This window comes from Hemitrygon akajei, chromosome 30 (genome assembly GCF_048418815.1).
Source record: "Hemitrygon akajei chromosome 30, sHemAka1.3, whole genome shotgun sequence".
Lineage (NCBI taxonomy): Eukaryota > Metazoa > Chordata > Chondrichthyes > Myliobatiformes > Dasyatidae > Hemitrygon > Hemitrygon akajei.
The window spans coordinates 24,537,485-24,609,573 of NC_133153.1; the positions used below are offsets into that span (position 1 = coordinate 24,537,485).

At 44.0% G+C, this 72,089-nt stretch overlaps 1 long non-coding RNA gene across 1 annotated transcript; it reads left to right on the plus strand.

Annotated features, from left to right (window-relative positions):
- Positions 1-8,470: 8,470 nt before the first annotated feature.
- On the plus strand, positions 8,471-18,697 carry LOC140718731 (uncharacterized). Its single transcript, XR_012096768.1, has 3 exons — positions 8,471-8,544; positions 18,015-18,113; positions 18,566-18,697. It is a non-coding gene; the product is annotated as an uncharacterized lncRNA (long non-coding RNA).
- The last annotated feature ends 53,392 nt before the right edge of the window (positions 18,698-72,089 follow it).

The window sequence follows — 72,089 nt, forward strand, 5'->3', positions numbered from 1 at the left end:
ATTTATTTCTGTTATGTCTAGAGTACTGTGTGGAAATCCCCGCTGAATACCCTGCTCCTAACAGCTCTATCAGACGGACCCCTTTTCCTTCTCCACCTCTCTGTCCTAACCCCACTATCAGTAACTTGATAACAGAGCAAATGTTGGGACAGGAGATTTCGTACAGACCCACAAAAACCAGGAAGTCGTAAAGCAAGCAGGTGTCTGCAGCCCGGCACTGGAGTCATCCTTATCTTCCAATACTAACCCATTGTGCCCAGCGGCCCCTGGAGTCACCCTTATCTTCCAATACTAACCCACTGTGCCCAGCGGCCCTCGCTGCACTGGGGTGGTAACACGAGGAATCCCCAGGCATCGATTCCCGAACGGAGCGGTCTTGTGTTACCGTACAAGTGTTATTTCCCCACGGTTCATTAGTGCGGTGTCTCGGCACATGACAAATATATACACGGGATTCCCCCACTCGCGCACGCCCACTCCCCACCAGATGTCCCCCGAGTGGGGGGCGGTCTTTAAATGTCAATTTCGTCGCCCCGCAATGCCATCACGTCCCCCAGGTCGAATCGCACTGGTATGCCTCACAGCTGGCCGATCTTCGTTATTTCCCCTGGTCTGCAGCCTGAATCTCACTTGCTCCCGAGAGAGAGCGCGCAGAAGAGTGATAGATAGATAGATAGATAGATAGATAGATAGATAGATACTTTATTCATCCCCATGGGGAAATTCAACATTTTTTTCCAATGTCCCATACACTTGTTGTAGCAAAAACTCATTACATACAATACAATACTTAACTCAGTAATAATATGATATGCATCTAAATCACTAGCTCAAAAAGCATTAATAATAGCTTTAAAAAGTTCTTAAGTCCTGGCAGTTGAATTGTAAAGCCTAATGGCATTGGGGAGTATTGACCTCTTCATCCTGTCTGAGGAGCATTGCATCGACAGTAACCTGTCGCTGAAACTGCTTCTCTGTCTCTGGATGGTGCTATGTAGAGGATGTTCAGGGTTTTCCATAATTGACCGTAGCCTACTCAGCGCCCTTCGCTCAGCTACCGATGTTAAACTCTCCAGTACTTTGCCCACGACAGAGCCCGCCTTCCTTATCAGCTTATTAAGACGTGAGGCGTCCTTCTTCTTAATGCTTCCTCCCCAACACGCCACCACAAAGAAGAGGGCGCTCTCAACAACTGACCTATAGAACATCTTCAGCATCTCACTGCAGACATTGAATGACGCCAACCTTCTAAGGAAGTACAGTCGACTCTGTATTCACTTATCCAAATTCTTCCGAGCGTAGTCTGTCGGGTTCCGTGTTTATTGTTCCTGTGAAAGCAGGGTTAAATCGCTCCTGCCCAAGGTATCTTTTCAGGTGGGACCACTTTGGCCTTCCTTAGTTTCCACTAGGGAACATGTTTCTCTAGTCAAAATTGCTGTAGTCCCTTCCCCCTGGGTTGTAGTGCCGGTTTTGCTGGTACAACATTCACCTCCTGCTTCTGGAAGGTTCCCCTTCACTTGGGCCGTTCATGTGCTCCCAGTCTCGCACTCTCTGTCCACCAGTGACTTCCCGAGGAATTAAAACGATTCCTGACTAAATGACCGGCGGTCCAAAATGTTTGTCAATGCGCCATTAGGGGGTCGGCAGTGCCCTGTGTTGGAATGTCGATAACGAATCTCGACCTGCCCGTTGCAAGTAAAACTAAAAGGCGGTGAAGGCGGGAGGGGAATCCATGTTTGCTCAATTAATTGCACCCATCCCAATACAGATCGGAGGACGCGACTACTATTAGACCATAAGACATAGGAGCAGAATTAGGCCATTTGGCCCATTGAGTCTGCTCCGCCATTCAATCATCGCTGATCCTTTTCCCCACTTCTCAACCCCATTCCACTGCCTTCTCCCCATAACCTTTGATGCCTGTCCAATCAAGAAACTATCAAGATCTGCCTTAAATACACTCAACAACCTGCTTTCCACAGCTGCCTGCGGTAACAAATTCCACAAATTCACCACCCTCTGGCTAAAGAAATTCCTCTGCATCTGGGGAAATATCCTTTCTATATCTACTCTGTAGGCCTTGCAATATTTGAAACATTTCAGTGAGATTCCCCACTCATCCTTCTAAACTTCAGCGAGTACAGACACAGAGTCATCAAATAGATAGATAGATAGATAGATAGATAGATACTTTATTCATCCCCATGGGGAAATTCAACATTTTTTCCAATGTCCCATACACTTGTTGTAGCAAAAACTCATTACATACAATACTTAACTCAATAATAATATGATATGCATCTAAATCACTAATTCAAAAAGCATTAATAATAGCTTTAAAAAAAAGTTCTTAAGTCCTGGCAGTTGAATTGTAAAGCCTAATGGCATTGGGGAGTATTGACCTCTTCATCCTGTCTGAGGAGCATTGCATCGACAGTAACCTGTCGCTGAAACTGCTTCTCTGTCTCTGGATGGTGCTATGTAGAGGATGTTCAGGGTTTTCCATAATTGACCGTAGCCTACTCAGCGCCCTTCGCTCAGCTACCGATGTTAAACTCTCCAGTACTTTGCCCACGACAGAGCCCGCCTTCCTTATCAGCTTATTAAGACGTGAGGCGTCCTTCTTCTTAATGCTTCCTCCCCAACACGCCACCACAAAGAAGAGGGCGCTCTCAACAACTGACCTATAGAACATCATCAGCATCTCACTGCAGACATTGAATGACGCCAACCTTCTAAGGAAGTACAGTCGACTCTGTGCCTTCCTGCACAAGGCATCTGTGTTGGCAGTCCAGTCTAGCTTCTCGTCCAACTGTACTCCCAGATACTTGTAGGTCTTAACCTGCTCCACACATTCTCCATTAATGATCACTGGCTCCATATGAGGCCTAGATCTCCTAAAGTCCACCACCATCTCCTTGGTCTTGGTGACATTGAGACGCAGGTAGTTTGAGTTGCACCATATCACAAAGTCCTGTATCAGTTTCCTATACTCCTCCTCCTGTCCATTCCTGACACACCCCACTATGGCCGTGTCATCAGCGAACTTCTGCACATGGCAGGACTCCGAGTTATATTGGAAGTCAGATGTGTACAGGGTGAACAGGACCGGAGAGAGTACGGTTCCCTGTGGCGCTCCTGTGCTGCTGACCACTGTGTCAGACCTACAGTCTCCCAACCGCACATACTGAGGTCTATCTGTCAAGTAGTCCACTATCCAATCCACCATGTGAGAGTCTACTCCCATCTCCGTTAGTTTGTGCTTTAAGATCTTGGGCTGGATGGTGTTAAAGGCACTAGAGAAGTCAAGGAATGTAATCCTCACAGCACAACTGACCCCATCTAGGTGAGAGAGTGATTTGTGCAGCAAATACGTGATAGCATCCTCCACTCCCACCTTCTCCTTATACGCAAACTGAAGCGGATCCCGGGCGTGCCTGGTTTGTGGCCTCAGATTCTGTATTATCAGCCGCTCCATGGTCTTCATCACGTGCGACGTCAAGGCAACAGGTCTGAAGTCATTCAACTCCTTTGGTTGTGGTTTCTTCGGTACCGGGACAATACAAGATGTTTTCCACTGTCTGGGTACTCTTCTCTGATCTAGACTCATGTTGAAGATGCGCTGTAGTGGTTCTCCCAGTTCAGTTGCACAGGCCCTCAGTAATCGTGGGGAAACTCCATCCGGTCCAGCCGCCTTGCTGGTACAGATCTTCCTCAGTTGACCTTCCACCTGTGCAGCCGTAAACCTGGGCGTGGGCCAGGTCTCCTGTGAGTGGATATTTTCCTGTGAGGGAAGTAAGCCTGGTGTGGAGTTCTGCAGTGAGGGTGAGATTGTGCTGTCGAACCTATTGAAGAAGTTGTTCAGCTGGTTCGCTTTCTCCACATCTCCACTTATGTTTGCCCCCCGCTTTGCACCACATCCGGTGATGATCTTCATCCCATCCCACACCTCCTTCATGCTTTTTTCCTGCAGCTTTTGTTCTAACTTCCTCCTATACTGCTCCTTTGCCCCCCTTATCTGTACTCTGAGTTCCTTCTGAACTCTTTTAAGCTCCAACCGATCACCATCTTTAAAGGCCCTCTTCTTCTGGTTTAGGAGATGTTCCTCGTATGATAACCCTTTCATTCCCAGAATCATTCTTGTGAACCGCCTCTGGACCCTCTCCAACGCCGGCACATCTTTTCTTAGACGAGGGGCCCAAAACTGTTGACAGCCCTCAAGGTGAGGCCTCACCGGTACCTTATAAAGCCTCAGCATCACACCCCTGCTCTTGTATTCAAGACCTCTTGAAATGAATGCTAACATTGCATTTGCCTTCCTCACCACTGACTCAACCTGCAAGTAAAATCACTTCTTATTGTCATTTCGACCATAACTGCTGGCACAGTACACAGTGAAAACGAGACGTTTTTCAGGACCATGATGCTACATGAAACAGTACAAAAACTACACTGAACTACGTGAAAACAACACAGAAAAAAAGCTACACTAGACTACAGACCTACCCAGGACTGCATAAAGTGCACAAAATAGTGCAGGCATTACAATAAATAATAAACAAGACAATAGGGCTTTAAGGTGTCAGTCCAGGCTCTGGGTATTGAGGAGTCTGATAGCTTGGGGGGAAGAAACTGTTACATAGTCTGGTTGTGAGAGCCCAAATGCTTCGGTGCCTTTTCCCAGATGGCAGGAGGGAGAAGAGTTTGTGTGAGGGCTGTGTGGGGTCCTTCATAATGCTGTTTGTTTTGCGGGTGCAGCGTGTAGTGTAAATGTCCGTAATGGTGGGAAGAGAGACCCCAATGATCTTCTCAGCTGACCTCACTATCCGCTGCAGGGTCTTGCAATCCAAGATGGTGCAATTTCCAAACCAGGCAGTGATGCAGCTGCTCAGGATGCTCTCAGTACAACCCCTGTAGAATGTGATGAGGATGGGGGGGTGGGAGATGGACTTGCCTCAGCCTTCGTAGAAAGTGTAGATGCTGCTGGGCTTTCTTTGCTATGGAGCTGGTGTTGAGGGACCAGGTGAGATCCTCCACCAGGTGAACACCAAGAAATTTGGTGCTCTTAACGATCTCTACTGAGGAGCCATCGATGTTCAGCAGGGAGTGGTTGCTCCGTGCCCTCCTGAAGTCAACAACCATCTCTTTTGTTTTATTCACATTTAGAGACAGGTTGTTGGCTCTGCACCAGTCCGTTAGCCGCTGCACTTCCTCTCTGTAAGCTGACTCGTCGTTCTTGCTGATGAGACCCACCACGGTCGTGTCACTGGTGAACTTGATGATGTGGTTCGAGCTGTGTGTTGCAGCACAGTCGTGGGTCAGCAGAGTGAACAGCAGTGGACTGAGCACACAGCCCTGGGGGGGCCCCGTGCTCAGTATGATGGTGTTAGAGATGCTGCCCCCGATCTGGACTGACTGAGGTCTCCCAGTCAGGAAGTCTAGTATCTAGTTGCAGAGGGAGGTGTTCATGCCCAGTAGGCTCAGCTTTCCAATCCGTTTCTGCGGGATGATTGTGTTGAATGCTGAACTGTAGTCTATGAACAGCATTTGAACTGCAAGTTAACCTTTAGGACGTTCTGCACAAGGACTCCCAAGTCCTAAGTCCCTTTGCATCTCAGACTTTTAGATTTTCTCCCTATTTAGAAAATAGTCTGCACATTTATTTCTACTACCAAAGTCCATGTATTTTCCAACATTGTATTTCATTGCCACTTTCTCGTCCATTCTCCTAATCTGTCTAAGTCTCTCTGCAGCCTGCCTGTTTCCTCAGCCCCTCCACCAATCTTCATGTCATCTGCAAACTTGCCAAAAAGCCATCTTTTCCATCACCTAAATCATTGATATACAGCAGAAAAAGAAGCAATCCCAATACTGACCCCTGCGGAACACCACTAGTCACTGGCAGCCAACTAGACAAGGATCCTTTTATTCTCACTTGCTACTTTCTACCAAACAACCAATGCCTTAACCATGTTAGTAATACCATGGGCTCTTAACTTGGTAAGCAGCCTCATGTGTGGAGCCTAGTCAAAGACCTTCTAAAAGTCCAAATATACAACATCCACTGCATCTTCTTTATCTAACCTACTTGTAATTTCCTCAAAGAATTTCAATAGGTTCATCAGTGGAGATTTTTCCTTAAGGAGACCATGCTGACTTTGTCCTGTCTTGCCCTGTGTCACCAAGAACTCTATAACCTCATTCTTAACAATTATCTCCAACATCTTCTCAACCACTGGAGTCAGGCTAACTGATCTATCATTTCCTTTCTGCTGCCTTCCTCCTTTCTTAAAGAGTGGAGTGACATTTGCAATTTTCCCATCCTCTGGCACTATGCCAGAGTCCAGTGATTTTTAAAAGATCATCGCTAATGCCTCCACAATTTCTACCACTACCTCTTTCAGATCCCTTGGATGCAGTTCATCAGGTCTGCATGACTTAGGTCATTCATATTTTTGAGCAGCTTCTCCCTTGTAATCGTAACCGCACTAACTTTACTTCCGTCACACCCTTCAACATCTGGCACACTGCACGTGTCTTCCACGGTGAAGACTAATGCAAAATACTCATTTAGTTCACCCTCCATCACCTTGTCCCTCATTATTATTTCTTTGGCCTCATTTTCCAGCGGTCCTATATCCACTCTCATCTCGCTTTTATTTTTTACATACTTAAAAATGCTTTTACTGTCCACTTTGATGTTGTTTGCTAGCTTGCTTTCATATTTCATCTTTGCCCTTCGTATAGTTGCTCACTGTAGGTTTTTTAAAATCATCCTAATCCTCTATCTTCCCACTAACTTTTGCTTTGTTGAATGCCCTCTCGTTTGCTTTTTCATTAGCTTTGAATTCCCTTGTCAGCCACAGTTGTACTATATGCATGTATCTGGGTTTGCGACAATCATGAAGGCATCATCTTGCAAATCCGTTGCAATTCCTGTAGCAGCATTCTGTAATGCTTGGATGATATTCTAACTGCATCGCTGGGAGGAAGAGAGCACACCCGGCTGGTTTCAATGACTTTGTAGGTTATTGAAAATGCAGGATTGAAGGTAAACGCCTCCACGGTACAGCTTGGACAGCCTGGTGTAGTGTATATGGGACACAAGATTAGACGGGGGAGAAAGCAATAATCAAGGAATATAAAGAGGCAAGGCTTAAATCCTCCACCCTTACACAGTGAAGGGAATCCATTAGGCTTTGGAGCTCCTAAATTACTAATGCAGTTTTGTGGAAAACCACACGGAGCTCAAGGAACCTCAGCCAGCTCTCCAGTGAGGAGGGAAACAGGGAAAAGAACATGATGCCAGAGTTAAATAAGGCTTTTTTGAGTTAGGTAAGGCCTAAAGCAAACCCTACCTGCAGTGCTTGCCGGACATGAACAGACCGTTCCATCTACTTTTTTGTGACAACCAGGGGGAGTTTTATACAACTGTTGTATGTCAAGAACATGGTGACAAGTTGTGGCCTGCAGCATATTATTCTGTAAAACGGGACCCTGTAGTGACGGGACTGCATCGGTGTATGCGATCAGTAGGCTGTGTGACTTAGGCTGTTGGAGTGTTGGAATCTATTACTCTGAGGGGTCAGATAGTCTTGCACACACCTCACGGCATAGTCACTCTCCTCGAGGCAGGGAAACTACGGGCAGCGTCCGAAAGCAGGCGAGTGAAATGGCAGGGCAGTATTGCTACCTCATGGTAAACACCTACAGATAATATAGTGATTCCATCTGGATAACCTCCAACCTGATGGCATAAACATCGATTTCTCGAACTTCTGGTAATGCCCTCCCCTCTCCTTCACCACTCCCCATTCCAATATCCCTCTCTCAACTTATCTCCTTGTGGTGAACTACATATACCTGTCTGGACACGCCCCCCCCCCCGCTGACTGCTCCTGTGGCTCCTCCCACAGACCCCGGTTTAAAGGCGATTGGGGCCTGAGCCCTGCCCTCAGTCTCCAGGATGTAGCATGATGGTCAATTGCTGCTTGTTCTTTCTTCCAGTCAGTAAAAGCTTATATCTCGCCTCACGTCTCAGAGAGTTATTGATGGCGCATCACTCCTTACCTGCCCATCACCTCCCTCTCATGCTCTTTCCCCCTTTTCTTCCTTCCATGGCCTTCTGACCTCTCCTATCAGATACCCCTTCTCCAACCCTGTATCTCTTTCTTTACTTCACCCCTTCCCCCCCCCCCACTTTCAGCTATCACTTTGTGTTTCTACCCCACCCCTTCCCCTCCCTTCTAACTCTGACTCCTCATCTTTTTTCACCAGTCCTGCTGAAGGGTCCCGCCCAAAATTCGGACCGTTTACTCTTTCCCACAGATGCTGCCTGGCCTGCTGAGTTCCTCCAGCATTTTGTGTGGGCTGCCCGGATTTCCAAGCATCTGCAGATTTTCTCTTCTTAGTGATTGGACAGATAATAAGGGGTAGTCTGGGTAACTCAGCCAGTTTGACAGGACGAGATGGATGCCCACATGAATGCATGGAGCTAATGCAGGAGTCTGAGGAGTCGGTCATAGGAGTAACACCCTTAGTGTTGTGAGTGTTGACTTTTTTGTAGCTAGGAATTATTCCACGAACAGAGTGGGCTTTTGTGGATAAACAAGAGAGGAAAACTCCCAGGCCACAGGTCAGCACAAATGGAGGGGCCGCCCCCAGAAGACCATGAAGATACACCCAGTGGTCACTTAATTAGGTACAGGAGGTACCTCATAAAGAGGCCACTGACCGTGAGTCTATAGTTCCCTCTCTCCAGATCTGCCGCCTGACCGGCCGAATGTTTACAGTTCCTTTTTATTTTTAAAGTCCCCACTTTCACGGTCATCTTTGTTTTCTTTCCTGCAAAGGAATTTCATCTTAAAATTCATGCAGTGCATCTGTAGGGTAAAAAAAAGGGGCCAGGAATCCAGTCAGTCAGCATGCCTGTTATGTGAAATTCATTATCTGAAATGACATCATGTCTGAGGCCAGCTGAGTTTAAGCAAAAATGTGAATTTGTCTGCAGAGACTTGTAGGAGGAAGAGATCACTCTGTGACCGCAATTACATAGTTTCACACAGTGAAAACATTTGTAAGAATATTAAGGATAAGAGAACATTCCTACAGCAGCCCAACATGTAATTGAGTGGATAAAAAAAATCTGCTAGCTGCTTGCTATTTTACTTGTTTTCTTCATTTTACTGCTGTTTTCTGAGCACCCTTTAAGCATTAAAGATGAGATTCACCATCCAGCGCCAGCATGACCCAGGGGCCCACTAATAATCAGTTATGTTAATTGTTTGCATGGGCTTGCATTCCCTTCCACAGAAGAGATTAAGAGATGAGTTAATTGATGTGTTTATGAGTGATGCAGAGGTTCAGCAGTAGTACAACAGCCTCACGGCTCCTGGTGTGACCCTGACCTTGGATCTTGTCTGTATGAGGCTGCTCCAGTTTCCTTTCACATTCCATGTGGATAGCTTACCCATATTTGGTAAATCAATGCGCTTTGTAAATTAACTAGTGCAAATGGCTAGTGGAACGTGATGGGCACACGAGGGAACGGGTTCAGAGGAGCGTCACGAAAACTATCCCGGGAAAGAAAGGGTTAATGTATGAGGAGCACTTGATAGCTCTGGGCCTGCACTCTGGAGCTGAGAAGAATAAGGGGAGATGTGGTTGAAAGCTACTAAACATTGAAAGGCCTCGATAGAGCAGACGTGCAGTGTATGTTTCCAACAGTGGGAGAGTCCAGGAACAGAGAGCACAGCCTCAGAATAGAACAGAAATGAGGAGGAATTTCTTTAGGCAGAGGATGGTGAGCCTGTGAAACTCATTGCCCTGGGCAGGGGAGAGGTTCCAGAGGAGGTTAGTGAGAATGATCCTGGAAATGAAAGGGTTAATGTAAAAGGCATGTTTGATGGCTCTGGGCCTGTACTCACAGGTTTGGAAGAATGAAAGTGGATCTCCTTCAAATCTATCCGATACAAAAGGCCTACATAAAGTGGATGGGGAGTGGATATTTCTTATAGTGGGGGAGTCTCGAGCCAGAGGACACAGTCTCTGAATAGAAGGACGTCCCTTTAGAACAGACATAAAGAGGAATTTATTTATCCAGTGGAGGGGGGGGGGTGATTCTGGAAATTCATTACCTCAGATGGCTGTGGAGGCCAAGTCATTGGGTATATTTGCAGCAGAGGTTGATAGGTTCCTGATTAGTAAGGACATCGGAGGTTACTGGGAGAAGGCAGTAGAATGGAATAAATCAGCCATAAACAAATAGCATGATGCATTAAACTCTGTTCCTATGTGTTTGCTGCATTTTATGTGACTGTGGGTGCAGGCTTAGACTTGGAAACATCAGAATCACGGGCTGTGCCGTGGAGTCTGGGTGCCCTCGCAGGCGGGCAGCCGACAGGGATCTGCAATCATGCTTGAGACTCTGTACGTTCCAGTCAATCAGGATTTCTTTCTAGTTGTATTTAACTCCCTTCCTCTCATTTTAGACCGAATCATAACATTAGCAAAGCTCCCTGCCTGCCTTAGTCAACGTTCCGGGAAAGAAGATTCAAATTCTGATTGACACCGCAAAGGAGTGATGCTAGTTTAGTATCACGTTAACGGCTTCCAAGCCGCAGTGATGGTGTTAGATTTTAGTTTGAGTTTTAGTTAGTGGCCCTGTTAGCCTAGTGTTTTATTATATTTTCTCATTTAATTAATTTATTTATTATCTTTATTGAGGTACAGCACAGAATAGGATCTTCTGGCCCTTTGAGCCATGTCACCCAGCAATCCCACAATTTAATACTTGCCTCGTCATGGAGCAATTTACAATGACCAATTAACTGATCAACTGATACATCTTTGGACTGTGGGAGGAGACCCATGTAGTCACGGGGAGAACATACAAGCTCCTTACAGGCAGCGGTGGGAATTGAACCCAGGTCAGTGGCACTATAAAGCGTTGTGCTAACCGCTACGCGACCATACCATCCTTTCATTCTGTACAGTTCTTATTAAAACTCAGTGACCTGTTCAATCTGCCACTGTATCTCTCCCTCTGCAGCTGGGCCATCCCCGAACACCATATCAGGTAGGCTGAACGAGAAAGTCAATGACGTGAGGATAGATGGACAGGAATCATATTCTATGGTGGGGAAGTCTAGAACAAAGAGTTGTGTCCTTAAAATTGAAGATAGCTGTGAAGTGATGCCAGGCAACATCTTCAAAAAAGTATTAGTAAATATCATGAATCCTCAATCAAAAAAATTCAATGTTTATATTTTTGTTAAGCACAGAAACAATGCAGGCAGGTGGGAATTACTCCAAATGATCCAATTGAATTGCTCAAGGGATTAATGGTCCAGTCTCGAACCTATTTCCTTCTCTTGGCCGTGCCAGAGGAGCATCACTGTACAAAAGAAGTTAAGGTTTTAAAGAAGGCCATAAGACCATAAGACATACTGCAGGAGCTGGATTAGGCCATTTGGCCCATCGATTCTGCTCTGCCATTTCATCAAGGTTGATCCAATTTTCCCTCTCAGCTCCAATCTCCTGCCTTCTCTCCCTATCCCTTCATGCCCTGACCAATCAAGAATCTATCTGCCCCTGCCTTAAATGAACATAAAGACCTGACCCCCACAGCTGCCTGTGGAAACAGATTTCACAGCTTCTCTGCTCTCTGGCTAAAGAGATACCTCCTCATCTCCATTCTCAAAGGACACCCCAATATTCTGAGGCTGTGTCCTCTGGTGTTAGACTTGTAACTGTTCTACAAGTTCATCCACCTTATTCTATATACTGCACATATTCAAATATAACACCTTCAGTCCTGTATTCACGCTTTTCGATTTTGTCCACCTTTTACTTTGCAACTCATCCAGTTGTCTGTAATATTGCCCTATCATCAGTCTGTCCTTACTAGGAGACTTACTACAGATTAGCTCTATTTGTAAACCAACTACCTCATCTTCAGCACTATTACTCCAGTTCCCTTCGCCCTGCCAAATAAGTTTAAACCCACCAAAACAACTCCAGCCAACCTGCCAGCAAGGATATTGGACCCCTCTGATTAAGGTGTAACCCATCCCTTTTGTAAAGGTAATACATTTCCAGAGGAGTTCTCAATGATCCATAATTCTGAATGCCTGCCCTCTGCACCAGTTCCTCAACCATGCATTCTCCTGCCAAATCATTCTATTCTTACCCTCACTGTATGTGGCACCACCACCCACTCGAAAGGCACTCAGGTAAAAGGCAAGCTGATGCCCAACGTCTTTGCAGGAGCAGGCATGGTAGTCAGAATTGGAGTTTGAACAGGTGGATGATAGCATAGAAGATGATGTTTCCATTTAACAAAATCCTGACGAAGGGTCTTGGCCTGAAACGTTGACTGCTCGTTTCCACGGATGCTGCCCAACCTGCTGAGTTCCTCCAGCGTGTTGTACATGTTGCTTTGACCACAGCATCTGCAGTGCACTTTGTGTTGACAAAATCCAGGATCTGAGGACACTGCCTCAGAATGAAAGGACATCCCTTTAGAACTGAGATGATGAGGATTTACTTTCAGCCAGAGAGCAGTGAATCTATGGGGGAATTCATTGCCACAGAGATCTAGGGAGGCCAAGTCATTAACTGTACTGTAAACAGAAACTTAGGCCTTTGATTGGTAAGGAGCTAAGGGTTATGGGGAGAATGGGGTTAGGAAAACAATCAGCCACTTTGAATGGTGGTACAGACTCACTGGCTCAAATTATTTAATTCTCCTCCTATATCAAATGGTCTTTTGGGTTTGAAGCGTGTTACAAGAGCTGGTTGTGAACCTGTCCCATTTCCTGAGGGATGTTCCTCAGCTGGCATTTCCCTTCCTGTAGGAGTCAGGCTAACTACAGTTCTTGATTTCTAACTACTTGGCAGCCCAACATAATCACTGTCCAGTCCATGGAGCCACTATGTAGATGAATGACGTGCTTCTGGCCACGACAGTACTCTGGAGTGGCAGGCACACTCCAAAAAGCCAATCCTATTCCGCGTCTTCTCACTTACAGCAGCGGTGTCAAAGCCTGCGTTGTCAGCAATCTTCCACCAGACATGTCGACACCAGTGGCATCAATGCCAGCTAAGCAAGATGCCACCTACAAGTGAGGACAAGCTCCTTTTCATCAGCCAGCGTTATGCTGAGCCACACATAAGTCAATGTTAAAATGATCCTGAAGTTGGAAGCCAAAATTATTAAAGACGCCAGGATTAGACACTTTCTAAGTATTAGTATTAATGTCAAAGTGGTGAAAGATTGGCTCCATTTGAACAAAGGGGAATTAAAATAGAAGAATATTAGCATTAACAAACTGGAACAGCAAAAATAATACTGGTCTATGAATCAGCTTTGGAAACCGCAGCTTTGACTGGAGAACTTAGAAGATAAACCCCTGTATCTGGGATGCCATCAGTGTAATAAATGCTCTTGTGTATAAAGAGCAGAGTTGCTTATAGTTGTTGCTTATATGTATATTGAGGTGAGGACATTTATAAAAGGAATCCAGGTATAGGGTTTATAAATTAGTGTCAAAAACAGAACCCTGGAAGAAACGAGCTAGACACATGAATATGCGGAGAATAGAGGAGTATAGATCATCTGCGTTCAAAATGCAATATGCAGGTAGATTGGGAAAATCAGGTCGGTGCTGGATACCAAGAGGGGAAATTTCGAGAATGCCTATGAGATGGCTTTTTAGAGCAGCTCATGGTTGAGCCCACTAGGCGATCAGCTATTCCGGATTGGATGTGGTGCAATGAACCAGAATTGATTAGAGAGCTTAAGGTAAAAGAACCCTTAGGGGGAAATGATCCTAATATGATCAAATTCACCCTAAAATTTGAGAAGAAGAAGCTAAAGTCAGTTGTATCAGTATTACAGTGGAGTAAAGGGAATTACAGAGGCATGAGAGAGGAGTCAGCCAGAACTGTTTGCAAAAGAACACTGGCAGGGATGATGGCAGAGCAGCAATGCTGGAATTTCTGGAAGCAATTTGGATGGCACCGGATGTATATATCCCAAAGAGGAAGAAGTATTCTAAAGGCATGATGAAGTCAAAGCCAACATAAAAGCCAAAGAGAGGGCATATAATAGAGCAAAAATTAGTGGGAAGTTAGAGGATCATGAAGCTTTGAAATAGCAGCAGAAGGCAACTAAAAAAAATCATTAAGAAGTTAAAGATGGAATACGAAAGGAAGCTAGCCAATAATATTAAAGAAGATACCAAAAGTTTCTTCAGATACATAGAAGTTTAATAGAGAGATAAGAGTGGATATCGGACTGCTGGAAAACAATGCTGGAGGGGTGATAGTGGAGTAGAAGGAAATGGTAGTCAAACCGTGTAAGTATTTTGCATCAGTCTTCACTGTGGAAGACACTAGCAGTATGGTGGAAGTTCCAGGTGTCAGAGGTCATGAAGTGTGTGAAGTTACATTCACTAGGGAGAAGGTCCTTGGGAAACTGTGAGGTCCGAAGGTAGATAAGTCAGCTGGACCGGATTGTGTACACCCCAAGAATGTGAAAGAGGTGACTGAAGAGATTGTGGAGGCATTAGTAATGATCTTCAAGAATCACTAGATTCTAGAACATTTCCAGAAGACTGGAAAATTCCAAATGACACTCCACTCTTCAAGAAGGGAGAGAGGCAGAAGAAAGGAAATTATAGGCCAGTTAGACTGACCTCAGTGGTTGAGAAGACGCTAGAGTTGATTGTTAAGGATGTGGTTTCGGGGTTCTTGGAAGCACATGATAAAATAGTCAGCATGGTTTCCTCAAAGGACAATCTTGCCTGACAAATCAGTTGGAACTCTTTGAAGAAATAATGAGCAGGAAAGACAAATGAGAATCAGTGGATGCTGTGTATTTGGATTTTCTAAAAGACTTTCAGAAGGTGCCACACATGAGGCTGCTTAACAAGGTACGAACCCATGGTATTACATGGAAGATTCTAGCATGGATAAAGCAGTGGCTGATTGGCAAGAGGCAAAGGGTGGGAATAAAGGAAGTCTTTTCTGGTTGGCTGCTGGTGACAAGTGATGTTCCACAGGGTTCTGTGTTGGGACTGATTCTTTATGCATTATATGTTAGTGATATGGATGATGGAATTGATGGCTTTGTTGCAAAGTTTGCAGACAATATAAAGATAGGTGGAAGAGCAGGTAGCTTTGAGGAAGTAGAGAGGCTACAGAAGGACTTAGTCAGATTGGGAGAATGGGCAAAGAAGTGGCAGATAGAATATAGTGTCGGGAAGTGTAAGGTCATGCGCTTTGGTAGAAGAAATGAAAGGGTTGACTGTTTGCTTAATGGAGAAAACATACAAAAACTGAGGTGCAAAGAGATTTGGGAGTCCTTGTGCAGGATTCCCTAGAGGTTACTTTGCAGGTTGTGTCAGTGGTGAGGAAGGCAAATGCGATATTAGCACTTGTTTCAAGAAGACTAGAATATAAAAGCGAGGATGTAATTTTGTAACTTTATAAAGCAGAGGTGAGGCCTCACTTGGAATATTATGAACAGTTTTGGGTCCCTTATCCTAGAAAGGATGTGCTGAAACTGGAGAGGGTTCAAAGGAGGTTCATGAAAATGATTCTAGGTTTGAATGGTATGTAGAATGTTTGATGGCTTTGGGCGTGTATTTACTGGAATTCAGATGAATAAGGGGTGACCTCATTGAAACCTATTGAATGGTGAAAGGCCTTGACAGAGTGGATGCAGAGAGGATATTTCCTTTGATGGGAGAGTCTAAGACCAGAGGACGCAGACTCGAATAGAGGGGCATCCTTTTAGAACGGAGAGTGGTGAATCTGTCAAACCCATTTCCACAGGCAGCAGTGGAGGCCAAGTCCATATGCATATTTAAGGCAAGGTTGATAGATCCTTGACTGGTCAGGACATGAAGAGATATGGGGAGAAGGCAGGTGACTGGGAGGAAAATAGGATCAACCGTGATGAAATGGTGGACAGACTTGATGGGCCAAATGGCCTAATTCTGCTCCTATATCTTATGGTCTAACGGTCTAAAAGAGAATTAGTTTGATTTGGCAATATGCTAGGTGCTGACCTTGTTGGCTGAAGGGCCTGTTCCTGTACTGTTCTATCTTCTGTATAACTCAATGAATCTATAGAGGGTTAAATCGATGATTTTGGTTGAAATCTTGCATCAAAGCTGACAGGAAAGCAGAAGGATTGCCAGGATATGGGGGTGGATGGGGAGATGGGGTAGAGGATGGTAGGTGATGGCTGGAATGGAGATGGGTGACGGGTAGACGGAGTCAAATTGAAGGAGTTCTCCCACACACACTCACCAGTTCACCTAGTATTTCTCTCTATGTTCACTATCCCCATGTCCCCCCTCTATCTGGTTCCATCTGCCCATCATCCCTCCCCATCTGTCTCCAATTATCACATGCCAGCCTCCACCTCAACATCGACTCCCATCTCTCTCATACTGCTAATACACAGGCAGTCTTCCCTGTTTTGCGTAGTCCTCATACGAGATCTTGACCCAAATCATCTACGCACATCTTCTGCCTCCACAGATGCTCCTTGACTCAGCGAATTCTTTAAGCATTCTGTTTTTTTGTTCTGGATTCGTGCACCTGCAGTCTCGTTTCCCATTTTACACTCAGTGGCCACTTTATTAGGTACACCTATACATCTGCTTATTAATGCGACTATCTAATCAGCCAATCATGTGGCAGCAACTCAATGCATAAAGGCATTCAGACATGGTCAAGAGGTTCACAGTTGTTGTTCAGACCAAACATCAGAATGGGGAAGACTGTGATTTAAGTGACTTTGACTGTGGAATAATTGTTGGTGATCGTTTTAGTATCTCAGAAACTGCTGATCTCCTCGGATTTTCATGCACAACAGTTTTGAGAGTTTACAGAGAACGGTGTAAGGAACAAAAAATATCCAGTGAGGTGCAGTTCTGTGGGTGAAAATGCCTTGTTAATGAGAGAGATCAGAGGAGAATGGCCAGACAAATTCAAGTTGATTGGAAGGCGGCAGTAACTCAGATAACCATGTGTTGCAACAACGGTGTGCAGTGTTTCTGACGCGAGGAAATACCAGCTATCAGCGTCCAGAGTGATTCCAGTAAAAAGAATGGTGACGTATCAACTGAGGCTTTCCCACAATGACTGCTTCCAACAATTGTGCTTGCCTGGTTCACTCTAACTCTGCAATGGGTTCTCTTCCTTCTTGTGCACTTTCACAGTGGTCTTCAATTCCCCTTCAGCGTATCAGGTCTTAGATAAATAATGGGTACCTGCAGCCCACCATTCTCATTGACAAATACTTACCATAAAACTTCATTGTTACTCCTTTGATGCTGACTATTGGAGTTCTGTTTGGTCCTGAAAAGGATCAGCGCTAGGGATGTTTGCTCTATTATCAAAATTTCATGCCATCTTAAAAGTGCCTTCCCCAAGCAGTTAATCTGATCAACCATTCTAGGTAACCCTCCACCCTCTATTACCTCAGTCACTGCACTGTGAACACTTTAAATTACTTTTTATAATGCTGTTTGCATTGGTATTTATGTATTTCTGCGTGTTTTATTCCATGTCCATACTTTAACCTCTGAGATATCTTTATATAATTCTTTATTCTTATAATTGTTGAATATTGGTGACTTTATTGCATGTCATGCCAACATACCAGAGCAAATTCCTAATGCAGTGGAGTTTGGGACATCAGTTAATTGGAGCAGCTATTTATTTGGGACATCTCTTAAAGAACAAAAAATAAAACAAGAAAATAGCCTGGATTCCCTTCATTTAGTTAGGGGGCAGCAGACTATTGCCGAACAGCCTCTAACTAGCATCAGCTGTGTACACTTGCGTGCTCAGTAGACACTAGATTGTGCTTAGAGCAATCAGTTTCTAAACAGTGTCAGTTGCATATGTTTGGGTCAAAAAAGCAGTGATGTTTGTTACTGATAGTTGGTGAGAAATAAGCAGCAAGATAATCTGGATCTGTTTTGGTCGCTTAGCTCCAGTCTCTCAGGCTCGGAGATGCCAGAAACGGTCGGGAGTAAAAAATGAAACCATTTCACTACTTCAACAAGTTAGGAATTACGAAGAATTTGAAGGTATTGACAATGTTATGTTGAAAATGATATAATTGTCTGAAACATTGCATGAAGGCAGTCCATTTTCTACACAAGGTGTCTGCACTGATTTTGTTTATTTACAGTCAATCACAAGAACACAGCAGATGAATTTCTCTGTTCATGACTTAGGAACTAATGCACAGTTTTAGTGTACTGAAGAGGTATTGGAAAGGTTTTATTTGTTCTGTATTTCATTTAAATATATAAATTGTTACTCAGTTAAACAGCAGTTTGTCTTTTTTATACCTTTTAACTATTTCCATGAAACTTCAACTAGTTGGAGCAGCTGCTTAATTGGGCCAAAATATACTGGTCTCGATGTGTCCCAATTAACCAGAATCCACTGTAAATGTATATGATGCAGATAGTTGATCCTTCATTCCCTGATTAAACCTGACTGTTCGCCATTCTTTTATTCCATAACCTTCTAGAAATTCCCTCTAACCTGTGGATGAATATCTCTGAAGGGCTCACAATCAATACTTGCTACAAACAGTCACAGGATGTTTATATATAACCCTACCAATGAAACAGAGGACAGTGCAAACAACATGGAGAAACTCAGCAACACACACAAAATGCTGAAGGGACTCAGCTGGCCAGGCAGCATCCATGGGAAAAAAAACACAGTCAACGTTTTGGCCCTTTTTGTGTGCTGCCTTGATTTCCAGCATCTGCAGATTTTCTCTTCTTTGTGACCGGAGGAACTCAGCAGCCATTTATGCGTGTTGCTTAAGATTTCTAGCATCTGCAGAATCTCCTATGTGTAATGAAATAAAGGCATGCAGTTCTCTGACAATTTTCACATCCTATTTGGGATGTCCCTGAGCATTTTACAATCAAAGGAGCAGTTTTTATAGTCAGTGCTGTAACACGGAAAACGCGGCAGCCAGTTTGCACCCAGAAATCTCTTGTGTCATTCTGAACAAATACTCTTCAAGCTGTTGATTGGTGAATACATTTTTAGATTGGCCACTTGGGAGGACTGCTCTATCATCTCAGCACCACATAGAATGCAACTGAAATCCTAGTGCTTCACCGGAACACAGAACCTCATAATTCTGGGGAGGAATTCTGCCCTCTGAAGCACACCTGACACATGAAGCCTTCTGGGCCTGTGAATGCTCTCCAGTTTATTTCAACTTTATTTGGTAGAAGCGTACTTATTCAGGGTTAGCACTTTAGTATCATTCAACTGAATTTAGGTCTGACTGTTTCCTTTCGTGTGACAGAAATGTGATTTAATTACTCCTTAACGTTTTCACCTGTCTCTCGTGGGAGTAATTATTCAAACTCTTTTACACATTTCTTTTGAGAGATCAGAGAATTCTCTCCCAATTTGTAGTGGAATTTGACACTGATTGTTGTGCTATTATACGAGGGGTGATTGATAAGTTCGTGGCCTAAGGTAGAAGGAGTCAATTTTAGACAACCTAGCACATTTATATTTCAACATAGTCCCCTCCTACATTTACACACTTAGTCCAGCGGTCGTGGAGCATACGGATCTTGGACCTCCAGAAAGTGTCCACAGATGGGTGATTGATAAGTTCATGGCCTAAGGTAGAAGGAGATGAGTTATACAGCTCTCGTTACGTGCACATGCAGTTCAACTCTTCGAGTGATTATGCAGAAAGTTCAAAGTTAATAACTCATCTCCTTCTACCTTAGGCCACAGACTTATCAATCACCCCGATGAGTTATTAACTTCAAACTTTCTGCATAATCACTCAAAGAGTTGACCTGCATGTGCATGTAATGAGAGCTGTATAATTCATCCGCTTCTACCCTAGGCCATGAACTTATCAATCACCCCTGCTGTGGACACTCTCTGGAAGTCCAAGATCCGTATGCTCCACGACTACCGGACTAAGTGTGTAAATGTAGGAGGGGATTATGTTGAAAAATAAATGTGCTAGGTTTTCTAAACTTGACTCCTTCTACCTTAGGCCACGACCTTATCAATCACCCTTCGTATAAGCTGATACTTCGGACCTCCACTTGTGGAAAGTTCTCTGTGCAAGCCTGCAGCACAGAAACAGACTCCTCAGCCCACGTAGTTCCTACCAAACTACTAATCTGCCCAGTCCCATTGTCCTGCACCTGGACCACAGCCCTGCATACCCCTCCCATCCATGTGCCTATCCAAATTTCTCTTCAGTGTTGAAATTGAACCTGCATCCACCACTTCTGCTGGCAGCTCGTCGCACACTCTCACCACCTCCAGAATGAAGAACTTCCTCCTCGTGTTCTCTTTATCATCTCACCTTTCACCCTTCGTCCATGACGACTAGTTTTAGTCTCAACCAATCTGACATTGGAAAAAGCCTGCTTAAATTTACCTTGTCTATACTCCTCGTAATTTTGTATACCTCTATCAAATCTCCCCTCATTCTTCTATGCTCCAGGGAACAAAGTCCTAACCTATTCAACATTTCTTATAACTCAGGTCCTCAAGTTTTAGCAACATCAATGTAAATTTTCTCTGCACTCGTTCAATCTTGTTTACATCTTTTCTGTAGGTATGTGACCAAAACTGCACACAATACTCCAAATTAGGCCTCACCAACATCTTATACAATTTCAACATAACATCCCGACTCCTGATTTATGAAGGCTAATATGCCGAATGCTTTCGTTATGACCCTTTCTACTTGCGATTCCACTTTCAAGGAAATAAATACCTGTATTCCTAAATCCCTCTGTTCTACTGCACTCCTCAGTGCCCTACCTCGCACCGTGTAAGTCCTACCCTGGTTGGTCTTCCCAGTGCAACACCGCACTGTCACAGGCTTTCAGTCAGAGAGGAACCTTCTACTACCACACCCTGGTTTCTCCTGCAAATCCAATGTCTAATCCAATTTACTACCTCATCTAGAATGTCAAGCGACTGAACCTTCTTGACCAACCTCCAATGCAGTACCTTGTCAAAGGCATTGCTAAAGTCCATGTAGACTACATCCACTGCCTTGCCTTCATCAATGATCCTGGTAACTTCTTTGAAAAGCTCTATAAAATTGGTTAGACACGACCTAACACGTACAAAGCCATGTGGATTATCCCTAGTCAGTCTCTGTCTATCCAAATACTTATATATCTGGTCCCTCAGATATCTTCCAATAACTTTCCCACTTCTGATGTCAGGCTCACTGGCCTATAGTTTCCTGGTTTACTCTTAGAGCCTTTCTTAAACAATAGAACAACATTTGCTAACTTTCAATTCTCCAGCACCTCACCCAGGGCTAAGGACATTTTAAATATCTTTGCTAGGGCCACTGCAATTTCTGTATTAGCCTCCCACAGGGTCTAGCCCTGCGGATTTATCCTCCCTAAGTTTTCTCAAAGCAGCAAACATTTCCTCCTCTCTAATCTGTGTGTGGTCCATTGCCTTGCTGCAGCTTTGCCTCACTTCTATAGACTCAATATCTGTCTCCCAAGTGAATACAGATGCAATAAGTCCATTTGAGATCTCCCCACCTCTTTCAGCTCCCTGCATAGATAACCACCCTGATTTTCCAGAGGACAAATTTTGTTCTTTGCTATCCTTTTGCTCTTAATATGTCTGTAGAAACCCTTGGGAATCTCCTTCACATTGTCTGCTAGAGCAACCTTTTAGCCTTCCTGATTTCCTTCTCTTGCATTTCTTATACTCCTCAAGTAGCTCATTTGCTCTTTCCTGCCTATACCTGCTATGCATCTCCTTCTTCTTCTTAACCAAAGTATCAATAGCTCTTGAAAACCAAGGTTTCCTTGCCTTTTATTCTAACAGGAACATACAAACGCTGTACTCTCAAAATGTCATTCTTGAAGGCCTCCCACTTACCAAGTACACCTTTGCCAGAAAACAATCTGTCCTAATCCACACTCACCAGATCCTTTCTGACACCATCAAAATTGGCCTTTCTCCAACTTAGAATTTCAACCCAGGGACTGGACCTGCCCTGTCTCAGTCCTCAATAGTTCTGGACTAGAGAGAGTGGCATTATGATTGAGGAAACTTCCCTGAACACATTTAACAAATACTATCCCATCCACCCCTTTACATTATAGGAGTCTCAGACAATATGTGGAAAGTTAAAATTAGTATCGCAACCTTATATTTCTAGCATTAGTCTGTGATCTCTCTGCAGATTTACCCCACCAAAGCCCATGGACTGTTGAGTTGTCTGTGGTATAATCCCATTAACATGGTTAGTCCTTTCTTATTCCTCAGTTCTACCCATAAAGCCTCACTAGTCAAGCTCTCCAGTCTGTCCTGACTGGACCACTATCCATCCCATTTTTCCTGACTAATAATGACACTCCTACCCCTTTAATCCCCCCCAATCTATCATGTCTAAAGCAACAGAACACTGGAAAAATCCTACCCCTGATGCAACCAAGTCTCTCGGATGGCTACAATGTCAAACTTCCACCTGCTGATCGATGCCCTAAGCTCATCCACCTTTCCTACAATACTCCTTGTGGTGAAGTATACACAGCTCAGAAAGTTAGTCCCACGATGCTAAGCCCTTCGATTCCTGACATTGTATGCAAGCTTAACAAAACCTTTCCCCACAACCACACCACTTGATCTGGTGCTCTGGTTCCAATCAACTGCAACTCTAGTTTAACCCCCTCCACCCCCCATGCCGTGCTAGCAAACCCTTCCACAAGGATATTAGTCCCACTCCAGTTCAGGTGCAAACCCTCCCTCCTGACCAGGTCCCACCTTCCCTGGAAGGGAGCCCAGCGATCCAAACATCTGAAGCCCCGCCTCCTACACCATCTACACTTAGCCATGTGTAGACTGTATGAACTTTCTATATCTGGCCTTCCTAGCATGTGGCATGGGCAACAATCCTGAGATCACAGTCGTGGAGGTTCTGCCCTTTAATTTATTACCTAACTGCCTGAAGCCACTTTGCAGGATCTCATCCCCCATGTCATTGGGTCCGAAGCGGACCGGCTGATCATGAATGCTGTGGACTCAATTCAAGACGTCCTTGACCACTGCACATAGGGGGTAACATACCATACATTCTGTTGTCATGCACAGAACGTCCTGTCCATCTGTTCTCCTAACCAATGAATTCCCTATCACCACAGCTCTCCTTTCATCTCCCGTCCCTTCTGAGCCAGAGCCACAATCAGTGCCAGAGACATGGCTGCTGTGGCTTTCCTCTGCTAGGTCATTCCCACCCCACCCTGTTGTTGAGGGGGGTGGCCACAGGCTGTTTAACCCCTTTCACCCAGTTTCCTATGTCCTGCACAGTTTTATTTTAGTGGTGCTTCTGAAAGTGCTGCTACCTCACGGTTCCAGCAGCCACAGGCTCCTTCCATAACTCTGGTGCTTTCTGCGTGGAGTGTGCATGCTCTCTGTATGGGGCTCTTTCCCTGGGATGCTCCAGATCCCCCCCCCCCCAAACAAGCTGATTAGTAAGATAATCGACCACTGTAAATCATTCCTTAATGGAAGTGGGTTGTAGAAGAATCAGGAGATGTTAATGGGCATGTGAGAGACATGAGATTACGGGGAAATAAATGGGGAAATGGCACTCCTCTTTCATCCACAGAATGACCTCTTTCTATGCCACGTTTTCTTTGACTTGCTTTTTGCAAATACTTGGCAAATCCCATCGCACCATCACAGTTTTGCTTTTACTTGGGATTCCTCAGGAGTCAGCGATGACCTTCATCACCAATCTCTTGATAGGAATGTTAAAGTACAGCTGGTTCACCATAAGAAACACGACTTGCAGGCAAAGTAGAGATTAAAACATGCAATGGGGATCTATTTAAGGGATCATGCTAATGTTTTGAAAAAGGCAGCAAGAGTCAACAGATTACAGTGGATGTGTTAGAGGAAATATCACTGCTGAGAAACAAACGATCAAGTATCTGTGCAAATGATCCGATGCTATTAATAAACCTCTGCTCTGCAGGGTCATTTCGTCTGACCATCTAGGTACGAGTTTTATATTTAGCAACTAAAGCTTGGAGTCTTGCATCATGTGTTTCATGCACTGACCCAGTTCCACTGAGGCCACAAGGATCAGATTAACATGTTTATTGAGTAACTGGTTCAATTTGTTGGGCTTTTACTTCTTGTATATTTTAAGTTTCCTCCTTGGTTCCTTAAGGTTGTCATAGCCAGGGCAGGAGCGGTTGGTGTATAAGGGATAAACTCCCACTACCTATTTATTAAATGCTCCCAATGGCATGTTCCTCAAATAGCCTTTGACGACCAAGTCCAGCTCCTGGGCTTCATGCGTGGCTTCACTACTAAGCCCGGCTGAACCATTTCTACAGACAGGATAAGGGGCAAAGGTGGGTTACTGGCACCTTAAGACCAGATAGGGCACATCAACCGTGGTGCACAGCTCATCTAGGATTAAGAAAACTCTGATCTCAAACCTCTGCTGCCATACTTCAGGACTTCAGGAGTAAACCCCGAGGAAAAATCCAGAGCTGGAATCCCTGTGTTGAGTTCAACACTGACTAGTAACTCCTGCGATGCCATGAGCACGCACCAAAACTAAACTGGTCTTGGCGTTGCTTTGGATTCATCAGCTGCATGGAAAGGGAGAGCCTGTGGCATGTGCATCACGTAGAGAGCTAGGACACAATATCCATCATCAGCACTGACCAGTGGGGGATCTCAGAATTCCCTCCCATCTCTCTCAGGCCAGGAGCTGCCCTGTTAGGTATCTCCACATTAACGTGCAACACACAAAAATTTTTGGAGTAACTGAAAGGCCAAAACCAGTCATCGGGATTGAAAATGAAGGGAGCAGAATCCAGAATGAGAAGTTGGCGGGGGAACAGGGAGGAGTATAAATTGGCAGAAAATAGGCGAGACAAGGTGACGGGGAAGGTGGGTGTCGGTGGGGGAAGGAATGAAGTAAAAGCTGAGATGTTGTAGGTGGAAGTGATAAGGGCATAAGAAAATGTAATCTAGTAGGAGAGGAGAGTAGTCCATGGAAGAAAGGGAAGGAGGAGAGGATCCAGGGGGAGATGATGAGTGTGTGAGAGGGTAAGCAGAATGGGGAATGAAAAAAGAGAGAAGGAGGGAGGGGTAGAAATGACCGGAAGTTGGAGAAATCAATGCTTAGGCCTTCAGGTTGGAGGCTACCAAAATGGAATATGAGGTATTGCTCCTCCAAACTGAGTTTAGTCTTATCATGGCTATAGAAGAGCCCATGGGCAGGCAAGTCAAAATGGAACTGGATAGCCAAGAGGAGATTCCGCTCCTTGCAGAAGATTGATCAAAAGTGCTCATAATTCTGTCAAGCCTGCAGAGATCATCAGCAATGTACCCCAGCCTCTCTTCTTTTCCCAATAACTTCACCAGCATCCTCACCAAGAATCCAGGCCTGGCTTCTGATTCTGTACCCTACCAAAATCTAGCCCAGGAATCAGTTACTCCAGCTCTCATCGGTCCATCTAGCTGGGGTTAGAGTTTGTCTGGCCGCTTTATAGCCTTGAACCTTCAGCCAATCTGATAGTTGCAGACAGGTTACTGACAGGTCTTAGGAGAATCTATTTATTTATTTAATGGGATACAGCACAGAATAGGCCCTTCTCACCCTTCGAGCCATACCACCCAGCAATCCCCTGATTTAATTCTAACCTAATTATGGGACAATTTACAATGATGAATTTACCTAACAACTGGTACGTCTTTGGATCGTGGGAGGAAACAGGGGCACCCGGAGGAAACACACAAGGTCACGGGGAGACATATAAACTCCTTACAGACAGTGGCAGGAATTGAACCTGGGTCGCTGGTGCTGTAAAGTGCTCTGTGGGCCACTCCACTGCCATACCACCCACTGAAGGCCAAACGCTGCAACAGAAACAAAAACGTGCTCTGATACACACCTCTGCTCAGGCACAGGTATGGAAGCAACTTCGCCAGCATTGCACTCATTGAAGATGCACTGAACATTCTCCATTTTGACGTAGGGATCCTTCAGTTTATAAGCAACAGCATGGAATGTGTTCCCAAGTTAGCCCCGACTCTTTCTCATTCATTGCAATGTGCCCTTAGATTCACAAGGCTTAAGAACACAAAGATTGCTGTTGCTAATCAGATTCAGATTCAGTTTATTGTCATTTAGAAACCACAAATGCAATGCAGTTAAAAAATGAGACAACGTTCCTCCAGAATGATATCACAAAAGCAAATGACAAAACAGACTACACTAGAAAATCCACATAACGTTTGGCAATCCCCAATCCAGAGTCCAGAGAGGCTGCTGCGTATTAATATCACGCTACCGTCTTAGCGCATTCCCTGGAAAGGAGCTCCAAATCCACCAGACAAAAACAAGACCAAAAACTAAAGCTACAAGACCTGCACAAAACCACATAGTTACAACATAGAATTACAACAGTGCAAACAATAGCATAATTGATTTTTAAAAAAACAGACTATGGGCACAGTAAAAGTAGTCCAAAGATGTTAAAGGACTATAAGTTCAAAAGAAATCACCACACAGTTTCCACAAGTCCCCAGGGTCCCGACAGACTGGCCATCCCATCCCAGCGGCAGAAGGGAATACCCCCACTATGGACTTACACGGCGCCGCCCAACTCAGCCTCACAGACACAGCACACACCGAAAGTTCCGTAGAACCCATTATGAATCTCTTCATAATTCAGATTTGTCATTTCTTTTTTCCCGATGGTGAGGCTACAACTAGAGGCCATGGGTTAAGGGTAAAAGGTGAAAAGTTTAAGGGAACATGAGGGGAAACCTCTTCACTCAGAGGGTTATGGGAGTGTGGAATGAGCTGCCAGCACTATTGGTGCATGCAAGCTCAATTTCAACATTTAAGAGAAGTTTGGATAGGTACATGGATAGCAGGGGTGTGGAGGGCTGTGGTCCAGGTGCAAGTCAATGGCACTAGGCAGTTTAAACAGTTTGGCATGGATTAGATGGGCCGAAGGGACAGTTTCTGTGCTGTACTTCTCTATGACTCTATTTAATTAATGACCAAAAATGAAAATTAACTTAGATTGATTCATGATTGTATAAAATTCACACATTTGATCATGTTTTCCCATAGTATCATGAGAATAATGACTCACTCTTTTTCCCCTTGAGTTAACGGTACTCTAAACAATAACCTGGGTCACAGATCGATATAACATTGGCAGCAGCCCCAGGTGTCATTTAGATCACCCATGATGTGTTCAGATTAAAGACTACCTCAGGGAACAAGTTCTAGTTACTGGTTCTGAGATACATTGAACAAATGTCAGATAGTTATCCACTAACATTGAAAATAAGTTATCCACCAAATATTTTATAGTCATATTTCTTGGCAAATATCACTTGCCTATATGGAAGTAGAGAAGGACACATGGTTGTAACATTTGCTTGACCCCCACAGAACAATATTACGGGGAAGTAAGAGAGTGACAAGGAAAATATTTGACTTGACTCTCATTTCGGAGATATGGTTGATTGACTGATTTCTGTCAATGACCTTTGAAACCTGTGCTGGAGAGTTTTTAAAGTAGCAAAGCTCAGAAATCTGGCAGTTCCGCTCTCTCGACCTCGGGAATCTACGTCCAGTAGTGCGAGCAGACATCACAACTGGGGACGTCCTTGGTTGCAGCGGAGGGCCTTGACTTCTTTTGTGCCTCGTCATGCCTTCACTCTCCCAGTCTGCTGGAACTGACTTCACATGTTAGGACAAATATGTTCATCTCTCACCAGATTTCAAGGCCCTCACCTGGTTTAGCCCACCTGTCGAAGCAGTGTCCTAGGGTGTGGCCGCTGTTGAATGCAAACAGCTACTTGGAGTCACAGGTGGGTGGGAGTCCTGTGGGGACCAATAGTGTATGAATTGTCACAGAATGGACACAATAAGCTCCTTCACCAGAGGTCCTATCCCTCTATGGACACTATACACACCTTACTTATATCAGAGGTATAAGTGCACACAAATTGTGTGTCATCTCACTATCTATAAAGCATTCACAAAGCTGTACTAGAATATCCATTTCCTTTTAATTTGATATAGCAAGGGGTAATGAGGAGCTCATTTTAACAGGTTCTATCAGGGTGGTAAATCTTTTTGAGAGTGTGTGCCCAAATTGGGATTAGACTTCAAAAAAATTCATTCATGCGCCATGGTAATCTTGAGCAGAGATTATCATTGATTAATGAACTAGTAACAATAAATATGGACATTACTTAGGAAAAAACGATGAACTTTGTTACTTATTTATGTGCTTTTAATGTTTTACTCTAAATAAAATTATAGCAGAGACTGAAATAAATGACACATTTTAAAAAAAGCATTCAAAACATTAATATTAATCTTTTATAAAGACAATTGAAAAATAACTGCATTCCTAAATGCTATTGTTATTGTACCTCATATATAACATGAGAAATGTGAATGTGAGATTATAAGCTTTGGTGCACATTCAGGAAAGATCAAGGAAAGAAAAATAAACCCACTTTACCCTCAGTAGATTTTTGTTGCTCCACTTATGATATCAAATATTTTATATCCAGCTTGTGTTTGATTGTTTTGGGAGCTCGAGCTCAGCGCATAGCACCAGTTTCATCAATATGTCTGCTCCAGTATTGATGTGTACACCAGGTATGCGAGGAATTCAAAAGATATCACCAACGCCACATGTTCTTGAACCTCCTTAACGTCCATGTTCTTGCAATCTTCTAGCTGGTGCCAAGCCATCATGAGACGTATCCTATGAAAACATCTCACTGCTCTCAGGTTTTAAAAAAATAATTTGCTGCTTCATTTGGCAGTGAAGATAGTCATTATGTACTTTTATTATTCTGGATGTTAAAGAACTGAGGGGGGGCACTCCATGCCACATGTCAACCAAATTTTTTGCATGGCATCTTGGGCATGCATTGCATAGGTTTGCCACACCTGTTTTATGGAGAGATTAAGAAACATAGTTTATTGATTTTCTTTACAGATCTGTTTCCAAAATACACAAATGACTGGTTCTGACAATCCATATGAAAAATTACAGGGCAATTTGTAATGAGAGAGCTACGGACGGTGGTGAACCCACGTGTAAAGTAAGGTCTAAAATTAACTCAGGCTCAACATAAGCAAGACAACACAAATGAAATCCAAAGGCAAAAAAAATCACAAACAGTAGTACTAGAAACGGAACTCCTACAGTTGAACACTGAGTGCACAGCATGAGACCTTTAAGTACAGACTTTCCATGAAGAAAGGCAGTCTGGGTCTTCAAGGAACAACGTCAGCTAACCATACTCTGGGGAAGTGGAGCACTGAAATTCGGATGCCTGCCGCTGTTCAGTCCAGACCATGACATAATTAAGGACAGGAACAATAACTCCTGTCAAAATTGGTTTGACGTCTCCAAAGTTAGAGGATGATTCTGGAGGAATTTCAATGCCCTTTTGGAGTGAGTTTGAAAGGACTGTCTTCACCCTACTTTTTCTGAAGCAGCTGATTCAGTTTAATTGTATGGTTTCACAGAGAGGGAATAAATAACAACTGGCTGCTTTCAATATAAAGTCCTTTTATAACTTCCTGAAGGATTTATCACAATTGTGTTGAACCAATTCAAATACCGGTAATTGTCTAAATACAGATTTGCAACTACTTGTAAAATAAACCTTGCAGGTTGGCCAGGTACTACCAAAAAGGATTTGGTCAGATGTGGAGAACAAAGCTATCAAAATGACTTCATGGGCATGGAGACACTGATATACCCACTTCATTTGTCAGAAAGGCAATGAGGGAATTAAGGGTTATGGGGAAAAGGCAGGCAGGTGGAGATGAGTCCATGGGCAGATCAGCCATGATCTTATTGAATGGCTCGATGGGCCAGATGGCCGACTCCTGCTCCTATTTCTTAAGTTCTGGAATGAGGGAGAGTTTGTGCTGGTCTGTGTTGGTGGATTGGTGGTGGAGAGAGTCAGCAGCTTTAAGCTCCAGGATGTTAACACTTTGGATGACCTGTCCTGGGCCTAGCACATGTTTTTACTTTCTTAGGACGTTAAGGAGGTTCAACTTCTTATTGAGCACTCTAGCAAGGTTCTACAGATGTTGAAAGTATCCTGAGCAGTTGCATCATGGTCTGGTATGGCAATTTGAATGCGTAGAAATGTAAGCCGAGAATAGTAGACTCTGCTCAATGCATCATGGGTACAAAAAGATTCCAGGGATTTTGTCAAGACTGGAGAAGTAAAGACAGGCCGGGGCAGGTTTCCTCTAAGCAGTGGTTCCCCACCTTTCTTAATACCATGGACTGATACCATTAATCAAGGAGTTCGGGTTGGGAACCCCTGCTCTAGAGCATAGGAGGCTGAGAGCGTATTGAGGTTTGTAAAATCATGAGGACCATAGATAAGATGACTCCCCAGAATAGAGGAGTCCGAAATTAGGAAGACAAAAGTTAAAGTGAGAGGGGAAACATTTAAAATTGAGCTGAGATGCAACTTCTTCTCACAGGGGTTGGCTCACATGTGGAACACGCTGACGGAGGAGTTGGTAGAGGCGGAAACATTTACGACATTAAAAGGATATTGGGTGGGGGAACAGGACAGATTTAGAGGGTTATGGGCCAAAAACAGACAAATAGAATTATGTCAATCAGCCAGCTTGGTCAGCCTGGGTGAGTTGGGCTGAAGGAAAAGTTTCCTATGCTATATCGATCAATGACCCTCAATTCTATGAATTTAAATATTCAGTTATTAAATACAATAAGGACAGATACTTGCAACACACACACAATATGCTCGAGGAACTCAGCAGGCCAGGCAGCATCAATGGAAAAAAGTACTGTGCAGTCGCTGTTTGGCACAGACTTTTTTCCATAGATTCTGCCTAGCTTGCAGAGTTCCTCCAGCGTTTTGTGTGTGCTGCTTGGATTTCCAGCAACTGTAGGTTTTCCTCTTGTAAAGACATGACCATTACAGAGCACCGCAAGTTACTTTAACAAAGAAAGCAAGCAGGTAATGTAATTGACCATTGCATGTCGCCCCTAGTGTAGGTGAGTGAAAGAATCTGGATGGAGCTGATGGGACTGTAGGGGGATACAATAGGATTAGTGTCAATGGGTCTCAGAGAGTTGGCATGGACTGCCGTGCCCAAGGGCCTCTTTCCAAGCCGTGTGATAACGTGTTACAGTGAGCAAAAACATGCAATACTCGCCTTTAAACAATAGCGGAATACAAAGTATAATCATAACTGTCTCTTGTTTAACACACACCCTGCTCTGCAATGTTTGAAATAATATATCCAAGGCCCAAAGGTAGAAATTAGGAACGGCTCTTATTGCAGCTCTGAAGTTGCCCAAGGCAGTCGGTAATCAGGGCTGTCGCTCGGCTCCCTTAACCTTATTTTACACTTGAACGTGCAGTCGCTACACTATTGCAGCACAAGAATTAAAGGAAGAGTCTTTAAACGACTGAATTTCTCATCATTGACAATGCCGTCATAGCATATTTGCGTAAATACCATACCTGAATGTGATTCATTTGGAACATTATGACTTATATTCAAATCGGCTATTTGAATAGTTCCCGGAAAAGGTGTCGAGTGGCTGCAATATGGCATAAACCCAGTGGGTGGCGCAAGTCCCTGTGGGACTCTCCACAGAATCGGCAGCACACCTGGATTTAGGACCTCACAATTGGGTGATAATCTGGACAGTTTTACAGACAATGTGTGCACATTTTGAATAAAACATGCGCTGACAAAGATACCGGTAAGGCTGTTAGTGGGGGGGGGGGGGGGGTGTCCTTCGTGGAAGAACCACATCATGACGTCTTTTAGTGTGCAATGACACCAGCGGGAGCGAATTAGATTTCACTGAGCCAGCAAGACCGTGCGTACAACTCCGCCAGAGAACCCGGTGTGATTTCCTCATCCCACCCCTGCACTCAGTGCCGTTTAAAGAGACCGTCAGTAGATTCGCTGGCGTGTTGATTTGAAAGAGAGTAGGATGCGGATATATGTTAACGAACCTTCTTACTGTCGTTCATCGAAGGCTGGCAGGAGGCGGTGCAAGAGAAATTAGTATTACATCTGGACCCCCAAAGTGTAGTCAAGCCCAACAAGGAAGTGGGGGGGGGTGACCTATTATGGAACAAAAAGAGGAAATCTAGAGAAGTCCCAGAGAGGAGTGCCGTCCTATCCACTAAAGGTCGCTACAACCTTGTACACAACGTCGGTAAGACCAAGGAATTGATTGAGGACGTCAGGAAAAGGAAGTGTGGACAACGCACGCCAGTCCTCATCTATGGGGTCAGCAGTAGAAAAGGGGTGAGCAACTTTAGGTTCCTGGGCATCAATATATTGATCCAATCGCAAGGAAGGCACGCCAGTGTCTATGCTTTATTATGATTTAGAAGAGATTTGGTTTGCCACTAAGGACTCTAGCAAATTGCTAAAACGTGAGGTGGAGAGCTTTCTAACTGGCCGCATCGTCATCTTGCATGGAGATGTTCAGTATCAAGAAAAATTGGAGAGAGTTTCAAGAGCTAGCCAACATGGGCACTAGCCTGGCACCATCGAGGACATCTTCAAAGGCTGGTACGTCAAGAAGGCAGCATTCATCATTAAGGACCCTTGCATCCAGGACACCCTCTCCTCATTACTACCATCAGGGAGGAATGTAGGAACACCAATTCAACATTGTAGGGACATTTTCTTCCCCTCCGCCATCAGATTTCTGAATAGTCCATGAACCTAAGAGCACTGCCTCAATATTTCTGCTTCTTTTTTGCTCATTTTAAAAGATATTTTAATTGTAACTTAGAGTAATTTTTATGTATTGCATTGTACTGTTGCTGCAAAACAATAAATTTCATGACATACCGTACACCAGTGATAATAAACTTGATTCCTTTTCTTCTAATTCTTCATAGGTGGTCAGGAGCCAGTACTCACATAAGCCAATTTACTAATTTACCTTCTCAGTACTTCCCTTTATTGGAGCAATTTATATGTTAAAGAGTAATATACACTGGCCATTTAACCTAGTTCAGGTTGTAGGACAAAACTAGAGCACCCACAGAAACTTACAGAGTGATGGAAAGAACATGCAAATGGCAGACAGACACAAAGCAGCGTTGGGATCAATCCTGGGTCACAGGAGCAGAACAGCAGTGGCTCTCCCCCACTGCACCACCCTGCTGTCCACAGGCCAAAATCACACCAAGACTGGAGAGCGATGGATCAGTGATTCCACCGGATTACACAGCTCACTTGTGAATATGTCCATGCTGCGTGGAGATTATGGGGATCTGCACATCGATCCATGGACAGGGACTCCCAAAATCCTGTTACTCATCCTCCCAACCACCCTCCCCATGAGCACAGGAATATAGGAAGAGGAGTGAGTCAAGCCTGCCCCACCATTTGATATTGTCATGGCTGATATGTGCTGGCCTCAACCTCTTTTCTCTTTCCCATAACCCTCAATCCCCTGATCTTTCCGAATCGGTCCAGTTTAAATGATTCAGATAATGTAACCCGCACTGCTGTCCGGAGTAGAGAATTTGAGAGATTCACAAGCCTCGGTGAAATTTCAATGCGCTTTAAGTGATTGCTCCTGAATTTCTGGCCATGGTCTCTTGTGAGCCTGTTCTGCACACACAGTATCTTTTACCCACAACAAGGCTGCTGGATCATCTCCGAACAAGAGTCTTTTATGATCGTGACATCCGAACAGACACCAGAATGTTAGCGTACAAAGCAGTGGTGATCCCAACGCTCCTGTATGCATCAGAAACCTGGACAACATACCGACGACATCTGAGGGCACTTGAAAAGTTCCATCATCAACACTGTCATCGAAACATCTTAAATATCAGCTGGGAAGATAGAAGAAACAACGTCAGCGTGCTAAATGAAGCAAAAACGACGAGTGTTGAAGCCTTCATCATCAAGAACCAACTAAGATGGAGTGGTCATGTTGTTCGGATGAAAGACGAACGTCTGCCGAAACAAATCTTCTACTCCCAGCTTAAAGAAGACAAACGTAAAAGAGGCGGACAACAGAAGAGATTCAAGGACGTCTTAAAAGCCAACATGAAGAAATGTAACATCGACATCAGCAATTGGGAAACCAATGCCAAGGACAGGAAACTCTGACAAACCATCATCCGAGAAGGAACAGCAACTTTCGAAGCCAACAGATTGTGCAGAATTAGAAGAAAAGAGAAGAAAATGGAAAGAGAGGCAGCAACAACCAAAGCCCGATCTGCCATCTGGAACTACCTGTCCTGAATGCGGAAGAACTTTCAAAGCCAAGATTGGACTCATAAGCCACTTGAGAGCCCATAAGTAGATCAACGGAATGGAGATCATCATCCTCGACCTCGAGGGATAGCCACGATGATAGGGTCACCCCTTAATCTTCTGAATCTCCTCTGTTCCTCTCAACCAATCAACTGTGCAATTCCTGAGCCCAAGTTTGAGACCTCAATCTCTTACCCCTCTCCCCTCAACCATCTGTACACTACCGCATGTGATCAACAGATATCCTGGCTCCTCCTCTTCATTTCCAGTAACTACCCCCCTCTGTTTCCCCCGTCCTCTTGTTGTTTTCCCCCATTCGGGTAGCCCTCTTACTGCTCCTCCTCTCTTCATCTGCCTATTATCTCCAGGACCATGCCAAAATCTAGTGATTCTTGAAAGATCATAGCAAATGCCTCCATGATCTCCTCAGCTACTGCTATCAGAACCCTGGGGTGCAGTCCATCTGGTGGAGGCGACTTAACTACCTACAGATCTTTCAACTTTACAAGCACATTCTCCTTAGTAGTAGTAACAACACTTACTTCTGCACCCCGACACTTGAAATTCCGGCAGTGTCTTCCACAGAGGAGTCTGATGCAAACTTCTTGTTTAGTTCATCTGCCATCTCCTTGTCCCCCATTACTACCTCTTCAGGGTTACTTTCCCGTGGTCTAATATCTACTCTCGCCTCTCTTATACTCTTTATATTTCAGAAAAAAATCTTTTAGTATCCTCTTTGGTAGTCTTGGCTAGCTTACCTTCATATTTCACCTTTTCCTTCCTTATGGCTTTTTTGTCGCCTTCTGTTGGTTTTTAAAAGCTTCCCCCCCCAATCCTCTACTTCCCACTAATTTCTGCTCTGTTTAATGCCCTCTCTTTGGCTTTTATGTTGACTTTGACTTCTCTTGTCAGCCAGGGTTGTGTCATCCTGCCCTTAGAATACCCTCAGCCCCCATTTTTGCTGCATTGTGGTCAGTTTGGTCCTGATGGATCATTTCAGAAGGAAAGTTAATTGTTCAGTAAGGCCACACTGTGTTTAATTCCCAAGGGCCAAGCAGGATTGTTGAGGGTGTGCCAGGTTGTCATATTGATGTGGAATGGACAAGAAGCCAGCATTGTCAGTGCCTGTCGTGTATTTCAGCTTCTCAGCCCCTTGCTGTTTGTTTTATAGGCTGTTCTAAATTGTTTATTACTTTGGGCAAAGGAGCGGGGAAAAAACATGGTGTTGGCAAAGAACGTTTGCAATAAAATGAAACCCTTGCAGACGCAGGAATAAGGACCCCTTTTATCAGTTTCATTACAACCACTATTCATAGGTTCCTGCTAATATCCTCAGGCTATGTGGGAGCTAACTGTAAAGGAGTTTGCTTTCCTAACTGATTCCCAGGTTTTCCCTCGCACCTGTTGCCTCTCCTTCCCCTTGGACCTTTCAGCACCTCTGCCTCCACTGCAAACTCTTGCCTCTTCAGCGAATCCAATTCCTTTCAGGGATCTTGCATCCTGAACAAGCTCCATCAAGGAACACAGAGACCATAATAAACACAAAGTACACTGCAGATGCTGTGGTCAAATCATTCGTCGAAGGGTCTCGGCCCAAAACGTTGACTGCTCGTTTCAACAGATGCTGCCCGATCTGCTGAGTTCCTCCAGCTTGTTTGTACGTGTTGACAGAGGCCATAATTCCTAAATCTGTTTATTGTTTTTATTTCATTCATTCCTTTTGGTATTGGCATTGATTTTGCTGTACTATTGTCACATGTACCAAGATACAGTTTGCAGATGCTGGAAATCCAGAGCAACACACACAAAATGCTGGAGGAACTCAGCAGGTCAGGCAACGTCATTAGAGAGGAATACAGAGCCGATGTTTTGGGCCAGCTTCCATATCACACAATGACGAAACCAGACAAGGCACTCTCGCTGGTGCTCCTGTAGAAAGTTGCTAGAATGGGGGCGGGGAGCCTTGCACACCTCACTCTCCTCAGAAAGTGTAGGTACTGCTGTGGCCTCTGGGCTTACATATACTGCATATGCACCCAACATTTTGGACACATGGCCAGGTTAAGAACATCCAACATTTTGGACACTTCTACAAGTATACAGGCTTTCATCATATTAGAGGTCATATAAATGGCAGAACTAGATTCCATCCTCTCCACTTCTTCAGGAGGCTAAAGAAATTTGGCTTGTCCCCATCGACTCTGAACAATTTTCATTGATGCCTCACCGAATGCGTTCAGTCTGGATGCAGGCGGTTTGGTACGGCAACTGCACTGCCCATGACTGCAGGAAACTGCAGAGAATTGTGGACACATTCCAGGAACCGGGCCCCCTCTGTCAATTCTGTCTGTACTTCTCACTGCCTCATTGAAGCAAAGACCCACCCATCCCAGACATTCTCTCTTCTCCTCTCATCCGTTGGGCAGGAGATACAAAATCCTGGAATCTCACAACACCAGGCTCTATCCCACTGTTACGAGATGATCATATCGGATAAGATGGACTCTTGGCGTCATAATCTACCTCGTTATGATGTTGCACTTGATCATTTCCCTGCTCTACGCTATTTCAGTTCCTTTAATACTTTATTCTGTATTGTTGTTATGCATTATGTAATGATTTGAGCTGCATGACCAATATGTAAGACAAGCTTTTCACTGGTACATACAGTATGACTATAATAAACCAATTCAAATGCCTATCTTATCAGTTTATGAGTTTCTGATGCCAGAACCTGTTTACTCTCTCTCCACTTCCATTCATTACAATACTGTGGAGATATGGTTACCATATCAAGTGATTTTTTTTTGGTGTGGACAAAATTTGCATGTGGATGTCTGCAAAAATGTAGCAAGTTTATTACCTGGGACGGCCTGGACAAGAAAAATACCAATCTACATTTCATTTCAAATGTCGCAGTTTTTGTGTGACATTGAATGTCTAAGTTTTTAGTGTAAAATAAGGAAAAAGAAACAGTTAATTTCAGAAGCTTTGAGAAATGGGAGCTGGTGATGCATTTAGTCAGGGAGAGAAAAGAGGAGTGTGGAAGTTTTAGGACGCTAAAATCAAACAGAACCCTTGAGGATTATAAAGAAGCCAGAAAAGAACTCATGAAGGGAATTAGGAAAGCCAGGAGGGACCATGAAAAGTCCTTGTCAAGTGGGATTAAAATGAAAAAAAAAACAAGCCATGCTATACATACAAAAAGAGTGAGAGGATAACTAGGGATCGGATAGGATCACATAAGGTTGAATGAGGGAACATGTACTTCGAGGTACAGGATGTGGGTGAGGTTCCAGATGAAGCCAATGCATCATTATTTAGGAAGGACAAGATGTGAAGGATGCGGAAACCAGTGAGGAGCATAATAATATCCTAGGGCATCTCAAGATCAACAAGGAGGTAGTTAGTCCTGGGTTTCTTAAAGAACATTAAGGTGGATAAGCCCTCAGCACCTTACAGGATATACCCCATGTTATGAAAAGAGGCAAAAGATAAGATTCAAAGTTCAATGTAAATTTCTGGTAAGATAGCAGCTTCTATAGGGACGACCAAATGTGTTATTGTCTTTTTTAAATGAATATTCTACAAACGCAAGACCCTCTTAGACATTAAGAACTGAAAGTACTGCAGGTCTACTCCATCTGCGAGTTGCTCATTGGTGGAGAAATTGAAGGAGCTGGACTTGCGATGGGACGTGCTGCTGCCTGCTACAGAGAAGTGTTGGTGCGTGAAGTCGTAGTGCAGTGTAGCAGCGAGTGATTATTTTAGTTGCTTTTCTTGGTGGCATGGGTTTCATCTGGAACCTCACCCACATCCTGTACCTCGAAGTACATGTTCCCTCATTCAACCTTATGTGATCCTATCCGATCCCTAGTTATCCTCTCACTCTTTTTGTATGTATAGCATGGCTTGTTTTTTTCTTCATTTTAATCCCACTTTTCCTGTGCCGCATACACCACTTTTTATAGAATTTTCCATTTAAGGGTGTTGGTGCTTCCATATCAGTCTGTGTTGCAGCCAGTCAATATACTTTCCACTAAACATCTATAGAAGTTTATCAAAGTTTTAGATGTCATGCCAAAACTTTGCTAATTTCTAAGGAGGTAGAGGCACCGCTGTGCTTTCTTAGAATTTGCACTTCCATGCTGGGCCCAGGACAGATGCTCTGAAACGTTAACACCAAGGACTTTCAAGTTGCTGACCCTCTCCACCTCTGATTTCCCCCGATGAGGACTGGTTCATGGACTGGTTTCCTCTGCTTGAAGTCAATAATCAGCTCCTTGGTCTTGCTGACATTGTGTGAGATGTTGTGGCATCACTCTGCCAGATTTTCAGTCTCCCTCCTACATGCTGATTCCTTACCACGTTTGATTCAGCCACTGACAGGGAGTCGTCAGCAAAATGAAATATGGCATTGGAGCTGTGCTTAGCCTCACGGTTATAAGTACAAACAAGGTTGCTGGGGCTTAAACCATGTATTCTGTCCTCTCTAGTGAGGGTGCAGAGGACTGCTGTGTAGTTCATGTTGGTCTGTTACTCATTTCAAAAGGGAAATGTGGATAATCCTGGAAACTATAGAGCAGTGAGTTTCTTGTCTGTGTTAGGGAACTTACTGGAGAGAATTTTGAGAGACGGGATTTATGAGAATTTGGAGAACCATGGCTTCCTTAGGGACAGTCAGCATGACTTTGTGCAGAGCAAGTAATTTCTTGCTAACCTGACTGATTTTTTTCGAGGAGGTGACAAGAATGATGGATGAAGGTAGAGTTGCGGATGTTATCCACATGGATTTTGGTAAGGCGTTCGAAAAGGTCCCTCATGGGACACCCATCCAGAAGGTCAAGATGGATCAGATCAAATGGAAATTGGCCACTTGGATTCAGATTTGGCTTGCCCGTACAAGACAGAAAGTAGTGGTCCACAGGACTTATTGCACTGGAGTTCTGTGGTTGATGGTGTTCTACCAGGATTGGTACTCTGCCGTTTGTGATATATCTATAACTGACCTGGTTGAAAACATAGCTGGGTGTTTTAGTAAGTCTGCAGATGGTTGATGGTGTTGTGGATAGACCAGAGACTGCTGAGGAGCCATAGATCAGTTGTATATATGGGTGGAAATATCAGATGGAGTTTAATCCACCAGATGTTAACTGTTGTTCTTCAGGAGATCAAATGTAAATGGACAGTACATTGCAAGGTACCATAACCAAGTGATGTTGGGGGTCCAACTCCATAGCACCCCGAAAGTAGCTACACAGGTTGATAGTGAATAAGGCAAATGGTATGTGTGCTTTTAACAGTTGAGGAAAGATTTGGGAAGTTATGTTGCAGCTTTATAAAACTCTAGTTAGACTGCATCTAGAGTTTCACATTGTCCCATTATAGGAGGTTGAAGCTTTGAAGAGATACAGAAGAGATTTGCCAGGATGGTGCCTGGATTAGAGGTCATCTGCTGTAAGGAGAGGTTTGACAAACTTGGGTTGTTTCTTTCAGAGGGGCAAAGGCTAGGGGTGATCTGATTGAGGTTTATAAAATTATGAGGGACATAATGTAGCCAGCCAATATATTTTTTCCCCAGGGTTGAAACGTCTAATACCAGAGGGCATGCATTCAATGTCAGAGGGGTAAGTACAAAGGAGATATGTGGGCATTTTTCTACACAGAGAAGGATGGGACTTGGAATGGTGTGGTGGTGAGGCACCTTCTAAAGGGATTGTGCATTGGACCTGCTTTTAGAGGACTCTCTCTGCAGTTCATGTTATATTTGTTTCTAGTTTCTGGTTACTCATTTTTTTGTTGCGCGATTTTGAATCAATGAACCTTTGGATGTGCAGGAAGTGGAAGGATATGGATGGAAAGGACAATTTAGTTGGACATTTGATCACTAATTTAATTAGCCTGGCACAACATTGTGGGCCCTGGGGTCAGTTCCTATAGAGTACTTACTGTTCTATGTCCTCTTCATGGATTGAGAATGAAACTGAATTGTTTTCTCATATCACACAAAACTAGATTTTAGCAAGAGATAGAAAGGAAGATGAGCATGGTTATTATCCCAATTGCCAGGACATCAGAGAGAAGTTACCTCATCGACCTCTGTCCTTTCATTAATGACCTTCCATCTGTCGGTGAATGGGGGTGTGGAGTACTTTGCTAACAATTTCATTCAAATCTTCTCCATTAATAGATCGGCCTCTGCTAGCTCAGCACAGGATATCAGTGACAGCTACGCCTTGGCAGATAAACAGCAGGTAATATTTTCAGTAAACACAAAGTACACTGCAGATGCTGTGGTCAAATCAACACGTACAAACACGCTGGATGAACTCAGCAGGTCGGGCAGCATCCGTTGAAATGAGCAGTCAACGTTTCAGAACTGACGAGGGGTCTCGGCCCGAAACGTTGACTGCTCATTTCAACTGATGCTGCCCAACCTGCTGAGTTCATCCAGCTTGTTTGTAAATATTTTCAGCATCTATGGAAAAGAGTAAACAATCGACGTTTTGGGCCAGAACTTTTCCATAGGTGCTGAGTTCCTCCTGTATTTTGTGCGTGTTGCTTTGGATTTCCAGCATCTGCAGATTTTCTTGTGTTTGCACTCTCTAATGATCAACTATTGTCCAAACAAAAACAGTATCTATTGACGAAACAGCAGCCAATGGAGACAACACGTTTAATTCAGAGCAAATGGCCAATTTTCTCAGCAACAAAAGCCTATTCACAGAACGAAAGAAACAGAAATAATAGCAATCTCTAGAAGCAGTACAGAAAAAATGCAGTGTGAATGGGGAGCTATCTATTGTGTGGAATATCAGCTTTAGCTATTAACAAGCGTTGTCACCATATTTAATTAATCATCTACAATCTGGTTAGTTTACATCATTGTAAACTCTATGCAAATTTAGAAAACAGTGTTTTCTGCTTTTATCATCCAGATTACTAGTTTTTGTGCTTTCCAACTAAAGAAACCCAGAGAGGCTTAGAAATTGTTCCTTTTTGTAGCATTTTAAAACAGCATTGTTATTAATACTCTTAGAAACATAGAAAACCTACAGCACAATACAGGCCCTTTGGCCCACAGTGCTGTGCTGAACATGTACCTACTTTAGAAATAGCCCTCTATTTTTCTAAACTCTTAAAAGACCCTATCATAACGCGCGTTAAAGTTACATAATTAGCATGAATTTTAATTGAGAAACACACTCAAAAGTGCAGGGTGAACTCAGCAATTTAGGCAGCATATGAAACAGTTGACGTTTCGAATTGAGATGCTTTGTCAGGACTGGTAAGGAAAGGGGTGGATGCCAGAATTGGGAGGTGGAGGGGTACAAGCTGAAAGGTGACAGGTGAAACCAGGTGAGGGGGTAAGTGTGTGGATTAAGAGGGAGACTGAAATAAGAAACTAGGAGGTGATAGGTGGAAAGGGGCCAAAGGAAAAACAATATGAAAGGAAAGGAGAGTGGACTGTGGGAGACATGGAAGGATGAGGGGCACCAGAGGTAAGCAATGGGTAGGTGAAGAGAAGGAACGAGAGTGGAATCAACAGTGAATGCAAGAGAGCAAAAGGGGAAGGGGGAGAAATTGCTGAAAGTTAGAGAAATCAATGATCATGCCATCAATGCAAACAGGAGGAAATCTGCAGATGCTGGAAATTCAAGCAACATGCACAAAATGCTGGTGGAACGCAGCAGGCCAGGCAGCATCAATAGGAAGAAGTAGTCGACGTTTCGGGCCGAGACCCTTCGTCAGGACTGACTGAAAGAAGAGATAGTAAGAGATTTGAAATTGGGAGGGGAAGGAGGAGATCCGAAATGATAGGAGGAGGGGGTGGGATGAAGCTAAAAGCTGGAAAAAGATTGGCAAAAGAGACACACAGCTGGAGAAGGGGGGGGATCATGGGGTGGGAGGCCTAGGGAGAAAGAGAGGGGGAGGGGAGCACCAGAGGGAGATGGAGAGCAGGCAAGCAGTGATTGTGAGAGGGACAGAAAGAGGAAAAAAAGGGAGGGAATAGATAAATAAATCTATTTATAAGTTAGTCCTGACAAAGGGTTTCGGCCTGAAACGTTGACTCTACTTCTTCCTATAGATGCTGCCTGGCCTGCTGCGTTCCACCAGCATTTTGTGTCTGTTTCATGCCATCAAGTTGGACATACTGAGACAGAATAGGAAGTGTTCTGAGTGTGGCCTCATTGTGGCAGTAGAGTAGCCCATAGATCAACATGTCGCGATGGAAATGGGAAGTTGAATGGAAATGTGTGGCCATTGGAGATCCCGCCTATTGCAGCGTACAGACCAAAGGTGTGCGATGAAGCGGTCCCCTAATCTATGTCGGGTTTCACCGAGGCCGCACCAGGAGCCGGGATACAGCAGGTGACCCCAACAAATTTGCCTCACCTGGAAGGGCTGTTTGAGGTCCTGAGTGATGGTGAGGGAGGAGGTGAAGGGGCAGGTGTAGCAGGGGTAAGTAGTAAGAGGGAGTTCAGTGGGGAGGGACAACCAAAGAAAGAAGATACATAGAAGTTGATCCCTATGGAAAGCTTTAATTGTAATGTTAACAGAACATCTCCCTGGTACGTGGTGATATTGCCCTTGTCAGTTTCTATGTAACTTCCCTATGGCGGAAGTGTTGGTCTCACCATATGCCCCATTGGGTAAAATCACTGCAGTTGGCTCTGCAGATGCATCATGAGAGAGGGCTCCCAGGAGGTCAAAGTGACTCGAACAGGCTGGTGAAGGGCAGGGCTCACAGTGGCAAAGTCAGAGTGAAATGGAGAGTCTCCAGGGTGGTGGATAATTTTCCAGCAGGAGTTCTCTGGGGGGAGGTGTGAGGTGTTGCACTTCAGCAAAACTTTCCAGGGTCGGACTTACACAATGAAGAGTGGAGCCCTGAGGATTGTGGGAGACAGAGGGATCTGAGAACACAAATCTACAATTCCTTCAAAATGACGTCACAGGTAGATAGGGTTGTAAAGAAAGCTTTTGACACATCGGCCTTCTTAAGTACTGAGTACAGGAATTGGGATGTTATGTATAAGACATTGGTGAGACCAAATTTGGAGTATTGTGTCCAGTACTAGTCACCTACCTACAGGAAAGATATCAATAAGAGAGAAAGGGTACAAAGAAAATTTTCAAAGATGTTGCCGAGACTTCAAGACCTGAGTTATAGGGAAAAATTGAATGGGTTTGGACTTTAATCCCTGGAGCATATGAGAATAAGGGGAGATTTGATAGAGGTATACAAGTGTCATGAGGGGTATCTTTCCCCACTTAGGTTGGGTGAGAATAGAACTAGAGGTGTAAGGTGAAAGATTTAAAGGGCGCTTGAGCGGGAACGTCTTCTTATAGAGGGTGGTGCACCTCCCAGCGGAAGTGACGGATGTAGATTTGATTGCGGCATTGAAGAGAGGCTTAGATGAATGGATAGGAAGACTACAGAGGGCTCTGATGCCAGTGTGTTTGATGGGACTAGGCTGAACAACAATTCAGCATGGACTAGACGGGTCAAAGAGTCTGCCCCTGTGCCATAGTACTCTATGCCCCTGTGTACACGAGTAGGAAGAATGGGACGAAGGACTTGAACAATAAGTCTTCCCTTTGAATGAGGAGCTTGAGTGACCTCCCTAATGTGACAATGAACGACAGATTGCGAGATGACTGAGCGCAGCAGAAACTTGAGGCTAATGAGCTGGAAATAATGTGATTCAGCCTCCGTGGACAATGTAATGAAGGTACACGTGTAAATAGATAATGAGAGGCATTGACCGTGTGGATGGTCAAAGGCTTTTTCCCCAGGGCTGAAATGGCTAGCACGAGAGGGCATAGCTTTAAGGTGCTTGGAAGTAGGTACAGAGGAGATGTCAGGGGTAAGTTTTTTACTCAGAGTGGTGAGTGCGCGGAATGGGCTGCCGGCAACGGTGGTGGAGGCGGATATGATCTTTTTTATTAAGTACAATCGTGAACAATAGCCAGATTAGAAATGCTTATCAAGTCAACTAGTTATCAAAGAGAGCTCTGATAGGCCAATCAGATGGTTCACTGCTGCTCAGCGATAGGGTCTTTTAAGAAACTCCTGGATGGATACATGGAGCTCAGAAAAATATAGGTAGGCCTAGGTAGGTCTAAGGTAAGGACATATTCGGCACAGCTTTGTGGGCCGAAGGGCCTGTATTGTGCTGTAGGCTTTCTGTGTTTCTATTCTATGTTCCATTTAAGTTTACAGGACATCACAGAACTCAGTATGGACAAGAAATGAGAGTTGGTCCTTTAGGCGGTGGTGCTAGGGGAAATCTGGTTGTAGCAACAACAAATAAGAACTATTGTTTTTCAAATTATTGAGGTTGAAGATTTTACATTGGAATTATTTTTTTGTTTTACTATTGTTGATATCAATTGGGGAAGTTTCTTTGTCAAATCCTGCTGCAGATAGACACTAAGACATTGAAATAAAATGATCAAGTTTTTTCACCCACAGATTAGCACGGCAGATTGTTTTAGAGATGTGTGAATAAATTTCTATTCCCATCAGTCACCCTCTTATTCAATATCATACTATTACCTCTTCCCCCTTTACTGGGTGACCCCTGTGGCTACAGGAGCATGTGAGATGCGAGTTATATGATGATGATGGGGCGGCACAGCAATGTAGTGGCTAACAGCACAGGCGACCCAGGTTCGATTCCTGCCACTGCCTGTAAGGAGTTTGTACGTTCTCCCTATGACTGTGTGTATTTCCTCCGGGTGCTCCGGTTTCCTCCCACGGTCCAAAGACGTACTGGTTGGTCATTGTCATGAGGCTCAGGCTAAGTGGTGGGGGGGGGGGGGGGAATTGCTGAAAGGTATGGCTTGAAGGGCCAGATGGGGCTATTCTGTGCTATATCCAAATAAATAGATAAATAAAGCCTTTCCAACACCAATAACAATGGGACTGCAAAATCACCACAGTTTTGAATGGATGCAGTCACAATTAATGAGAAATCTGACGCCAAATTTAAGACAGCAGTTTGACAATCAGAACAGTGTCCATGTGGTTACCTGTACGTTATGGCTGTAGAAGATATAACCTTTAGAATCAAGTTACTTCAAAAACTTGCCTCTCTCTCTTGTCACTTCTTCCTTTGAGAATAGCCGTACCAGAGGAAAACTATCCTTCCTGAACTACACATCATTTGGATCTCCACATTGACATCCGTTCCTTAATCATGGCTGTGTCAGCACCTTTTACATGGAGTATACAACACAAAAACATGTCCTTCGGACCATGATGTCCAGTCTGGTTATCAAGTTCTTACAATTTCTGATCCCATTTTCCAGTGCTCTTCTAGAAGCTTCTTACATTCCATGGCAGTCTCTCCCTTCACCAACCCCCAAGGCAGTGAGTTCAAGATTTACACACCTTCTTGTTAAAAAAAATTCTTCTGTAAAAACATCCTTTTGTCTAAGTGTAAGTCCTCTGGTTATAGACACCTATGCTATGAAGAAAAATACCTCAGTACCATACCTGCACTGCCTATACATTTCATGCATACCTCAGTCAAATACCCCTCAGCATTCTCTGCTCAAAGGAAAATCCAGCCTAGTCTGTCCCTCCTCTGAACTGAAATCTTTCTGACCCTTACTGAGAGCTGCAGCTCACTGGCAGCTGTGCAAATAGTTCGGAGGGATAACAGGGGTGTAGGAGATGGGTGACAACATCTTTGGTACTGGGGTCAATCAGGAGTTAAACCAGGATTGAAGAAGATACTACCTGGAGGCAGATGGATACTTCCTCCTCCCCAGCAGGTAGGCTAGGGTTTTTCAACTAAAACCAAAGCAGATCTCAATATTGAGGCAAAGATCTACTTCAGCATTCAAAGTCCAAACCCATGTTTATTGACAACATGCCAAACAAGTGATGCCAATGAGTATTGAACAGAGGCTTTGAACAATATATATTCTTTGTTCCACCATCTTTTCACAGCTGTTAAGTTTTATTTTGATTTTTAGCATTAAATATGTTTTTTTTTCACTCTGGAAGTTTTGAATCTCTTATGAAGAGCTTAGCCAAAACACCAAAATCTTAAAGCCCTGGGGGGAGCTCCTGACCCCCCCCCCCCACTCTTATTCCAGAGAAGAGACAGAGAACCCTAGGTACACAGAGGCTCCAGAAAATTTTAGGAGTTTCAAAGTAAAAGCAGGACAAGAGGTCAGTGAGGAACTTTAAGACTCAATAAAAACACAAGATGCTGGCAGAACTCAGCAGGCCAGACAGCATCTATAGGAGGAGGTAGTGACGATGTTTCGGGCTGAAACCCTTCGGCCCGAAACGTCATCACTACCTCCTCCCATAGATGCTGTCTGGCCTGCTGAGTTCTGCCAGCATTTCGTGTTTCTATTTATTTCCAGCATCTGCAGATTCACTCGTGTTAACTTTAAGACTCAGTTGTTTGGTGAAAGGTTCAAAGTTTAGACATACTCTCTGATAAGCATTATCTATTATTACGGAAGTGAATAAACAGTCGACATTCTGGGCCCAGACCCTTCTTCAGATCTGAAAAGGCTCTAAAGAAGGGTTTTGCTCAAAATGTCAAATGCTTATTCCTTTCCATAGATGCTACCGGATCTGCTGAGTTCCTCCAGTACTTTATATTGCTCAAGATTTCCAGCTTCTGCAGAATTCCTTGTGTTTATATCTATTACTTCCCGATTATAATTCAATTCAATGTCCTTTTTTTTCCTGGAAGTGGTACCGACAAGCAAATTTTATCAACGGCAGTTAAAGTTTAAATTAATTATATTTGGCAGACTTGGCTCCAAAATAGAATTATGCAGTTTTTAAATACAGGACACCAGGAACTTTGAACGCCACCTGTTGGCTGTTCCAGCTAAGTGTAGCTGTATTTTTTTTGATTGAACAATCTAAGGGCTATCAAAAGAAAACTGTAAATACAATAAATCTGAAATAAAGCCAAAAAAAAAAGTTTGAAGACGCTCAGCAGGTCAGGCAGCATCTGTGGAGGAAGACGCAGTCACATCTTTAACTCTGTTCTAGGTGCGTGACAGTCGTGACAAAGGGTCATACACACAGAACCTTGACAGTTTGTCTTTCCACTGACGTCGACTGACCTGCTGAGTTTTACAGCATGTTCTGTTCACATTTTAATCCAAACACCAAGGCTGTGAATTTTCACCCAGCGTAGAACTAGGTCAGTGAGTGTAATGTACATGAATGAAACAGATAAGCAAGCGGGATCTCAACTTAATCTCACCGTTTCTATTATATTTCACATGTAAATTTGCTGAAAATTCTCTTCGTGCTTAATGGCAGAAAAATTGGAAATTAGAAAGAAGGATCAAATTTGCCACACACGGTGAAAGGGTGGTTAAGAATGCCCATAGTGATAGATAGATAGATAGATAGATAGATACTTTATTCATCCCCATGGGGAAATTCAACTTTTTTTCCAATGTCCCATACACTTGTTGTAGCAAAAACTCATTACATACAATACTTAACTCAGTAATAATATGATATGCATCTAAATCACTAACTCGAAAAGCATTAATAATAGCTTTAAAAAAAGTTCTTAAGTCCTGGCAGTTGAATTGTAAAGCCTAATGGCATTGGGGAGTATTGACCTCTTCATCCTGTCTGAGGAGCATTGCATCGACAGTAACCTGTCGCTGAAACTGCTTCTCTGTCTCTGGATGGTGCTATGTAGAGGATGTTCAGGGTTTTCCATAATTGTTAGTCTTTTTAGTTGTGAAATTGAGTTCAAAACCGCAGGGTAATCTTATTTATTTAGTGATATAGATACTTCTGGCCCAATGTGCTTGTCCCGTCCAATTACACCCATGTGACCTACTGACCCTTACTTCTTTGGAAAGTGGGAGGGAAACCCAGGTGGTCGTGCAGGGGACATACCGATTCCTCACAGACAACGGTGGGAATTGGACCTGGGTTGCTGGCGCCATAAAGCGTTATGTTAAGTTGGCGCTACTAAAGATGTGCCACAGCCTACTGATAAATCATAAGGCAAGAGAATTGGCTAAAGACATTACTCATAGCATCTTTCATGGAGCAAGTCGTGGTGAATTATCACCAGGGATGGTGAGGAGGCAGGCGGAGGCGAGGCTGGTTTGGAGGATGAGCGAAGCTGGGGCATTTTGAGGCAAATCATGTTTGAGCCTCTGGGTTCGCAGATGGAGTTCATATTGCTACCAGAGATGGAGCGAGGGATTTGGAGGGGAGTCGATACAGAAGATTTTAATGCCCGTCCACCTAACCCGGGTGCGAGGTTGGACCGAACCAATTTAGTGAGATCGAGACCGGCTTCAGGCGGGGTGGCCCAGGCATTACGGGACGCCTGGATCTGCGTCCTAGAATGTGGCACTACTCAGTGTCTGGACCACCTAAATGCCGGTACAGATGAACTGGAAGCCCAAGTGCCAGGTACAGATGCAAGGGTCGAGCTGGTTTTGCTCGCTCTTCTGTGAATGTTTATTCCTTTCTCCACGGTGCCAAGGCTGAGAACTGAGCCAGCTGCTGTGCGTTTTTGCCCTGTTGGTGTGAAAACTGGAGACCAAGGCTCGACTTGAGCCTGCTCTGGCTGCTCAGGGAACGGATCTGGGTCGAGATGCTGTTGCCTTTCTTCTATTATTTGCACAGTGAGTACGAGGTGATAACAATGAAATAATGCAGAAGTGGCTGGCTACATCAGAAAGATAGATATATTTGATTGCACAACAGATAACTGGATGATGCATACTGAATTGAACAGTATTTTGAAGAAAATAGAGTAGCCAATGAAAGCAAGTTCCAGTGTTACTGAGTGCAATAGGTGGGAAAGCATACAGTTTGCTTAGAAGTTTAATGGCTCCAACCAAGCCAGTTGAAATTAGCTTTGCTGATATCGTGAATATAATGCAAGAGCATGGAAAACTGAAACTTCTGTTGATTACAGAATGCTTTGGGTTTCATAAGCAGAAGTAAAAGGAAGTGGAGTCCATTTCAGCTTACATGGCTGAACTGAAGAAATTGTTCGAGTACTGTCAGTTCAGTGATAGGCTTAATGGCATCTAGTTTGAGGAATATTACAATAAAGGATTCAAAAATGGCTCCTAATTGAAGCATAACTCACAGTTAAAAGAGCAGTTGAAATTGCTGTGACAATGGAAACAGCAGCCAGAGACTCAATTGAGTTGCAGTCAGGAATTAAAGTGAGTGTGAACAAAAATGCAACATTTGAACAGAAGCCTGCCTTGCCAAGCAAATTGTATTATGTTTGTGTCAGGGGCTCACGTACAGGTGCAGGTTTAAATGTGACACTTGCAGAAAATGCAACGAAGTAGGACACATACAAACAGCATGTTGGGCAGACAAAAATAAACGGACTGCACAGGGAAGAGATAAAGATAAAAAAGTCAAGTTGCAATTTCAAAAAGAGCACCAATCTGCATGCTGTTGATGAAAATCTAATAATGATGAGAGTGATACAGGACTAGGTAGCATTGAGATTAAAAATGTGAAAACTAACAAGACACCAGCAATATGACTTACACACAAAGTGAACAGCAAATTAATGAAAATTGAATTAGACACTGGCCTGATTGTTTCAGTTATTCCACAAAATGAGTTTGAATGGCATTTCGAAAATACTGAACTGAAGCCTGCTGATATCCTACTAAGAAATTATATTGGAAACTGGATAACTCCTTTGGGAATGACATTTGTAACAGTGAAATACAACAACCAACAAGTCTCATTGGGCTTATTTATGGTAAAAACAGGAGGTCCAGCAATGTGTGAGCGTGATTGGCTAAGACAATTACAACTTGATTGAAGATCCATCCAGTATTTGCAAGCCACATCCCCTGCAATGGAATCAACTGAAAGCAAATTAAGAAAGGTACTGGATGATGCCACAGCAGTGTTCAAGGATGGTATTGGAAAACTCAATCCTATCAAGAGGAAAATAGTGTTAAATGAAAATGCGGTACCCAAGTTTGGCAAAAGTCCATCCAGTTCCTTATACCATCCGTGATAAAGTCAGCAGCGAGCTTGATCACATGGAGGCTAAAGGAATGCTTTTGAAGGTTGAGTGAAGCACATGGCAATGGCATTGGTCATAATAGCCAAGGAGAATGGGTCTGTCAGTATGTGTGGTGATGTTAAGGTCACCGCCAGCCCAGTACTAAACGTAGGTCAATACTCTCTGCCCTGGATAGAGGATATTTTTTTGCAAATCTTTGTGGAAGAAAACTCTTCAGCAACGTGGACTTATCTGAGGCCTATCAACAGATGGAGATGGAAGAAGAGTCCAAAGTGTTTCTCGCCTTAAACTCTCACTAAGGATTTTATTGTTATAACGGGCTTATTTTTGGAGAAAACCTCTGCACCTGCACTCTGGAAGAGAGCAATAGGCCAGGTGCTACAAGGCTGCCCAAGCCTGGATGATCTCATTGTTATCCCCGATGAGAATGAGAATATCTCAAGGCAGTGTTAAAAAGAATAGAGAATTATGGGCTCAGAGCATTACATGACAACTGCAAATTCTTTAAACCAAGCATCACTTACTGTGGTCACACTACTGGTGCATAAACATTACACAAGTGTGCTGAGAAAATTCAAGCAGTGATGGTTGCCTCAAGGCCAAAGGATGTGTCATAGTTGTGGTCCTTCTTAGAATATGTCAATTACTATAACAGATTCCTGTCAAACCTGGCTACTGAGAGCTACCCCTTCAGCTCATTACTACAAACTGGGAAGAAAGGGCAATTGACAAAGCAGTGTGAGGTGGCTTTCGAAAAGGTAAAGGAAATGGTGATGGCAGAAACTCTACTCACGCATTATGATCCATATTGTCCAGCGAAGCTTGTTTGTGACCCCTCACCTTATTGTAATGGCGCAGTCATGTCACATGTTACGAGTGATGGAAGTGAACACCCATTGTCTTTGCATCAAACTCCCTTATCACTGCAGAGAAAATTTGCACACAGATTGACAGAGAGGCGTTGAGTCTGGTTTGGGGTGTAAAATGTTTCAACCAGTACTTGCATGGAAGTAATGTACCCTCATTGCCGATCATTAACCGCCAGCATTCATTTTCAGTTCACCAAAGGATGTCACACTAACAGCAGCAGCATGAATGCGGAGATGGGCTCTAATAGCACACAGTTACAAAATCAAATACAAGAGGACAGCTAATCATGGAAATGCTGGTGGATTGTCCTGTTCCACCTGGGAATAGGAAATACCTGAAATATTTACAAAAGAGGACACTCCTCATTTCTCCCTAATGCAAATCAAAAGTCTCCCTACTACGGCTGAGATGAACCAAATATATGTACAGCATTACTCAAATATTACCGAAATATTAAATACACGACACTCCTCTCTGCTCAGCTATAAACCAAAGTTCAGAGTTTATGGCTGAACAGAGGAGTGTAGTGTATTTAATATTTCCGTAATATTTGAGTAATACTGTACATATATTGTTTGATTAAGCATTCTTTGTTTACATAATTTGTTACGGATCATATGTAAAAAAAGTACGTGAATGGCATACATCGGTACGCCACCATGTCATATGTGAGCGTAAAACTAAACAGACATGTTGCACCGGGCTCCTGGGTTTTTCTTTTGTTTGATTTCTGGAGTTATGAAACATAGCAGAAAGGCTGAGCAAGCTAGGGCTTTTGTCTTTGGAGCGAAGGAGGATGAAAGTCAACTTGATGGAGGTGTATTTTGTTTACAACTTAATAAAACATGTTTTTAAAAATCCAAAATAAACAACTCATAATAAAAAAATTACAAGAATAGACTGTGCAATGCATTTCAATTCTTACATTCATAGACAAGGTGTTAAGTAGTGTTCTCAATTACATTTTTTAAAAGCACTGTTGCCACTCATGCGGTCTCCTAGGGTTTGTAATTCCATTTTCCTCAAGTGAGAAAAAGCTCCAAAAATAGACCCCACAGTCCAGCTAAGTAATACATTGATCTGTCTTTTAATTGAATATGAGGGGAGAACGCAAATGTAGTACCCTGTTACCATAAATATTGCAGTCGATTATCCCACATTGGGGGCATCAGAGGCATCAGCACAACTGAAGTGCAATAGTACTTTCTGCGAAGGCTGAGAAAAATCCATCTCCCACCCCCCCATCCTCACCACATTCTACAGAGGATGTATCGAGAGTATCCTGAGCAGCTGCATCACTGCCTGGTTCAGGAATTGCACCATCTCGGATCGCAAGACCCTGCAGCGGGTAGTGAGGTCAGCTGAGAGGATCATCGGGGTCTCTCTTCCTGCCATTACAGACATTTACACTACACGCTGCATCCGCAAAGCAAACAGCATTATGAAGGACCCCACACACCCCTCATACAAACCCTTCTCCCTCCTGCTGTCTGGCAAAAGGTACCAAAGCATTTGGGCTCTCACGACCAGACTGTGTAACAGTTTCTTCCCCCAAGCCATCAGACTCCTCAATACCCAGAGTCTAGACTGACATCTACATCATTTATTATTATATTGGAGTTTTTCCTCTACTATGCCTATTGTCTTGTTTATTAATTTTGTGCACTTTATGTAGTTCTGTGTAGGTCTGTAGTCTAGTGTAGTTTTTGTGTTGTTTTACGTAGTCTAGTGTAGCCTTGAGTTGTCTCACATAGTCTAGTGTAATTTTGTGTTGTTTCATATAGCACCATGGTCCTGGAGGAATATCGTTTCATTTTTACCGTACCAGCAGTTTATAGTCAAAATGACAATAAAAAGTGAATTGACTTGATGAGTCTTGTCCTCAGGGAACATTTCCTATCATTACAATAAACTATTCATAATAACAATCACTTATTAGAATAAACTCTGTGAAGCCTTTTCATTCATCCTCAGGAGATTATAAGAGGCATACTGTAGATCGAGTTGGCATTTGGTGCCTTTTTCTCAGTGTGGCAATGGTCTTGTGTGGCCACAAGACATCCTTTTAAAGTAAGTGGAGGGAAGCTTAAGCAATGTGTGTTTTTATAAGAGAGTGGTAAGTGTCTGAAATAAACTAACAAATGTGGTGCTACGGAATATTTAAGAGCCTCTTAGAGAGACACAGGGATGAAAGAAAAATAGAGGGCTATGGGCTATGTAGGAGGAAAGGGTTAGATTGATTTTGGAGTGGGTTAGAACATTGGCATAACATCATGGGCCAAAAGGCCCAAACAGTGCTGTATTGTTCTATGTTCCATGATCAGCTATCATATTGCAAGATACTCCAAAGCATTTCACAACAAATTATTATTTGCTGCTGAACTGTGGCTTCTGAGGCAGACATATTCAATACAGTACAGTTATCAATGAAGGAAATAATAATTACCAAATTTTGTGTCATTGTTGTATGAAAGTAACTGCTGACTAGGATTGCTCTTGCTTTTCATTAGAAAGGTTGTGGTATTTGTAATTCCCACCTGATCAGGCAGATTAACATGCACCCACCCAACCCCACAGACCACCGAAGTGACTATATGCTGAGGCACTTAAACCAGAGTGGGTCCCACACCGTTAACGAACCAGCCAGCCCAATAAGTGCAGGAACTCAACCTGTTATCAAATTAAAAAGGGCAAAGAGGTCAGATTTGCATTGCTGAACCTGCCCCTCAAAAACCGGCCTGGCTTGTCCATGTAGTAATTCCAGCCCTGGAGCCATGGCGTCAACCAGCAATAAAAGACCGTGAACCACGAGTTCAGGCTCTGCGAGTGAGTTCAAGTGAATGTTGATCAGCCAGCTGCACTGCCCTTCTGGAGAATGCATTGCATTCTGTCTAAAAACGCACGGACAAGGCAGAGGAGAAGGTGACACCTCGTGTCTCTCCATTTAGCCCCACCTATCCCTGAAACCATGGTAGGTAAGCAGAAGTTAGAGAAAACACTCGGGCATAACACTTAGCCTGTGTGAGTTACAGTGTCAGGCTCAGATTTTTAATTATGTGCAGCTGTTCACTGGCGAGCAGAGTGAAGTCATAGCCTAAATACGCCTGATAAGAATTTGCATTTACCGGCTTACCCTATTGTGTTTTGTGTGTTCTTGGCGTTCATTAATGCTAAAGGAAATATTTTTCCGTAAGTTTCTTTATCTTAGCTCAAAGCACTTTGGCCAACTGTCCTTCTGTTGCACATGTTGAAGTGTGGCTTGTACAGCAGGAGGCTCCGCGAGTTGGATCATGTTTCAGTTCCTCTACATGGCCAAAACAGTAAGCACCACTGTACTGTCACACCATGAATGGTTCTCTCAGCACACCCTTCTGAAATAAACCACTCCATAATACAGACTCACTTTCAGTGCCTAATTCTTTTTCAGGCTGTGTAGCGTTATTGCTAGACTTTGCTTTCTTTGTAAAATTAAATTCAACAATATACCGTAATTAATTACAAAACTGAAGACGTTTCTGCGAAAGTGGAAAGAGATTGGATTGCAAATGGTCCCTACAGTCAAGGTAGATTATCGGGTGAGCCAGGAGTACTTAGCTCCTGTAAGAATTGTAAACAACTTTGCTGAATATGGTTCGTTTAGCAGACCGAATCTGCATCACAACAGGCTCTGTTCCTCCTGCTGTCATTATCAATAGATTATCAGCTTTACCTTGTTAATCAGGAGAGAAAATGGATTTGTTGCTGAATTCCTTACTTGCTCATTGGTCTTGAGTTCAAGTTTGATGAGGTAATGTTAAAACTATATAAGATCTTAGTTAGACCCCACTTGGAATATTGTGTACAGTTCTGTTGACCTCAGTACAGGAAAGTTCTGGATAGCAGTGGAGGTTTACAAGCATGTTGCCTGGATTGGAGAGCGTGCCTTATGAGAATAGGTTGAGTGAACTTGGCCTTTTCTCCTCGGAGCGACAGAGGATGAGAGGTGGGTGACCTGATAGAGGTGTACAGGATGATGAGAGGCAGTGATTGTGTGGATAGCCAGAGGCTTTTTCCCAGGGCTGAAATGGCTAACGTGAGGGGGCATAGTTTTAAGGTATTTGGAAGAGTCAAGTGGTAAGGTTTTTACACAGAGAGTGGTGAGTGTGTGGAATGCACTGCTGGTGACAGTGGTATAGGTGGATACAACAGGGTCTGTTAAGAGACTGTTTGTACATGCAGCATAGAAAAACAGAGGGCTATGCAGTAGGGAAACTCCAGGAAGTTTCCAGAGTAGGTTAAATGGTCGGCACAACATTGTGGGCCAAAGAGCCTGTAATGTGCCGAAGGCTTCTATGTTTCTATGTTTTATCACTTCCCTTTCCTTTTCTTCCATGGTCTTCTACCCTCTCCTATCAGATTCCCCCTTCTCCAGCCCTTTATGTCTTTCACCAATCCACTTCCCGGCTCTTTACTTCACCCCTCCACCCTCTCAATTTCACCTATCACCTACCACCTTGCACTTCTTCCTCAGCCACCACCCCTCCCCCCACCTTCTTGCTCGGGCTCCTCATCTTTTTTCCCAGTCCCGATGAAGGGTCTCGGCCCAAAACATCAACTGCTTACTCATTTCCACGGATGCTGCCTGGCCTACTGAGTTCCTCCAGCATTTTGTGTGTGTTGCTTTGGATTTCCAGCATTGGCAGATTTTCTCATGTGTCTGCATTTATTTCTCAGTTGTTGACAAACTTTTATTGAACATGCAGTATATGGCAACTCCATGAATTCCCCTTGCTTTCTCTGCTGGAGCGAAGGATGGGGCTGTGAGAGAGGGCAGGGGGTGCTAGAGTTTGGAGAGAATCCAAAATAGGGAAGTATAATTTAGCAATTGGAGTTAAACAGTTCAAGGGTGTTATTAAGAGAATCTCCCCACATAGGTCTAGGGGAAGCTTTGAATTCTGTCAAAAGAAATAGCTGAGAGGTAAGTAAGGAATTTTTTAAAGTGAATATGTGTTTTAACGTGACAGAATATCTGTGAACACACACAAAATGCTGGAGGAAGTCAGGCAGCATCTACGGAGGCGAATAAGCAGCCCGTGCTTAAGAACAAGACACTTCATCTGGACTGGAATAAATATTGAGTAAGTTTATACGCGTTGCTGTAGATTTCCAGCATCTGCAGAATCTCGAGTTCAGAATATCTGTGAAACTGTTTTGTTGTGACGAAACAGACATTCTACAGGACTCAGCTGTCCAATAAAATCAAAAAACAAACACACACATCCGCACAGAGAGACCAAAATGTTCTCATCTTGAAGACAGAATGTAATAGGGGTACAGAAACAAGATAAAGTGGAGCATCAATCACTGATTTTATTCAGATTGGAGCTGTATAGATTTTTTGGATTTGGTAGGAAACTACAGATGTACTATGAAGAGCATTCTGACAGGCTGCATCACTGTCTGGAAGGGTAGGGGCTACTGTGCAGGGCCAAATGAAGCTGCAGAGGGTCATAAATTTAGTTGGCTTCATCTTGGGTACTAGCCTACAAAGTGTTCAGAATATCTTCAAGAAGTGGTGTCTCAGAAAGGCAGTGTCCATTATTAAAGACCCCCAGCCCTTTTCTCACTGTTACCATCAGGTAGGAGGTACAGACACCTGAAGGCACACACTCAGCGATTCAAGAACAGCTTCTTCCCCACTGCCATCCGATTCCTAAATGGCCATTGAACTTGTGTACACTACCTCACTTTTTAAATTTATATTATTTCTGTTTTTGCACGATTTTTAATCTATTCAAAATACACATACTGTAATTGATTTACTTATTTTATTTATTTCTTCTGTATTATGTATTGCATTGAACTCCTGCTGCTAAGTTACCAAATTTCACGACACATGCAGGTGATAATAAACCTGATCCTGATTCTTCTGGTGTAAGTGTAAGAAAGAGAGCTAAGATCAACTGTGATCTTATTAAATGATAGAGCTGGTGTGAAGGTCTGAATGTCTAAACCTGTTTCTATTTTTTTTAGTTCTTATTGTAACTTATGCTTAGGTCTGCTTAAAGTGTTTTACCTAATTCCCAGAACCTTCCATTCTCTACGAGGCACTGATCATGAGTTAGAGGAAATGTCATCCACGGAGCGAGTGTACTCCAACAACTTGGAGCCAAGAACTTGGGTCCATGACAAGGCGTCTGATTGATCATTATGGACATTTGTTCCCTCCACCAGCAGTGCACACGTTCTTAAACTGGGGGACCTCTTCGTTGAGTACCTCCACTTCATCTGCCAAAAACAGAACTTCATGGTGCCCAAACATTTTAATTCTGATTCCCATTCCGATTCCGACATGTCGGTCCATTGCCTCCTCTTGTGCCACAATGAGGCAAACCTCAAGATGGAGGAGCAACACCTTATATTTCAAACATATGTGTCCTGACGAAGGCTCTCGGCCCGAAATGTTAACTGTTCGTTTCCACGGATGCTGCCCAACCTGCTGAGTTCCTCCAGCTTGTTGTATGTGTTATCTTGTATTTCAACTGGGTAGCCTCCAACCTGATGGCATGAATATTGATTTCTCCTTCCAGTTAAAAAAAATGCCCTCCCCTCCCCTCTTCTTCTGTTCTGCACTCTGACCTCTTACTTCTTCTCACTTGCCCACCATCTCCCCTTGGGTACCCCTCTTCCTTTCCTTTCTGCTATGGTCCATTCTCTTCTCCTATCAGATTCCTTCTTCTCCCGCCTTTTACTTTTTCTACCCACTAGGCTTCATCTATCAACCTTGCAGCTATTCTCCTTCCTCTCCTCCCACCTTTTTATTCTGGCATCTTCCTCTTCCTTTCCAGCTGTGAAGAAGGGTCTCAGCCCAAAACGTTGGCTGTTTCTCCATTTCTATAGAAGCTGCCTGACCTGCTGAACTCCTCCACCATTTTGTGTGTGTAGCTATGTGTTACCATCAGCATATTCACCGAGGTTACACCAGTCTGTTCTAACTGCACTCGCTAGATCACAAAAAGGACAAAGACAAAGGCGATGTATGTATGCACACACCACCTCCTGCTGATGCTCCCTCAAGTCAAACATGAACCTGCCTTTGGAATTAAATTATCCTTCCTTATTTGCAGTAGAGTCTTACTCATGTAACTCACGTAGTGGCAGAACATACAGGCTTTTTTCAGGTAATTATGTGTGGGCCTTGCACGCAACGTTATAAATTAAAATAAATTACCCATCACCTCTTTCAAGGTCATTGCATATAGCTTTTAACAGAACCAGAATTAGGTTTATCATCACTGTCATGAAATATGCTTGTGAAATTTGTTGAAAACATTCCTACCCCAAGACAGAGCTTTGCAGGTATGAGGGCATTCTAGCACGTGAATGGATAGTTTAAGTAATACCTCAGAGCAACGTAAGGATTCTTATATGGCCAGACGCACTATTCATTAAGTAAAATGTGAAACTGAAGTATATATTCTTGCTTCCACAGGTCATACGATGAAGGGTCCCCAGGAACTCTGAAAATCATCTTGGTACCGTGTACAATATCTTTTCTTTCAAACCAGACTGCCAAATACAGTTTCACCCGTCAGTTGTCCTAATGCCGTCTACGAGAGTGACAATAGACAATAGGTGCAGAAGTAGACCATTCGGCCCTTCGAGCCTGCACCACCATTTTGAGATCATGGCTGATCAATTCCTATCAATACCCGGTTCCTGCCTTGTCACCATATCCCTTGATTCCCCTATCCATAAGATACCTATCTAGCTCCTTCTTGAAAGCATCCAGAGAATTGGCCTCCACTACCTTCCGAGGCAGTGCATTCCAGACCCCCACAACTCTCTGGGAGAAGAAGTTTTTCCTTAACTCTGTCCTAAATGACCTACCCATTATTCTCAAACCATGCCCTCTGGTACTGGACTCTCCCAGCATCTGGAACACATTTCCTGCCTCTATCTTGTCCAATCCCTTAATAATCTTATATGTTTCAATCAGATCCCCTCTCAATCTCCTTAATTCCAGCGTGTACAAGCCCAGTCTCTCTAACCTCTCTGCGTAAGACAGTCCAGACATCCCAGGAATTAACCTCGTGAATCTACGCTGCACTTCCTCTACAGCCAGGATGTCCTTCCTTAACCCTGGAGACCAAAACTGTACACAATACTCCAGGTGTGGTCTCACCAGGGCTCTGTACAAATGCAAGAGGTGAGAGGTTAATGACCGTTGCGCAACTGTGCACACATCAGGAAAAGGGAATGGCATTTTTGCGAGTGATAGAGTGAGACGAGGTAACACACACATAGTGCTGCAGGGGCTCAGCAGGCCAGGCGTCATCTATGGAAAAGAGTACAGACCCTTCATCAGGACTGGGAAAAAGATGAAGAGTCGGAGTAAGAATGTGGAGGGAGGGGAGGAAGAAACACAAAGTGATAGGTGAAACTGAGGGGGGAGGGGTGAAGTAAAGAGCTGGGAAGTCGATTAGTGAAAGAGATGCAGGGTTGAAGAACTGGGAGTCTGATAGGAGAGAACAGAAAGCCATGGAAGAAAGAAAAGGGGGGAGGAGCACGCGAGAGAGGTGAAAGGCAGGACATAGGGTGAGATGGGGATGGGGAATGGTGAAGGGGGATGGGGAAGGAGGCATTACTGGAAGTTTGAGAAATTGATTTTCATGCCATCAGGTTGGAGGCTACCCAGACAGAATATAAGGTGTTGCTCCTCTAACCTGAGTGTGGCCTCATCACGTGAGTAGAGGGGGCCATGGGATGACATGTCAGAATGGGAATGGGAAGTGGAATTAAAATGGGGGGCCACTAGGAGATCCCGCTTTTTCTGGCAGACGGAGCGTAGGTACTCAGCGAGTGGCCTCCCAATCTACGTCGGGTCTCACTAATATACAGGAGGCCACACCGGGAGCACTGGATACAGTAGATGACCCCTACAGACTCTCAGGGGAAGTGTTGCCTCACCTGGAAGGGCTGTTTGGGACCCTGAAGGATAATGAGGGAGGAGCAGTAGGGGCAGGTGTAGCACTTGTTCTGCTTGCAAGGATAAGTACCAGGGGGTGATCAGTAGGGAGGGATGAATAGACAAGGGAGTCTCGTAGGGAGCAATCCCTGTGGAAACCAGAAGGTGGTGGTGGGAAGGAGGGAAAGATGTGCTTGGAGGTGGGATCCCGTTGGATATTATGGAAGTTACAGTGAATTATGTGCTAGGCGTGGAGGCTGGTAGGGTGGTAGATGAGGACAAGAGGAACCCTATCCCTGATAGGGTGGTGGAAGGATGGGGTGAGGGCAGACATGCACAAAATGGAAGAGATGTGGTTGAGGGTAGCGTTGCTGATGGAGGAAGGGAATCCCCTTTCTTTGAAGAAGGAGGACATCTTCTTTATTCTGGAATGGAAAGCCTCATCCTGAGAGCAGATGCGGCTGAGACGGAGGAACTGAGAGAAGTGGGTGGCGCTTTACAAGTAACTGGGTGGGAAGAGATATAGTCCAGTAAGTGGGTTTATGATAGCCATCAGTAGATAAGCTGTCTCCAGAGAAAGGGGAGGGAGGTGTCAGAAATGGACCAGGTAAATTTGAGGGCAGGGTGGAAGTTGGAGGCAAAGTTGATGAAGTCGACAAACTCTGCATGGACAAATACGTTGTCAAAGTAGTGTAGGAAAAGCTGGGGAGAGGTACCAGCATAGGCTTGGGACATTGACTATTCCATGTAGCTGAGAAACAGGCCTGGGTCCCATGTGGTCACCTTGGGTTTGTAGAGAGTGGGAGAAGCCAAAGGGGAAATTGTTAAGTGTGAGGACTGGTTCCAGCAGACAGATGAGGGTAATGTTGTAGGGCAACGGGTTAGGTCATTTGAGCAGAAAGAAATAGAGAGCTTTAAGGCTTTCTTGATGGGGATAGCTGTGTACAGGGACTTGACGTCCATAGTGAAAATGAGGCAGTCAGGGCCAGGGAACTGAAAGTTTATGAAGAGACTGAACCGAGGGGGATAACGTGGAGTTATGGGGACGTGAATTCAGCGGGGCAGAAGCAATGGGCCTTTGTGGATCTAGGGTAGGAGGAAGAAATAAGCAGTGTGGAGAAAGGGAACTTCATATTCCGTTAGGGAAGCCTCCAGCCTAACAGTACGAACATTGATTTTTCCAGCTTCAGTGATTTCTTCCCCCTCCCCCCATTCCCTGTTCTGGCTCCCTTCTCTTCTCCTCACTTGCCTTTGGAACCTCTCCTCCTGCTCTCCTATCAGATTCCTTCTTCTTCAGCCCCTTTACCTTTTTCACCTATCACCTTCCAGCTTCTCACTTCAGCCCACTTCCCTGACCCACCCACCTTTCCCTTCAAATGACTTCACCTGTCACCTTCCAGCCTCCACTCCTTCTGTTCCCTCTGCCTTCTTCCCTCTTCCCTTTGAGTCCTGACGAAGGGTGTCAGCCCAAACCATCAAGTGTTTATTCCTCTCCATCGATGCTGCCTGACCTGCTGAGTTTCTCCAGCATTTTGTGTGTGTTACTCTACAGGGTTTCCCAGCCTGGGCTCCACAGACCCCTCAGTTAATGCTAAGCCTTCATGGCATAAAAAGGTTAGGAACCCCTGCTCGAAGAGGAGGGGACAACGGCTGTGGAATAAAGTGTGGAGAAGGGGAGCCAGATGGCAGTGATCCAGTGATTGACAGATGAGGAGAAGAAAAGGGGGGGAGAGGGTGACCAGAATGGGGAATGGAAAAAGAGAGAGGAGGGAGGTGGGAGTAATTACTGGAAGTTAGAAATATAGATATTTGTACCAGGTTGGAGGCTACCCAGACGGAATATGAGACACAAGCAACACACACAAAATGCTGGAGTGACTCAGCAGGCCAGACAGCATCTACGGAAAAGCGTACAGTCGTTATTTCAGGCCAAGGCCTTCGGCAGGACTGGAGATAAAAAGATGAGGAGTAGAGTTAAAAGGTGAGGGGAGGGGAGGGAGAAACACAAGGTGAAAGGTGAAACCAGAAGGAGGAGGGATAAAGTAAAGAGCTGAGAAGTTGATTGGTGAAAGAGATACAGGGCTGGAGAAAGCGGAGGCTGATAGGAGAGGACAGAAGGTCATGGAAGAAAGAAAAGGGGGAAGCGATGGGCAGGCAAGGGTATAAGGTGAGAGAGGGAAAAGGGGATGGGGAATGGTGAAAGGGGCAGAGCTGGGGGGAAGGCATTACCGGAAGTTCGAGATATCGATGTTCATGCCATCAGATTGATATGTCAGTCTGTGGCCTCCTCTACTATTGCGATGAGACCACACTCAGGCTGGAGGAACAACACCTTGTATTCCGTTTGGGTAGTCTGGACTTCCAGCATCCGTTGATTTTCTCTTGTTTGTGATTGGAATATGAGACGTTGCTGAGTTTGGCCTCATCGTGTCAGTGGAGAAGGCCACGGACAGATACAATACCTCAGAATGGGAAGTCGAGTTGAAATGGGTATCCTCCTGGAAATGCTGCCTTTTGTGGGGGGCAGAGAAAAGGTCCCCCAGTCTGCCTCGGGTGTCAGGATTAAAATGCATCACCGCCACTGGGATATTTATGTAAGTTGCACACAGAAGTGCCTGAGCCAATTTCCCCACCTTCGGAAATTATGAGCAATGCCATCGAACCAGAGTTAACTTGCTTTTATATACAATTTGCATATTAAAAACAGGTGCTAATGGATCCAGTTTCCAGCCTTCTGTTTCCTACAACAAAGTTTCACAAGTGGTGTAGCGATGGGAGAAAATGATCAGTCGATCTGCTTTCTGGTAAAACATTAGCCAGGGTGCCTTTCTGGCTCTTGTTCAGACACATCAGTTGCTCCCCAACATCCCCCTGAGCAAACAAAACGAACCATGGTTTCAAATCTCCATTAAGCGTAGAACTGTCAGCTGTGGAATTTTAACTTCTGGCTATGGGAGGCCCACACTAGGGCCAAGTCTGGCACAGAGTGTTTAAAAGATTGTTTTCTAATGGAGTCAATTGCATGACAGTTAACATGAAACCAAAGTGATGTGAGCCTGGACCATCAGCTGTGCCATACACAAAATGTGGGGTTATTGTAATGTGCAATTATGTCCCAAGTTCTCGGGCTAGAAAAGCTCATAATATCGGACACGATCCCTTGCCTGTGCGTAATAGCAAGTAACAATGAACTTCTGTTTGTAATTTGACTGTATTTTAAGTAAAAGAAAGACAGGCAGCCCTGGATGAAAACAGAAAATTAACGTCTCTTTTAGAAATAAAGAGCATCATTTTGAAATCACAGTGATCAACAAAGAAGGGTCAGCACTGGTTCCCACTAGCAGACGGAAAATAAAATAAACTAATCCAACAGTTTGTGATTTTTGCCTCTGTAATGTCTATAATGTCACAAAATCTGTTTCAGAGTACATCAGCCTAGAAATAACAAGGCTGTAGCACGTGAGTGTTAAGGGCACACTGCATGGGGGTAGGAAGGATGGGGTGTGTATTATTATAACAGTTTTGTGCAAATGACCTCCGATACTCTTTCATAATGAGGCCCAAGGTGGGAAGCATGGAATGAGCTGAGAACAAGGAAACTCACATAAAGTTCTTTCTCTGAAACTTTATGCCATTGCAGATGTGTAGAGATTCTCAGAGGAAGTGAGCTGGGAAATGGATTTGGGGTGCGGGGCATAAATGAGAAAAGATCCAGGCAGGCTGGATAGGGAGGAGGGGAGGGTCTGCAGGTGATAGTAGAAAACACAGTCTACTGAGGTCAAACGTCACCTTTGGTGGGGTTGGGGGTGGTGGAGAGGAACTATCAAAGTTTTGGGTCAGGGGCCTGTGTCAGGACTGTGAGTGGTAAGGGAAGATAGACTACGAGGATAGAGAGGTCCATGAGGGAATAGGAAATGGAGGTGAAATGAAATGCAACTGGAAGCTCTGCAAGCCAGCTCTGCTTGTTCTTACCAATGTAGAGCAGGCACAACTGGAAGAACTGAACACAGAGACAAGAGAAGAGGAAAGGCAGTATCAGGTGCAACCAAAAGTGCGTTCATCCTCTGTCTTCTTCACTGCAGGTGTGAGGCCCAATCTAATCTATAAAGAGCAACACCTCATATTCCACCCGGATTAACGCGGGGACCAACGACATAGGCAGGAAGAGGGATGAGGTCCTGAAGTGTGAGTTTCGGGAACTAGGCAGAAGGCTGAAGAACAGGACCTCAAGGGTGGCATTCTCAGGATTGCTGCCAGTACTACGTGATAGTGATGGTAAGAATTGGAGGAGATGGCAGTTGAATGCGTGGCTGAGGAGTTGGTGCAGGGGGCAGGGTTTTAGATTTTTGGACAATTGGGATCTCTTCTGGGGAAGGTGGGACCTGTACAGATTGGATGGGTTGCACCTGAACTCGAGGGGAAGCAATATCCTTGCTGGTAGGTTTGCTAGCATGGTTCGGGAGGGTTTAAACTAATTTGCAAGGGGGATGGGACCCGGAGCGATAGAGCAGTGAAAGAAGTGCATGGAGTAAAGCCAGATCTAACATATAGAGAGGCTTTGAGGAAAGAGCAGCAGAATAAAGGGTGTAAAGGTAGTAAGGTAGAAAGGCTAAAGTGCGTGTACTTCAAAGCAAGAAGCATCAGGAACAAAGGTGATGAACTGAGAGCATGGATACATACATCGAATTATGATGTAGTGGCCATTACGGAGACTTGGCTGGCACCAGGGCAGGAATGGATTCTCAATATTCCTGGATTTCAGTGCTTTAAAAGGGATAGAGAGGGAGGAAGGGGAGGAGGAGTGACATTACTGGTCAGGGATACTATTACAGCTGTAGAAAGAGTGGGTAATGTAGCAGGATCCTCTTTTGAGTCAGTATGGGTGGAAGTCAGGAACAGGAAGGGAGCAGTTACTCTACTGGGGGTATTCTATAGGCCCCCTGGTAGCAGCAGAGATACCAAGGAGCAGATTGGGAGGCAGATTTTGGAAAGGTGCAAAAATAACAGGGTTGTTATCATGGGTGACTTTAACTTCCCTAATATTGATTGGCACTTGATTAGTTCCAAGGGTTTAGATGGGGCAGAATTTGTTAAGTGTGTCCAGGATGGATTCCTGTCACAGTATGTTGACAGGCCGACTAGGGGGAATGCCATACTAGATCTAGTATTAGGTAATGAACCGGGTCAGGTCACAGATCTCTCAGTGGGTGAGCATCTGAGGGACAGTGAACACCGCTCCCTGACCTTTAGCATTATCATGGAAAAGGATAGAATCAGAGAGAACAGGAAAAGTTTTAATTGGGGAAGGGCAAATTATGAGGCTATAAGGCTAGAACTTGCGGGTGTGAATTGGGATGATGTTTTTGCAGGGAAATGTACTATGGACATGTGGTTGATGTTTAGGGATATCTTGCAGGATGTTAGGGATAAATTTGTCCTGGTGAGGAAGATAAAGAATGGTAGGGTGAAGGAACCATGGGTGACAAGTGAAGTGGAAAATTTAGTCAGGTGGAAGAAGACAGCATACATGAGGTTTAGGAAGCAAGGATCAGATGGGTCTATTGAGAAATATAGGATAGCAAGAAAGGAGCTTAAGAAGGGGCTGAGAAGAGCAAGAAGGGGTCATGAGAAGGCCTTGGCGAGTAGGGTAAAGGAAAACCCCAAGGCATTCTTCAATTATGTGAAGAAAAAAAGGATGACAGGAGTGAAGGTAGGACCGATTAGAGATAAAAGTGGGAAGATGTGCCTGGAGGCTGTGTAAGTGAGCGAGGTCCTCAATGAATACTTCTCTTCAGTATTCACCAATGAGAGGGAAATTGATGACGGTGAGGACAATATGAGTGAGGTTAATGTTCTGGAGCATGTTGATATTAAGGGAAAGGAGGTGTTGGAGTTGTTAAAATACATTAGGACGGATAAGTCCCCGGGGCCTGACAGAATATTCCCCAGGCTGTTCCACGAGGCGAGGGAAGAGATTGCTGAGCCTCTGGCTAGGATCTTTATGTCCTCGTTGTCCACAGGAATGGTACCGGAGGATTGGAGGGAGGCGAATGTTGTCCCCTTGTTCAAAAAAGGTAGTAGGGATAGTCCGGGTAATTATAGACCAGTGAGCCTTACGTCTGTGGTGGGAAAGCTGTTGGAAAAGATTCTTAGAGATAAGATCTATGGGCATTTAGAGAATCATGGTCTGATCAGGGACAGTCAGCATGGCTTTGTGAAGGGCAGATCGTGCCTAACAAGCCTGATAGAGTTCTTTGAGGAGGTGACCAGGCATATAGATGAAGGTAGTGCAGTGGATGTGATCTACATGGATTTTAGTAAGGCATTTGACAAGGTTCCACACGGTAGGCTTATTCAGAAAGTCAGAAGGCATGGGATCCAGGGAAGTTTGGCCAGGTGGATTCAGAATTGGCTTGCCTGCAGAAGGCAGAGGGTTGTGGTGGAGGGAGTACTTTCAGATTGGAGGGTTGTGACTAGTGGTGTCCCACAAGGGTCTGTGATGGGACCTCTACTTTTTGTGATTTTTATTAACGACCTGGATGTGGGGGTAGAAGGGTGGGTTGGCAAGTTTGCAGACGACACAAAGGTTGGTGGAGTTGTAGATAGTGTAGAGGATTGTCAAAGATTGCAGAGAGACATTGATAGGATGCAGAAGTGGGCTGAGCAGTGGCAGATGGGGTTCAACCCGGAGAAGTGTGAGGTGGTACACTTTGGAAGGACAAACTCCAAGGCAGAGTACAAAGTAAATGGCAGGATACTTGGTAGTGTGGAGGAGCAGAGGGATCTGGGGGTACATGTCCACGGATCCCTGAAAGTTGCCTCACAGGTAGATTGGGTAGTTAAGAAAGCTTATGGGGTGTTAGCTTGCATAAGTCGAGGGATAGAGTTTAAGAGTCGCGATGTAATGATGCAGCTCTATAAAACTCTAGTTATGCCACACTTGGAGTACTGTGTCCAGTTCTGGTCGCCTCACTATAGGAAGGATGTGGAAGCATTGGAAAGGGTACAGAGGAGATTTACCAGGATGCTGCCTGGTTTAGAGAGTATGGATTATGATCAGAGATTAAGGGAGCTAGGGCTTTACTCTTTGGAGAGAAGGAGGATGAGAGGAGACATGATAGAGGTGTACAAGATATTAAGAGGAATAGACAGAGTGGACAGCCAGCGCCTCTTCCCCAGGGCACCACTGCTCAATACAAGAGGGCATGGCTTTAAGGTAAGGGGAGGGAAGTTCAAGGGGGGATATTAGAGGAGGATTTTTCACTCAGAGAGTGGTTGGTGTGTGGAATGCACTGCCTGAGTCAGTGGTGGAGGCAGACACACTAGTGAAGTTTAAGAGACTACTAGACAAGTATATGGAGGAATTTAAGGTGGGGGGTTATATGTGAGGCAGGGTTTGAGGGTCAGCACAACATTGTGGGCCGAAGGGCCTGTAATGTGCTGTACTATTCTATGTTCTATGTTCTATAGTCTTCAACCCAACGGTATGAACATTCATTTTTCCAGTTTGAGAGAGCTCTCTCCCAACCTTAGAGGGAACATTGACCACCAGCATCGATCCCACTGTTAAGTAACGCTTGAAGGGACCACTTGTATACTAAGATAGACTCTCAGCCTCACAATCTACATCATTATGGTCTTGCACTTTATATGGCTTACCTACACTGCATTTTTCCGTAGCTTTTACGCATTACGCTGCATTGTTATCGTTTTGCCGTATTCTAGCTCAGTGCAGTGTGTAATGATTCCATCTGTATGAGCAAGACAATCTTTTCACTGTATCTTGGTACATGTGGCAATAATAAACCAACAAATAACATGGTAGTTGGTCCCAACTCTCCCATTAAGACTATTTTGCAAAATAGTATCAAGGTAAGCACTCGACATTGCTGGAAACGTTGTGGACGCCCAGCTGAATGAGGCTTTGATGTTAATTTCCAGCAACGTGGTTCTGCTGTGCGCAAGAAGGTTTGTTAAACTGTGTAATCGCATAGTGCAGTGGCACTTCACACCAATGGGGAACATAAAGCTATAAAGCAAAGTGGTGTAGATATAGGTTCTTCGAGCACAGTCGATGTCAACACGGGGCCCACTCCTCTGGTCCCAATTCCATCAGTATCCCTCTAAGTATATATCTAAGTTCCTCTTAAATGTTGCTGTTGTACTTGCCCTAACCACTTGCCCCGGCAGCTCGTTCTATGTGCTTCAGCTGCTGATCAGCATTGGCTGAACTGTCTCCTGTGACTGGCCTCCTTCGTTGTCAATTGACTCTCTCCATGAATTTCTTCTCTTTCCTTCTTCCTCTCCTCCAAGACCATCTTTAAAGAGTGCTCAATCACAGCTTCCTGGACCCACCTCTGAGGTAAACCCCCTTTAGTCTTCGATGCTAATTATAACAAATTGACATCATCCAAAAGATACACTCAAGAATACTGGAAGAACTCACCAGGTCAGGCCGGATCTATGGAAAAGAATAAACCGTTGAAGTTTTGGGCCGAGACCCTTCTTCAGAACTTGGCCCAAAACGTCGACTGTCTATTCCTTTCCACAGATGCTGCCTGACCTGCTGAGTTACTCCAGCATTTTGTCTGTGGTGCTTTGGATTTCCAGCATCTGGGGACCTCCTTGTGTTTATAAGAAACACTCTCTAACCTTATGTTTTTGCTGATAATGCTTAAACAAGAAGGCACCACTCTGCTTTTTCTAGATAATTTATCAGTAATGTAATTAATATGAGATTGTTATCTATGTCCACAAACTCCTGCATCATATTATCTTCAGTGGAAGAGCATAAGAAAATTAATCTTCTGAACAACTAAGGGTCTCAGGCTTCTCAAAGCCTTGGTCACCTTTATTTTCCGTTTTATATTCCAAGCTATTTATAAGATGGCACAGTTACTCTTGACCAGCCCAGGCTACCCTTGGTGGTACGCCTCCTCAAACCACAGCAAACTGTGTGGTGAACCCTTACCCACTGTGATGTCGAGAAGGGAATCCTAGCAATTTAGCCCATCAACAATAAAAAACGTGGCAGTATATTTATAACTCAAGTGACTTAAAGGAGCCTTCGGAGTCACTGGCATTCTCAAGGAACCTACATTTTTTACTCTTCCAGATGTTAGCAACCACTCGTTGGGAAGTGATGCCGAAGAGCCCTTATTGAGTTGCTGCAGTACCATACATCTTGCAATGTTTATTTCTATTTCATATTCGATGCAACAAATTCACAGCTTCGCTGACACATTTGCATCTGTAGCATTCTCCTCTGCTTCAACTAAACTGCAAGTGAAATCCTCATTCACGCCGTTGTTACATCTCAATTTGACAGCTTCAACACATTTCCTCCAGCTTTCCTCACTCTACTCCCCCTTGCCTTGTGGTCATTAAAAATTTCTCTGCTCATATCCTTATTCACAAATACTCTAGCAGGTTTTACAGATGAACTATAGAGAGCATTCTGACTGGTGTGGAGGCTTGAATTCATAAAAGGCTGCAGAAGGTTTTAGACTCAATCAGCTCCATCACAGGCATTAGCCCACTGTCGAGGACATCTTCAAAAGATGATACATCAAGAAGGGACCCTCATCATCCAGGACAAACCCTCTTCTCATTACTATCGCCAGGGAGGAGGTACAGGAGCCTGAAGGCGCACACTTTAGGAACAGTTTCTTCCCCTCTACGGTCAGATTTCAAAATGATCCCCATGAATACTAACCACACTATTTTGATCTCTTTTCGCACTATTTATTTTTTTAACATCTCATCTTGTAACCTATGGTATTTTTTAATGCATTGCACTGTACTGCTGAAGCAAAAGGATAAATTCCATGGGACGTGCCAGTGATAATAAACCTGATTCTGATACTGACTGTTCATCCATTCCTTTGCTTTCCAACCTTCATTGGCTTCCTGTTGTTCTTTCTTCTCTGTCACATTTCCTCTCCCTATCCAGTGATTGCCCCCAGCTCTAGAATTTCTGAGGTATCTGCCTCTTTCCAAATCTGGCTTATAGTCATTCCAGAATTTAATCAGTTCAATATGACCGCTATGCTCTGTTTTATGGAAATTCTACTTTAAACCTCTTTGCCTCTCAAATGCTCTTTAAAAATATTTTCAAATTAGGCATTCAGACGTCTCCCTTAATATCTCCTCATATTATTTAGAGTCATCTTTCTTAGATGATGCACTTGTGAATCAGCTAGAGGTGCAGGTCCATAAGCACGGAGACACACACTCAGTGATTCAGGAACAGCTTCTTCCCCTCTGCCATCCGATTTCTGAATGGACATTGAACTCATGAGCACTACCTCACTACACTTTAAATTTCAATTTTGCACTATTTATTTAATTTAATTATTATATATATCAATTTGTGTTGGTGCGTGGCCTAGTGGATAAGGCATCGGTCTAGTGATCTGAAGGTCACTGGTTCAAGCCTCAGCTGAGGTGGCGTGTTGTGTCCTTGAGCAAGGCAATTAACCACACATTGCTCTGCGACAACACCAGTGCCAAGCTGTATGGGTCCTAGTGCCCTTCCCTTGGACAACATCGGTGGTGTGGAGAGGGGAAGGATTGCAGCTTGGGCAACTGCCGGTCTCCCATAAAACCCTGCCCAGGCCTGCACCCTGGAAACCTTCCAAGGCGCAAATCCATGGTCTCACGAGACTAACGGATGCCTATATAATACCAATTTAAATTTATTTATTATATATATATATATTTACTGTAATTCAGTTTTTTTCTCTATTATTACATATTCCATTGTACTGTTGCTGTAAAGTCAACAAATTTCACGACATATTCCGGTGATATTAAACCTGATTCTGTCTCCGATTCTGAAGCAGCCAGGGGTACTTCGCTTCATTCAAGGTTCTACAGAAGGACAAGTTGTCAGATGTCCACACTGCAGCCAAGGTGAACCTGAGGCGGAGGGAGTGAATGTTTAATTTGGAATAGGAATTGGAATTGGAATTGGTTTATTTTTGTCACACGTACCGAGATACAGTGAAAAGCTTTTCTTGCATGCTGTTCTTACAGTTCAGATCATTACATAGCGCATTGAGGTAGAACATGGTAAAACAATAACAGTGCAGAATTAAGTGTAACCACTACTGAGAAAGTGCAAACAATAAGGTACAAGATCATAACAAGATAAACTGTGAGGTTAATGTTGAAATTTCAAGCTTCCTCAATGGTCTTAGAGCTGTGCTTCCGTAAGGAAGTGACGATCATTCCATTTGAATGAGGCTTGTGCATGGTGCAAAGTCCGGAGGTGAGCAATTTGCTGCAGGATATCCAACCTTTGACTTCATCTTGCAGGCAGAATGCCCATGTAGCCGGTGCATTTAAGTTTCTGGTCAGTGGTGACTCTGATGAAGTTAATGGTGGGAAGACCCAGTGCAGGCAGTCCTGCCGGAGGTCATCAAGTTCAGTCTTGTTGAAGCACTTACAGATACTACCTGTCACTTGTCAGTCTACACAAACGTGCTGAACAGGTCTTGCTACATCTGCTTGTCATCAAGAACTGAAAGCACCTCAACAATCAATGTCAGCCAAGATCCTAATTCCTGGCCTTATCACTGAAGGAAGATCAGTGATAAATAGCCCGAGGATGGATAGACCCAGCTCATATCTCTGACAGCCACCTGCAACAATTTTGTGGCTGAGGTGATTAAACTCATACATCAGAGCCTTTAGTGCTGCTGTGTTTTTCTTCTGGACGTTTTACTTTACCCTACCACACTCATGCAGTAAAATGCAGCAGAGATGCCACTCGAGCATCTGTTATGCTTTGCTGCACCCAGTGAACGTTGTCATCCCACCCCATGAATAATCAGAATCAGGT